The sequence below is a fragment of the Gigantopelta aegis genome, chromosome 9 (assembly GCF_016097555.1).
Source record: "Gigantopelta aegis isolate Gae_Host chromosome 9, Gae_host_genome, whole genome shotgun sequence".
NCBI lineage: Eukaryota > Metazoa > Mollusca > Gastropoda > Neomphalida > Peltospiridae > Gigantopelta > Gigantopelta aegis.
The window spans coordinates 13408494-13480582 of NC_054707.1; the positions used below are offsets into that span (position 1 = coordinate 13408494).

Genomic DNA, 72089 nt, shown 5'->3' on the forward strand with positions numbered 1-72089 from the left:
TTACACATTGCTACAATAGCACGTGCAGTCATAGATCAAAATAATGATGTTATTGACCAAGCAATGCTATCGTATTATGAACATTCAGGGCTGTGTCTGCGGGATGAAAAAGTGGTTGAACCCATACGAGTCCGAACAACAGCCCTTTGATTTTTCGCATTACAAATGTAACACTCCACTCCCAAACCGCAGCCCCTAGCACCACCCTAAATATATATATATATATATATATATATATATATATATATATATATATATATATATATATATATACGTATGAGTTCCCAATTTAGAGGCAAATTAAATAACATTTTTATTATTATTATTCTTCTGGGTCCGGCCCTGCATTACATTTATTTATAAATTTGGAAACCACATTCCTTGCGGTGTGTGAGGTGATTTGTGTTTATTACTGTGCTACACCTCAGTTGTGTTAGGTTAGATATGGTATGCTAATATATAATTGATATAATAAAATAAAAATACATAATACATTAGCTAAATTTATTAAATATAATGCACCTACAAGAAAGGGTTACATGTTCTGTTTGTTTACATCTATGTTTAACGGAAAGATTAGACAATGCTGTTACATACTGCAAAACAATAATAACCTTGATTTAGTGAAACAAGCTATAATGGCCTTCACGTAGCCTCAGATCCCAATGTTTTGATATGTAAATGTCCTTAGTTATTTATAGGTGAAATAACGTGCATTCAAACGACACAGAGATTTTTAAAAAGTGGAATTAAGTCAATTTCGTGCATTTTATATGATGATTTGTATATAAAACCTGTCGGAGTTTGGGTTTGTTTTCATGTAAATACAAAGAAAACAAATATCGAATAGGAAATAAACGTAACATTTGCAAAAAACTTTGGGTCTAAATAATTGAACAGGATAATAGTAGTAGTAGTAGTAGTAGTAGTAGTAGTAGTAGTAGTAGTAGCAGCAGTAGTAGTAGTAGTAATGGAAGTATTTGTTGTAGTAGTAGTATTTGTTGTAGTTGTGGCAGTAGTAGTTGCAGCAGATGTAATAATGGTAGCAATTGCAGCAGTAGTAGTAGTTGTAGCAGCAGGAGGATTAGTAGTGGTAGTAGTAGTAGCAGCAGTTGTAGTAATAGTAGTAGTAGTATTTGCAGCAGTAGTAGTAGTATATATGCACCCCCCCCCCCCCCCCCACACACACACAGATTTATCTATATCTGTGGTTATTTTTTATTTTTTAAAGATATTTTAGATATTTTTTGTACTATAATCCATAATATTTATGCTAATAGACTTAAAAGTAAGAGTTTATTTATATAGTTTTATTTAAATTTTTGTAACAAGTCTCATGAGCTACTTCTTAAATTAAAGGCTAAAAATCAATAATTTTAATGACTCCAGTCCCACATCACAAATTGTTTTTGATTTTTTACTCTGAAGAAATCTAATCCAGTACATAAATCGTGTTCTTTGTCCGAATCTCAAGTTACGTATCTCTATACAATACTGAGTCGAATGGGTATTTGACAAAATAGTGGATAATTCCATGAATCTCTATCCAGTGCCTCGTCTGTAGGAGGACAGACCCCCAAAACGGACGATTATTATGCGTGTGGGAAAATAGCCTACTGTTTTGAGTTTTTAAATTTTTAAATTATTCATTTTTTTAAAAATAATAATTAAAATTAAAGGCAAAACAAACTGAAAGATAGGAAAAGATCGAAAGAAAAGAACTAAAGTTATAAAATAGAAAAACACAAATAAACAAAAACAGCAGGATGATGGATCCGGGGCGGGATTTAGCTCAGTTGGTAGGGCGCTTGCTTGATGTGCTATGGTCGCAGGGTCGAACCTCCACGGCCGACTCATTGTTTTATCTTCCCAATTAGAACAGAATCAAAATTAGTTTATTTTAAAAACCCAGCATTACTATAGGCTTAAACAGACAAGAATACAAACAGAAACCCAACAGATGTGCAGTGAGTTACAATATACAAATATCGACAATTTACGTAATATTTAGGATGATGAACATCTGTACAATAAACATAAAATATAAATATAACATAAAAATACATTCAAATATACCAATATTACTTTATTAATTTAGATTTCCGTTTAGGATTAAGAGGATCAACATTTTACACTGTCTCGAAAGAAAAAGTAATTTCTGGAAAATTCTTTATTATATAAATCATGATGTTTAGTTTAAACAATATTTATTCCATTTTTTTTTCTGCTGGGATTGGTAGACAGGCGACAAGCCTATATTAGGATCGTTCCCTACATTTTTTACAAACAAGCTGTAACAAGATGACAGACTAAGTACATATGATAACTAACAATAATAAAACATACTAGTAGATAAATACTTGCCAACATTGCTTAATTAAAAAAACCATTCTGAGGACAAAAGTCTAATGAGCTTAAAAACAGGTGGTCAGGAAGAGAAATATTTGTTTAAGTATAAAATCTTAATATCATGATAAAAAGAATAGTTTAATATAAAATGGAATTCGTCTTCTGTATCTCCACCGTTACACATTCCACAATGTCTATTTTGCCTTAGGACATTGCCATGCCTCCCCACGTCAATAAGCAATTTATGATCAAATAAACGTATTTTGTTGATTAATTTGCAGTAACTCTACTTGTATCATGAGATAAAATTTAATATTATTAGTGGAGTTTAAATATTATGTGGATATAAAATTGATTGATGATGAATAAATAATTATGCAATTACATTATTGAATAAAGTGGTCATTAATCCGTTGTTTTACTATAGGTAATAATGATGTTTTATTCCCAGTATATTGACGACTAGTATTTCATATATGTGGTAGTTCCAATTCGAATAAAATATTTTAACAGAATTAGCCCGGTTAAATCTAGGAAGATTAATATCATCTATTCAAGTTTTATAACACTTTTTCAAAATGCAATTTTCCCGAATTTAATAGTTTTACTAAAATTTTAATAATTCTAAATTTACGGATTAATGGAAATTAATGGAAAGCGGACAAGTTCAGAATGTTCAATCATGCTGGAACATTTTTAATTACACCTTAATATTTTACAACAATTCGTATGTAACTTGTAAATATCTGCAGCATTGGGTAATCCCCACAAAACAATAACACAACACATGTATACATAATACAAAGATAATATATCAAACAAAATTATAACTTGGTTTTTACATTACGATTACAGTCGCTGAACCTGTTTTTAATAAACCGAATAATTTATTATTTGCTTAACCTGCATCGTGAATATTTGTGGGCCTCAAGCATTTTGAGGCTATATTTGGTGGTTAATCAATGACTTAATGTTTATCGACAAATCCATCACACAAGAAAGATCGGCTGTTTGGTGTCAAACTTTTATGAATCACTGAATTAACGACAATGCACAGAACAGGCAGCTGTGATCAATAAAAATGTCACGGTAATGTATTGTAAATGCTTTTAATCCATCATAAACATGTATACTTTGAAAACTGAACAACACTATGGATATGCTTAAACATATTTATTATTTATTTATTTATTTATCTATATCTATCTATCCATCTATCTATCTATCTGTCTATCTATCTATCTATCTATCTATCTATCTATCTATCTATCTATCTATCTATCTATCTATCTATCTATCTATCTATTTATATACTTATTTATATACTTATTTATTTATGTATTCTTATTCAGCGATGCTCTCAACGCATGTTTATTTATGGTAATGAGAGAGCAAACTCTTTGGCGCCACACCGGATGGATAAGGGGAGTCAATGTTGTATTGATTTCAAAATAATAATAATAATAATAATAATAATAATAATAATAATAATAAAACAAAAATTTAAAATAAAGTAAATAAAACAATATACATTTTCAAAACAAAACAAAACAACAACTACAAACAAACATTAACAGAAACAATCCCCCCCCACCCCCAACAACAAAAAAACAACAACAACAAAAAACACCCAATAATAATAATAAAGACATACCACGCCCCCCCCAAAAAAAAAAAAAAAAAAATATAAAAAAAGCCCAGCAACAACAAAAGAAACAACAACCCCAAAAACCCTACTCAAACAAACCCCCAAAACTGCCCCCCCCCCCCCCCCCACCCCAAGAACAATTAAAAAAAAATCCAACAAATTTATCCTACTGATTTTAAAGTATATTCCCTGCTAATATACTTAGTTAAACGTAAACTAATATAGTAGTAGAACCATAGTCGCAAATTCCATTTGTCAGGCGATTCCCGTCGGTGGCCTCATTGGGCTATTTCTCGTGGTAAGTACTATCCTGTCTGTGGGATGGTACATATAAAATACCCCTTGCTGCTAATCGAAAAGAGTAGCCCATGAAGTGGTGACAGCGGATTTTCTCTCTCAATATTTGGACGTCAAACATGTGGTCATTCTGACACTGTTTTTTAGAGGAAACCCGCTGTCGCCACATAGGATACTCTTTTACGACAGACAGCAAGGGATCTTTTATTTGCGCTTCCCACAACATTATAGCACAAACCATGGCCTTTGTTGAACCAGTTATGGATCACTGGTCGGTGCAAGTGGTTTACACCTAACCAATGAGCCTTGCGGAGCACTCACTCAGGATTTGGAGTCGGTATCTGGATCCGAGACTGGGATCCGAACCCAGTACCTACCAGCCTGTAGACCAATGGCCTACCACGACGCCACCGCGGCCGGTCGAATTACGCAATACGGATTACATAAACGTATGTATACGCGTAACGGATTACGTATACGTATGTATAGGAATTACGTATTATTTATACGTATGTATACGCATTACGCATTACGCATTACGGACAAATGAAATATGCGCCTTATGATGAAAACCAGGTTAGCATTATCATTAGGGAAATATTTTCGAAAATATAACCGCATAATTACACTGACGTGAAAAAAATACTAGAAAAGAAAACTATTAGTAGTATTCTACAACCGTACATTTACATAAATGTTTTGGGGAGATGCATTTATATGTACGACAGTCAATGCGAGTAAAACAAACTAATTCCGAACAAGATCCGTCTGTTAGTCAATGTTTCTCAGGAGCTTTGAGGATTATAGTATAAAGTTTGTTAACGTTTTTTTTTTTTAACGACACCACTAGAGTACATTGATTAATTAATCATCGGCTATTGGATGTCAAACATTTGGTAATTCTGACTCGTAGTCATCAGATGTAACCCACTTCATCTTTCGATTAGCAGCAAGGGAGCTTTTATATGCACTTCCCCACAGACAGGAAAGTACATACCACAGCCTTTGACAAGTTGTGGTGTACTGGTTGGAACGAGACAAAAACAATCAGTTGAATGGATCCATCGAGGTGGTTTGATCCTGCAACGCAAGCACCTCAAGCGAGCACTTAACCGACTGAGCTAAATCCCCCCCCCCCCCCCCCATGGTATAAGTATTTGAGTAGAGATTATACATAGTAGTCAAATAATATACATTGTATTTAAATAAATATTGTTTATGTGCGAAAATGACAATCTGCAAAATGACTCGGTTTCGTGAAGTGCGTGAAAAAACTTTTAATTTATTCCTATAAATATATATATATATATACATGTATTTTAAAAATCTTTTTACATGATTAGTATGTGATAAACTGTGTAATAAGGCTTGTTTTTGTGTTCTTTTGTTTGTTTTTCTAACGAACCTTTTATTTTGTTATTTTATATTGACATATATCATTATAAATATGCAGTTTATTTATTTTTTAATTTGATTATATTTTTTTGCTTTAATGTTGATCATCTATTTATCATTGATTTACCTTTGTTTGACACTCAATAGGGCCTAAACAAATTGTTTTCGGGAACCCGACAATACCTAGAAAAAAGGGACGACCCTATGTTTTGGGGGATGCATTTTTTGACATTAAACAAAATTATATGTTGATGAAACGAATACGTATATACCGTTTTATATAGATGCATGGGGGTGAATGTAGTTAAAAAATGGAAAAAAAAAAAAAAAAAAAAAAAAAAAAAACCAAACAAACCCAACAACAACAAAAAGCAACAACAAACAAATAAAAAAAAAAAAATTAAAGTCAACCTACTCGAACTAATTTTTTCGGCACTTTTTGGAAACACAATTTTAAGACCTAGCCGATATATTTTGTTATTATTTTTTCCCCGTTAATTCTTTCACAAAGAACGATTTCTGATAATGAATGATCATTTCCTGTAATGAAACAGAAAAGGTCATGATTTATATATCTTTTACGTCTCTTTGTTATTACGTTATACAGAGTTCATGCATATTGTTGCACAGGGTTCACGCATATTGTTATACATGGTTCATGCATATTGTTGCACAGGGTTCGTGCATATTGTTATACAGGGTTCATGCATATTTGTATACAGGGTTCATGCATATTGTTATACAGGGTTCGTGCATATTGTTATACAGGGTTCGTGCATATCGTTATACAGGGTTCATGCATATCGTTATACAGGGTTCGTGCATATTGTTATAAAGGGTTCGTGCATATTGTTATACATGGTTCATGAATATTGTTATACATGGTTCGTGCATATTGTTATACAGGTTCATGCATATTGTTATACAGGATTCATGCATATTGTTATAAAGAGTTCGTGCATATCGTTATACAGGGTTCGTGCATATTGTTATACAGGGTTCATGCATATTATTATACAGGGTTCGTGCATATTGTTATACAGGGCTCGTGCATATTGTTATACATGGTTCGTGCATATTGTTATACATGGTTCGTGCATATTGTTATACATGGTTCGTGCAAATCGTTATACAGGGTTCGTGCATATCGTTATACAGGGTTCGTGCATATCGTTATACAGGGTTCGTGCATATTGTTATAAAGGGTTCGTGCATATTGTTATAAAGGGTTGATGCATATTGTTATAAAGGGTTCATGCATATTGTTATACATGGTTCTTGCATATTGTTATACAGGGTTCGTGCATATTGTTATACAGGGTTCGTGCATATTGTTATACAGGGTTCATGCATATTGTTATACATGGTTCTTGCATATTGTTATACAGGGTTCGTGCATATTGTTATACAGGGTTCGTGCATAGTGTTATAAAGAGTTCGTGCATATTGTTATACAGGGTTCGTGCATATTGTTATACATGGTTCGTGCATATTGTTATAAAGGGTTCATGCATATTGTTATACATGGTTCGTGCATATTGTTATACAGGGTTCATGCATATTGTAATACAGAGTTCATGAATATTGTTATACAAAGTCCATGCATATTGTTATAAAGAGTTCATGCATATTGTTATAAAGAGTTCGTGCATATTGTTATACATGGTTCGTGCATATTATTGTATGGGCTTCATGAATATTGATATACAGAGTCCATGCATATTGTTATACGGAGTTCGTGCATATTGTTATACAGGGTTCGTGCATTTTGTTATACAAGGTCCATGCATATTGTTATACAGGGTTCATGCATATTGTTATACAAAGTCCATGCATTGTGTTATACAGAGGTGATGCATATTGTTATACAGAGTTCATGCATAATGTTATACAGGGTTCATGCATAATGTTATACAGAGGTCATGCGTAATGTTATACAGAGGTCATGCATAATGTTATACAGAGTTCATGCATAATGTTATACGGAGTTCATGCATAATGTTATACGGAGTTCATGCATAATGTTATACAGAGGTCATGCATAATGTTATACAGAGGTCATGCATAATGTTATACAGAGGTCATGCATATTGTTATACAGGGTTCATGTATATTATTGCACAGGGTTCACGCATATTGTTTTATGGGATTCATTCATATTGTTATACAGGATTCAGTCATATTGTTATACAGAGTTCATGCATATTGTTATACAAGTTTGATGCATATTTTGATACAAGGTTCATGTATATTGTTGTACACAATTCGTGGATATTGTTATACAGGATTTATGCATATTGTTATACGGATTTCGTGCATATTGTTATACAAGGTTCATGCATATTGTTATACAAGGTTCATGCATATTGTTATACAGGGTTCATTCATATTGTTATACAAGGTTTATGCATATTGTTATACTGGGTTTATGCATATTGTTATACAGGGTCTATGCATATTGTCATACAAGGTTCATGCATATTGTTATACAAGGTTCATGCATATTGTTATACAAGGTTCATGCATATTGTTATACACGGTTCGTGCATATTGTTATAAAGGGTTTATGCATATTGTTATACAGGGTTCATGCATATTGTTATACAAGGTTCATGCATATTGTTATACAGGGTTCGTGTATATTGTTATACAGGGTTCATGCATATTGTTAGCAACCACATTCCGTGACTTTCAGTTACTGTTTAAAAACATTTTTCAGAACATTTTCAAATACATTTCAAGGTTTTTTCTGCAACCATAAACATAATGTTACTATGTTTTCGTAAAAAAAAAGAGGCATATTTGTGTTATTTTAAAAGGGAAATATTAATTATCTATTAATTTTTATTTTCCAAGAGTTTCTATGACCCAGTTCAAAATTTCAAGAATTTCTACTGCCTAATTTAAAATCTAAATTCCATGACTTTCCAAGACACAAGACAAAATTCGACCAATTTCCAAGATCAAAGTCTAAATTATATGACTTTCCAAAAGTCAAGTCAAAATTCCCCGACTTTCCATGACCCAAGTCAAAATTCCCCGACTTTCCATGACCCAAGTCAAAATAATATGACTTTCCATGACCCAAGTCAAAATGATATGACTTTCCATGACCCAAATCAAAATGATATGACTTTCCATGACCCAAGTCAAAATTATATGACTTTCCATGACCCAAGTCAAAATTATATGACTTTCCATGACCCAAGTCAAAATTCCATGACTTTCCAAGTCTTAAAGCGACTGTCCTGAGTTTCCTGCATTGTAAGATGTGTCCGACTAATAAAATCTTTTAACGTCTAAAGATACGCATTAAATACATTTTCTTGTTTAGAATATCAGTGTCTGTATATTCAGTTTGCTTCTGGTCATCGTAATGTTTGTAAGAAGCCCAAACTGGATTTTGACTTCAAATAATTTCGTATGGACGAAAAATATATTTTAGGAAATAAAATGGAATTTAACCTAGTACAAATACTAAAATAACCAGAAACACGTTTAATATACAGCCACTAATTTGTATGCAGAAAACTATATTTGATATGCAATTACAGTCGTTAAAATGTTTCTGTTAGTCGATAACATCTTAAATATTGCAGCAAAGTCAGGACTGTCCCTTCAACAACAAAAATGGCATTAGCAAATTCCACGACTTTAAGAGATTTTCACGGCCCATATAAACTATTTTATATATCACGTAATGCAAGCAACTCTTTAGGTTTGAGGTAGAATTTGTCTGGGTGGCGGTGGGGGTTGGGTTTTCAGTCAGATGCGTGTCAGACACCAGCGTTTAGATATAGTTTGAAATAAGACTTATACCCTCCTTAGAAATCAACAACTGTACATACATTGGATGTTACTGCATACTCAATATTCGACATACACACACACACACACACACACACACACACACACACACACACACACACACACACACACACACAGACAGACAGACAGACAGACAGACAGACAGACAAACTATTTATTTACGTTTCATCTTGTGTACAGATTAAAATAAATAAACAATAAAAGTGTACAAGCCACTCCTATGGAGTTATGAGATACTTTAAATAAAATTATTAAAAGACTATCAAAAACATTTAAAAGTATTGTATTTACAAAAAGTAAAACTAAAAACCCTAAAATATGTATATGTTTATATGTATATAAAAATGTTGACGACGTAATAAAATAAGATGGCAACTTTTGGCTGTAATTTTAACAATCTCTGGTTGGCTTAAAAATAAAACAGCAGCTACTGCCTTTTTAAAACGATCTACTCTAATGTCATCATAAAGAGGACAGTGAATAAGAACATGTTCTTCAGATTCTACATAATTAACACAGTTAAAACAGGTTCTCTTGACAATCTCCATAAACGCGTGCAGTATGCGAATACAATATGCGTGTGCATCTATAATATAGCAAAACGTTCAAATATGATAAGTTTGTTGTGTTTAACGACATCATTAGAGCACATTGATTCATTAATCATCGGATATTGGATGTCAAACATTTGATAATTCTAAACACATAGTCATGAGATGAAACCCACTACATATTTCCTAATGCAGAAATGGACCTTTTATGTGCACTTTCCAACAGGCAGGACAGCACATACCACAGCCTTTGACCAGTTGTGGTGTAATGGTTGGTTTGAATATAAATGCTCTGTATTGCCAGACGTTTAGCAAAACACACGCATACTACTACTACTACTACTACTACTACTATAACTACTACTACTACTACTACTACTACTACTACTACTACTACTACTACTACTACTACTACTACTACTAATAATAATAATAATTCTACTACTACTAATAATTATTATTATAATGCATGTACTGCTACTACTACTACTACTACTGCAACTGCTACTACTGCTGCTACTACTACTACTACTACTACTAATAATAATAATAATAATAGTAATAATAATAATAATAATACATGTACCACAACTACCTCAACTTCAACTACTACTACTACTTATGATAATAATAATAGTTATAATAATAATAATACATGTACTACTACTACTACAACTAATACTACTACTACATGTACTACTACTACTACTGCTACTACTAATACTAATAATACATATACTACTACTACCTCAACTTCTACTACTACTACTATTACTAATCATAATAATAATACATCTACTACTACTACCTCAACTACTAATACATCTACTTCTACTGCTGCTACTACGACGACTACTACTAGTAATGATAATAATAATTAATTAATTAAATAACAATAATTGTTATCATATTAACATTACTAATATTATATTAAAATTATGTTACTGGTACTTTTAGTATACGTACCTTTGTGATCCTATCACTGCTAATACTATTACTACTACTACTGTTGTTTTTGCTACTGCTGCTGCTACTACTACTACTACTACCATTTCTTCAATATGCTTCATTTATATACGTTCTTAAGTAAATTATGTATATTTCAGAGTAGCATAGAACAATATCATCATTATAATAGTATATTATTTAAGTAAGAAGTGTAAACTTTATTTAATTAACATGAGTTAAAATTAAATATAGATAACATATTTCTTAAAATTAATCTTTCTCCAATCCATTGGCAAAATAAATATTTATTTAAAATTTAGCATAAAATACCTCATTCAAATGACATAATCGGTCAATTATAAAAAAAGTAGGCTATCAAAATGTATTAACCAATATACAAGAAAATAGATATATAAATAAAAATATAAAATAAATAATATATAATGAAAAACGACTTTCACAAGCAAACTTTAAATTATGTAAATTATATTTCATAACATTTCAGAAAATAAATATCTTCTTGATATTTTCCCTGTTTCAAATTTTACTCTGCAAAACCGGCCATGCCAACAAACATAAAGCGATTTGAATCAAAACGGTATCAATCATGGCTGTATTAAGCAGGGGCCTTTGTTCCGAGCCGAGATTTAAAACGAGGCGTGGCTTGTCAGAGCGGAATTCTCACACAATTATATCCTACTTTATAAAATTAAATATTTATTTCACGAGAATGGCGGTGAGTTTATCACAAAGCGACATACACTTTGTGCGATGGCAGTTTTTATCTTTGAGATCTCAAACGTCCCTCGCATCAAAAGCACGCGACCGACGGGGAACCGAGGCACCCATTGTTTGCTATGTAGCATGTTGGCTGAGCCCTATCTGCTCCGCTTTATATTCAACCAATGAGAAGTAAGATCATTCCCGGCGCACTGGACTCCGATTGGCCCGCCGATGATTTGTCTATAAATAACCTTAAGGTAAATAATACCGGCTGGCTCGTTGACACATCACGTGACTCTCTCAATTTTCCTGCAGTGAAGTCTCGAATACGGATTAATTATATAGCTGATATTTTTGGATAAACGAAGCTACCCGAAGACCCAACAGTGAGTATACATACTTATCACGATAGTAGAATTTAATATTCGTAAGTAGGTCGTACAGCACGGCGTGCCAACTGCAGAGCGATGGCCAAAATATCGCCGTTCTTGGTCCTGACGCCAACAACCAATTTTCCAAGATGGCGACAGGAGCGAAGCGAAGTGAAGATATTTCGTGAGCTCGTATCAAGTGCTTGGCATTTTTTGCGCGACCGTTGGGGGCCAGCGAACAGGATTTCGTTAGCACTGACGGGGTCTGTTTTGTCTAGTTGCCCTGCACTTGCTGTTTTGTGTCTGTGTGTTCGTTTTGCAGTGATAATATTTGAGCCTGGCGTCTGTGCGACCTACCGCTTGTCGCTTGTCGATTATTTCACAGGGTCGGTCGCCACAAACTGACCGACTCGGTGCTGGAGGGAGATTCCCCGCTAAACGTCGGCTTTACACCCCCCTCGTTCACCGCCCAGACAGAAAAAAAACCTTTTTATTTCAGTCATAATGGGAGAAACGTATACGCCGCTCTTTTTGACTAACAAAGACTTGGTTTTAACAGTTGTCGAGTTCACAGCGATGTCATTTGAAATTGAAAGCAAATTGCTTATGTTTTATTTAACACCTTTTGGTCACTGGAATTCCATTACTATAATGTAGATTATATGAATGCCATTATAAGGAATTTGTTTATAGCCTTTGTTGTTTGTCAACATGTTGCCTGCAACTAATGTGTATTCTGGGTGGGGGGAGAACATTGCAGATTTTTTTTTATTGGTGGTGTTGTTAGCCCCACCGCACAGACTGTTGGAATCAGCATGGGTGAAGTAGATTACTGTCGCCTGTTCAACAGCTGTAGGGATGGCTTTTATAACAATCCCTATTTATTTGTCTTTTATAACAATCCTAACAGCTGTAGGGATGGCTTTTACCACAATCCCTATTTTCAGCGTTATAATTATTGGTTGTAAAACTGTCACACTAATGATTACTAAAATCGTTGTTTATATACATTTCTATAAACAGTCTGTGTTGTCTGTTTTGAATCATTGTAAACTAGCAACCCTGGCATAACATGTCGATTGGCATATTACAGTTATTGTTTTGATCAGTGATTCATTGTTTTAGAATAGCATAAATAGTTTTGCATACGTATTTGAAATCTAGCTGTATTAAATGAACTTTGTAACTGGTATTCATTAACTATAATTCATAATATTTTAATAATTATTTACAAAGCAAATTTCTAAAGATAGCTATTCGAATTACAACATATATTTTTTTCTCCATGAATTTACACCAACATCAAGGAAAAAAATTAAAAATAAAGATAACAATAATAATTTGAAAAATAAAATAGTAATAAAAAAAAAAGGTCATAACCCTTCTTCAAATATTATATTTCGAAAAATATATGTTGAATTAGTTTTTATTTACAAATATTTATCCATCACACATTACACCAAATAATAACAAAGACAAAAACACAACAAAACAAACGATCCAATCGTAGTCAAAATGAAAGTAAAGGAAACGTATGCATAATGTCATTGCGTCGATTGTGTTGCTAAAATGGGGAAAAACTACACAAAAGAAAAACCCGACAACAAAACAAAAAACCTAAAATTAAAAACACCCAGACCCCGCCAACAAAACAAGTCCGGCGAATACTCGCCTAATACACCATGATTGTCACTCTACAAACCAGAACAGTTGGTGTAAATGTAAAATGGCACACCGCGAAAACGCGTTAACGTTTACATAATCTGAAGGTTATCGCCAGTCAGTTCTGTAACAATAAGTAAGTAACCAGCAGATATCTCCTTGCCTGACGACGCCCCACCCATGTGGAGCCTCATCGATACCTGATTCGCTGCAAGCCGCTAGGTCCTTGCTTTGCGACGAGTTATTAACCGTGGTCGGTAGATTTCATTACGCTGTCAGTTAGACAGAGAAAAAACACAGAACCACTCAACGATAAACGTTTGCAGACAATTGTTCCGTGAATTTGTATACTAACAGGACAGACAAGACAGCACACACCACAGTTTGTGATGTACTAGTTGTGCGGCGCTGAATGGGGCGAGAGAAAAACCTTGTGTCCGCCGAAGGGCTTTGATCCTACGCCACAACACTTCAGGCGATCGCTCTACCGACTAAGCTATGTTCCGCCTTTGCTATTGGGAAAGCTGGCCCTCATCATTCCTATATTATAATTAATATATAATACAATTCAAATTTATCCTCACGTCTGCATCATATTCATGAAACAAAATGCGTTTAACGACACCGCTAAAACACATTGAATCAATTAACGATCCTGTCTTGAGTTTGTTGCATGGTAAGATGTTTCCGGCTAATAAAATCTTTTAACGACTAAACTTACGTACTAAATAAAATATTTCGTTTTTAAATACCAGTATCTGGTTTATCAATGTGTTTTTGGTCAGCTAGAAGTCTATAGCTGATCCAAACTGGATTTGGTCTCCTATTAATTCCGTATGTACGGAACAAATACCAGGGTCATTTAATATGCAATTTTAGTCATCAGAGCGTTTCTGTTCATCTGAAACAAACTCAGGACAGTCGTTTGTTCACCAGCTATTGGCTGTCGAACATTTGGTAATACACGTAGTCAACTTCAACTTGTCTTATGGGAAACCCGCTGCACTTTTCAGTTATCCGCAAATGATCTTTTATGTGCACTTTTTCACACAGGACAGCGTATACCACGGCCTTTGATATACAAGTCGCAGATGGTATCGTGACCGTAACAATACTGAATAACAAAAGAAACGCGAATGTAAATTTAAAAGATATTATTTAGTTTAAAACCCATAGCTTCTGTGTGTGTTAAAATGATCGATATTTTATTCCATTTTGACAGTCTATTTACCGAATTCATTTTGTAATGAAACTTTGTATATAGAAAAATATACGCGTTTCTTGTGTTGCTCAGTATAGGAGTGCGTGCGTCTTCCCATTTTCCCCAATTACGAACACTGGAGTAAGTGGAGCACCAAAGAAGGGGAGGGATGGAGTACGGGCCTCTTGTGGACGCGTTATCGGGAATTTAAACCCTGACCTTGTGTGCCCTTTTTACTTTAAACCCCGGCCCGTCTTATTATTTATGGCTTTGCTCATAACATACACCGATTTGAAATTGTCTGAAGTTGTTGATATTCGACTTGAATACACAGTCACTTTTTAGGACTTTGTATATTGACAAAATTGAAATAAAGACATCCTTGTACGTGACGCGCAATGCACGGGTCTGTGTTAAACCGCACCAGCCATTCTTACTACTAGTAAATGTGGGGCGGGACCTAGATCAGCCGATAGAGCGATCTCCTGGGGCGCTGTGGTCGGTGGATCAAACCCCATCGGTGGAAGCGTTCTTTGATTGTTTTTGCCCCCTCTTAACCAGTGCCTCTATGCTGGTATATCAAAGGACGTAGTGTGTGGGGTCCTGGCTGTGGGAAAGTGCATGTAAAAGATCTCTTGGTCCTAGCATAGAAATATATAGGGTTTTCATCAAAGATTATATGTCAGAAATATCAAATGTTTGACTCCCAAATAGCAGACGATAATAAATCAATGTCTTCTAGTGGTATCAAACAGACTTTGAACTTTTCTTTATACATTTTAGAATTAAAATTGAGAAATCTCAACCTAGTTTGAATCAGTTGCATGTATGGTAAGAAAACCTACATGCTACAGTTTTACCATATCAAAGGGTGAAAAGAAAACCTACACACCCTAATTAATAATGCGGTGTCTTTGGTGAACGTACCGGCCTCGGTGGCGTCGTGGTAGGCCATCGGTCTGCAGGCTGGTAGGTACTGGGTTCGGATCCCAGTCGAGGCATGGGATTTTTAATCCAGATACCGACTCCAAACCCTGAGTGAGTGCTCCGCAAGACTCAATGGGTAGGTGTAAACCACTTGCACCGACCAGTGATCCATAACTGGTTCAACAAAGGCCATGGTTTGTGCTATCCTGCCTGTGGGAAGCGCAAATAAAAGATCCCTTGCTGCCAATCGGAAGAGTAGCCCATGTAGTGGCGACAGCGGGTTTCCTCTCAAAATCTGTGTGGTCCTTAACCATATGTCTGACGCCATATAACCGTAAATAAAATGTGTTGAGTGCGTCGTTAAATAAAACATTTCTTTGGTGAACGTATTACTGTGTAGAATAACAACGACATAGGTAAATAGTGAGCACGCACATCTAACCTATGTATTGTCTGTTCTGAGCAGTGTGTTTGAGGTTGGTCATTGTGGGATTGCAGGCGCATGTGAAGGGGGGTGTGTGAGAGGGGAGTCGGGGTCGGCGCCTAGATTGAACAAAAATTGATGTAGTAGAGTCGGTAACAGTACCTATCAACCGCCATTCCGGTGGCTTTATCACTGTTGACGGGATATTTCTATAAAAACTGTGATTCGATTACGAATTCATTGCAGACATATATATATATATCCTTCATTTTTTAATTCGTTGTTATATTCAATTAAGATTCAAGCGCGCTGTGCTTGGCACACACCTCCGTTTGATAGTCAGTTCGTTCAGGACGACGAGTTTGTTATCAGTGAGAGAGAAGTCGGTGTAGTGGTTAAATTGTCTCTCGATGGGAGCCCATACTGGTATGCGAACCCAGTACCTACTAGCTTTACGTGCGATAAGTTGGTAAACCACTAACTCTACACCATGGTACTAGCAGGTTGGTCGTCAGCCGAATGTTGGCGAACGCCGCGAGGTGCTAGACTTTCACCGCGCTATTCCGTCATGACGAAAGTGTGTAACACCTGATAGTGTCAGTTTATTGGCGATGACCTTGATAACACGCCTACAATTACAACCAACGTAATTTACACCTCGTTAGTTTCACTATGTGTCGAACAAACAACAACTACAGTAGTCGCTAAACCGTTCATTACCATTATAGACACTGACCCTGAATAATAATATAATATTAGGTAGGTAAGAATATTTATATTTGCTTATCGTTAAACTGCATATTATTTAATATTTTTTGTTTGTTAAATTAATAAAACAAAAATTGAAAATTCATTTGTTTCTTGTCGACTTGGTCTTCGGACACCCAATAGCCGATGTATATTTTTGTGCTGGGATGTCGTTAAACATTCATTCATTCATCTCGGAATTATGGTAAGTGATTTTCAAATTGAAGGAAGTCAAGTGCAAGGACCGCCGAACATTTTTAATATAAAGAAATCGTATCAGGGAAAGCAAGACTGTATTGCATATTGTAACAATTCTTTTGGTGATGAGGTTATTTACTTAATTTCATTATTTATACATTATTTTTTCCTTATTATTATTATTATTATTATTATTATACCAGTAATTTTTATTTTGGGTGGGTAAGTGGCGTTCGTTTGGTGTTGGACTGGAAATCAATATTAATTAACTGTAATTGCCCGAACTAGAAGGATGCAAATTACATGACACCATCTCGAGTGCGCTCGCTATCTTTGTTTCCAACTAAACTGAGCCTTTTTAAAGACCACAATTACATAGTAAATAATATATTCTTTGGAATATCGGTGTCTATATATTCATTGTTTCCGGTCCTCCTAATGTTTGTAGTAATGTAATAATTGAGATTTCATTTTATCTCATATGTTTGTTGTGGGGTTTTTCCCCTCACGTACGAAATTATTGAGAAGGATAATCCAGTTTGGGTTTCTACAAACAACAATACTACCAGAAACGCACTGAATACACAAACACTTCATTCCAAACTTCGCATGATAAAGCCTATAACATAAAATAGTATAAGAAAAATAAATGAAATGACCTGTTTTATTTCACAACTTTACACCGTTTTTCAGATTAGTACGTCTACGCTTATTGATTAATAGATTTGTCACCTAGAATGACTATGCACCAAAACAAGAGAGTTCTTCTTCAAATAATAATATATTTATAATATTAAATATCATGTTATTGTTAAAGTTATTTATTATTATTATCTTAACTTTTAACATCTGATTGTTTATGTTGTAGGGTCAAAGGTCAACATTCCTTCGCTGGTGATACCTAGGGTAAAGACTATGTTTGTGTTAGTGGGCGAAAATATAAACATTTATTTAACTATCATGTGATATATTGCCAATATATTTAATGATTCCAGGATAAAATATATTTCAAGTAGCGTGTATTGACCATAGAATATAGAAGAATAGCATACCACATAAAACATTCGACGTGGGTGATCTATTCTCAACTAATAAATAAATTGATACTTAAAACTTTACTACAAACTGCAGTTTTTTAAATTATAATTGTATTTTGTGAGTATAGCACCAGTTGTTAAAATAATAAATAAAAAATAATCTTTGTTTACACTTAATTATGCGCAACTGTTTATATTATTTTTAAACAATTAGACATTTTCATTTTAATGCTTAATTAATACACTGCCATACAGAAGACAATCTATTTTATATATTTACTGTTATTCGCATTGGTCAGCTACTGATACATTAAAAGACGTGGTGTGTGCTGTCTTGTCGGTGGTAAAACGCTTAAAAGACTATTTCGCTGATCGAAATTGCCTTTGTAGCAGGAGCAGTGGGTTTCCCTTCTCATTCGTTAGACTACGGCGCAGATTTAATTTAGTTATTATTTATGTTATACCGCTGTCCTCTAAACACACGTTGGGTGGATTTCGTTTCCGACAATGACAATCACTCCGATCAGTCTTCCCATTAGGCTATTTTATCGTTCCACCCAGTACTCCACAACTGGTGTAACTAAGGCCGTGGTATGTACTATCTTGTCTGTGGGATGATGCATATAAGAGATCCATTGCTGCTAATCGAAAAGAGTAGTCCATGAAGTGGCGACAACAGGTTTCCTCTCTCAATATTTGTGTGGTCCTTAACCATATGTCTGACACCATATAACCGTAAATAAAAATGTGTTGAGTGCGTCGTTGAATAAAACAGTTCCTTCCTTCCTTCCGATCAGTCTATGCATTTTGGAATACGGATTACTGACAAATTCAATTTTGGCCTAAGTGCGGGCGCGTATGGACGATATCTGGAGTGGGTGGGGGAACACAGGCTGCATATTGAGGGAGGGATACAAGCCACATTTTTACCTTAACTTATACCAGAGTAGGGCACACACACAAAAACCTATACATTTTCGTAAGCGATTATCCTGTGTTGGATACTTGATTAAATAGCCACGATGAGGTCATTAAACTTTTTTTTTTCTTTTTTAATGAAAAGTTTATGATTATTTTTAACAACACCACTAGAGTACATTGATTTATTGATCATCGGCTATTTGATAACACGTAATCGTAAGAGGAAATCCTCCTACATTTTTCATTAGCAGCAATATTTTATTATATGTACGTTTATGCAGGACAGCACTTGTCAATGCCTTTGACATACCAGTCGTTTGGCACTGGTTTGGACAAAAAAAAATGTAAAATCTGAAAATATGTCCCCCGAGGAGGTTCGATCCTCCGACCAAAGAATCTCAGACAAATGCTTTACCGACTGAGCTGGATACCTCAAGCCCTTTTTCTGACAAAGACATTATTTAGTGTTTGACGTATTCATTTATAGCCTGTTTACGTGTCCAAGCTACCTCAGTGTTAATTATTTTCATATAATAATACAGGTGTTGGTATTTGTGACGTATGGCCTAAAAGACTAGTTCACTTAGCGGGAAATGACAGTTCACCTGTAAGAAGATGCGTTGAAAGTGTCACTTCTATCTCATTACCTCACATAATCCTATTACGTCATACCCATTACGTTGTCATGCCCGACACGCGCTAGGCCATTGTGTTAGTACCTGTCATGAAGCAAAGTGCACACATCATATATACCACGTGATAGATCATAGACCATACCTCATTACATACCACAGTATTTAATATACTACCTGCCAGACGGCTTACGTTAATCACACAGACCGTAACACAGCATGCGATACTAGGAAGTAATACACCATTCACAGCATATAGGCCTACTACATGATCTACATGCATACAAACAATCAGATATAGGATGACCTTCTTTTGTTTCTGGTGGTTATTAAAATATATATTATTACGTTTTGCTCTCTCTCTCTCTCTCTCTCTCTCTCTCTCTCTCTCTCTCTCTCTCTCTCTCTCTCTCTCTCTCTCTCTCTCTCTCTCTCTCTCTCTCTCTCTCTCTCTCTCTGTTTGTCTGTCTCTCTCGCCTCGCGTCTCTCTGTGTGTGTGTGTGTGTGTGTTTAAATATTCAATGCGACTACTTTACTAAAATCTAAAGGTTTTCATTGACTAAAATTACAAATTCAGATACGACTGAAAATAAGGGCAACTGAATGTTGACCCGCTGTTTATAAATGTCATTTTCAGCTTGTGTATGTGGGTGGCTTCCGACGCCCTTGAAATTATTTTAACCGAACGAAATACAAAAGTTATATACACAGAGGACGAATATCATTTTGTACTGTCTGTTTACTGTATGACAGCATACCAAAAACGTAAAAGTATATCCCACAATATTTTAGAAAATACCCTAGTATGTTCAAATTCATTGATTTGTGTAACGATAATAATTCTTAGGTATTGAGAAATTTAACTCTGTATTGTTTTAAAGCATTTCAACTAATGTGTGTGTTCATATACCACCGTATTTTATTTTATATGTATGTATATTATGAATGCTCACAGGCCAGTATGCTTATTGCAATAAAACTATATATCAAAGTACTATTTATTATACATAACCTCAGTGTCATTACCAGGTTATTGTTTCGGGACATCAAATTGTTAATGCCTAAAATGACGTCGTGGCCAGTGAGTTCTGCCAGTAGGATCCGTAGGAATGACGGGAGAACTAATGTGACTACACGTACATGTAATATCAATATTAAAAAAACTCAACTGTAACACATTGCGCAATCGATTATTTGAGAATGTGTCAGTTGCAGTCTAAGTAACTATGACAATAGAATGTAGTGCCAGTGCCACCGAGCCCAGTTCTAGTGACATTGACATGTTGCCGGTATGGGTAAAAGCTATTTTTGGTCTAAACGAATTTCGTCAAATTCGCTAATTGCGAATTTTAAAAACCATTGGCGAATTTTATTTTAATTTGGCGATATAATTTCATGTAATAATTGATATTTTGTTAGCAATATTTTAAGTTTAATAGACAATTTGGCGAACTTTTCTGGTCACCTAGAGCTAGCCCCGATTTTGTATTATGTTAATTATGAATATTCCTGCAATTCACAGACATGCAGTTACATTTATGTTCAGATAAATAAATTAAATTAAAATAAGTCTACGAAAATTGAGACTTAATTGTGTCCCATTTCTGCAGGTCGTATACACGTTTCGGCTGTGATTATAATTCTAGCACTTCTTGGTTTCGGTGCCATGTGTCTGGTTGCTTTAACAAAAACAAAACCCTGTTATTAAATGCTATTATGATTGTGTGGGTGGTGGCCTTTATTAAAATACGGATATATATATATACATTGAGAGAGAGAGAGAGAGAGAGAGAGAGAGAGAGAGAGAGAGAGAGACAGAGAGAGACAGAGACACAGAGAGAGACAGAGACACAGAGAGAGACACAGAGAGAGACAGAGACACAGAGAGAGACAGAGACACAGAGAGAGACAGAGACACAGAGAGAGACAGAGAGAGAGACAGACAGACAGACTCCACGTTAGATACTATGCATCTTATAAGGAAAACGAAAGCAATGTGGTATATTTTAGAACAACGAGTTGTAACATGAATCATATTTACGGACCCCAATGTAGTATTCTATTTCTTACATCTCTTAAAAAAAAAAACCCACAAAAAAAAAAAAACACGCAACAATAACATAAAAACAAAATTCAAACGCCTTTTCCAAGTAAAACCTATGTACGGCGCTTGCAAGAAATGTATGCGTCATACATAGAACAATCAGTTTCATCTTAATTAATAGATCAAAGAGCAATCACTTTTGATCGTGCTCATTTCATTGAATGGTATGGCAGTGGCACCCGGGTAATCACCTTGGAACAGCAAATCGTATACCTTTAGTTCGATAACACACGTGTTATTTCCGTATGATGTTGTAAATGACACATGCTGTTCTCGTCAACGGGTGTGTAAGACAATGCACCAGTATATATTTTCCTGAGATAGTATACCAGTCATATTTATAGTTAAAAAAAAAACCCACATCAGCGATTTCATGCAGTCCTATACACTATAATGTTGATAAATTACTATTATCATTCACAAAAAAGGAGTAAAAAATAGCATGTACATTTAAAGCAAATGTATGAAATTAGTAACTATTAAACAGTATATTAAACAATACAAATTAGAAATAATGCAAATCTGATATCAAGAACAACGCAATGAACAAAACGTCGGGCATGCTAAAAAAAACCATGATCCATTTATCACTAAATGATAGCAATATGATTGTTTTTTTCTCTTTTTTTTTAAAATACAAAGATAATTAGTGATCAAATTAAAGTCATTTCCATGGCTACTTCTTGATGCTAGTAACACCACCAACACCGATGTGTATGTATGTATTACAAATCAGCCGTGCAATCGCCGTAAATAGGTTTTCTTCGGAACGACGGGTGTATTTTCAGTGTGCATTGAATTTTGTTTTTGAAAGGTGTCTAATTTAAATAATATTTTATTTGCTAAATGTACATTAGCAAATGATGTAGCCGCTAATTTGGCAATGGACAGGATGAGCCCTATATTTTGTTTTTAAACAGGGTTTTTGCGAATACGTAAGAAATAGAATACATGTAATACATAAAATTACCACATATTTTAGTTGGTTGCTTAAACCGCATTCATATTGCTTTTGATCGGAAGATACATTTAAAACCGCATCCAATTCGCGTTCGGTTGGTAGATAGATTTAAAACCGCACCCAAATCGCTTTTTGATCGGTAGAGACATTTTGAAACAATTCGGCGTAAAATAAATGGTATATAACGGCCATTAACTGTAATATTTTCTGTTACCAGTATACGCTGAAAAACGATTACGTCCTTTTTCCTGGATGTTGGGAGGGGGCGGAGGGCGGACGTCGTCCGTTTCTGTAGGGTTTTTAAAAAATATTTTTCATGTGCTGAATCATAAAGCCAAATTTAAAAGCGACTACGTTGATTTTTTTTTCTAACTCATGAAGTTAGATTTGAAACCCACAACGTCCGTTTTTGGGGGGTTGACAGGGACAACTAATGACTTGCTCATCGCCAGTAACGTCGTGTCTTTCTGTTTTTACCTTTTTGTAATAATATTAATAAAAAACACCCCAGAAATACACAAATGGCCGACGCAGTGTGCAGTTCAATATTTAGGATATTAAATACATATTGGCGAAGAAGAGACATCGAACAATAACAAACGCCGTGTGAATGTGCCCGGCGTCGGTAAACACGGGTTGGTTTGTCCGGGAAGATGGCCCGTGACACCTTTTTCTCCGGCACCGTGTCGTTTAATTACAATTCATTTAGACGAGAATTGACGAGCAAACAGAAATATCTTGATTAAGAGGCTCCGCGCTCCCTGCGACCTCTTTCAAACACAGCCTGACCCCGGCGCACGTTTCCACAAAAGAAAAGGCGAAAAGGAATTGTTTTATTTTGCTCCGCCATGCGCGCACAAAACCAATTTCAGAAATCGACATCGCTTCGGCCGCGGAGCGCGAGACGAGAAATGTATTTGTTCGGTTTGTTCGTTCATTCACGAGGCTTTTTCCGCTGGCTGCTTGTACGGAGAGGTCGTGACCCACAATCGGCCAATTTGATTGGTTCCCTTCTCCTTATGCACGTATGCTGACGTCACACGCTGTTTCAAATGTCAGGAATGCTACAGATCGTATTTGTGCACACGACCCGCAACAAGGCGATTACGGCACGTAAATATTGTACGTTCGGTTTTTAGAGGTTACTCTTACTGTGCTAAATATAATATAATATCTTAAATATCTTTATTAATAATAATAATTGCATAATATATTCTGATACATAATTAACGTAGTATAATAATAATAATAATAATAATAATAAAATAAGTAGTAACAGTATATTTCAATTGATTTCAGTCCTAAAACATGTTTTAAAATAGTGTCGGTTTTTGTCATGAAGTATTACATATTTACTAAAAATTCCCCCCCCCCCCCCCGAAAAAATAAAACAATGAAAAATAAGTATACCCCTCCCAAAACGGCCAGATTGTTAATTTTTATAATTAATTCGTCTTAATTTGTTCATGTTTTGTAATAATAAAACTTTCTAATGAAAATGCACTGTTAAAGAATAATAAATAAAAATGTACAACATAGAAATAAAAAATATAATTAAAATCAGTAAAAAAAAAAAAAATTGCGGCAATCAAATTACCCTGCAGCGTGAGTTGTAGATTTACAATTTATTCCACTGTTTTGTGTTACGTTTTACCAACATGGCGGCATGATGAAGGCTGGTAGACAGCCATTCACTACGATAAGTTAGGGGTTTATTGACGCCTTGATTGGATTTGTAATTTACCCATGTGGTCGATGTTATAAACAATAATAATATTATGTAAAACTGGTTTAATAAGCAGTCATCATCCACAATAAGAAAAAGCCCCCCCACCCCCAAAAAAAAAAAAAAAAAAAAAACCCCGCAACCAGAGAGCTTTACTGATGACATTCCCCCTGACACCCCCACGAGATAAACAAATATTATTGTTGGTTGAAGGGATATTATATGGTTTTTAATTTTTGTGTGTATTTGTTGCAAACGATACAGGTTTAAAACAGCCGTAGGCAGGCACCAAATTGCCGTTGGTGAGCTTTTTCAAAAGTCTTTAAAAAGCGCCATGGGTAGGCTTAACAAATTCTTAACTTCGAGATGGACACATTTTATGTGTGTTCGTGTATTTAAGTAACACAAAATAACATTAAAAAGGCAGTTTCCAAGAAGCTAATGGATTTTTTGAAAAGTACAAATAAAATAATATAAAAAACGACACAAATTACTGAACCTCTGCCAGCAAAGATTGTTTCTTTTTATTTTAAAACAAAATTAAAGCAAAAAAAATTGAGACATAATCTGTTATAACGTACCACGCCTCTTGTGACGTGACGCGACCCAATTTACCAACACTGGCCGCGCGTGTCTTTTGCACGAACTAATCAAAGCTCGCGATGTCGAGGATTAATTTGCTCCGGAGAATGAAAGACCGTCTTTAGCGGACGGAAGTCTAAGCTATCGTGCCACAGTTCCTCTGTCTGCCGCAGAAATCGACATTCGAATTGAAATGGATTCCTCGGTGAGCATGCGCTGGCAGGAAATCAGTCAATTAATAGCTGTTGCCATGGGAGATGGGACGTCATAGTACCGTTGCGCAATCATATCGTCGTATTCGGCGAAATGGAAAAAGACTATTTTGAGATAAATAAATAATGCTTCCTCTTTCCAATTATAATACTTGTTTTTATATAATACATTTTTAGAAAATAAAAATTATTTATAGTAAAGAAGACTCTGTTGGTTTCATAAGCAGCTTTCGGAATTATTCACTAAGCTGGCAGATTTGCCAAAATAAAACTTACAAGTCATTCAATATTCCCTTGTTTGTGAAATGTAAATATGTACATGATACGTATTATTTTATTAGTAAAGAAAAACAACAAATTCAGTGGATGAAAACACATTTTATAGTTTATGGATTTATAGCTTGAGCGAAGTAAAAAAATAAATAAAAACCAGCAACAAAAACAACATACAAACAACTATTCTATTATCGCTGTATGTCTGAGAGTGGAAATATTAGGAAATCAACATGTTTTCTTTATTCAACCCACCTTTTAGTAATTAATATGCATCTATGATTTACTTATGTGGTCCTTAACCATATGTCCGACGACATATAACCTTAAATGAAATGTGTTGAGTGCGTCGTTAAATAAAACATCTCTCTCCTTCCTTATAGATGTAACAGTATGACGTAATATATATGAGTGATATATATGTATATATGTATGTATGTATTTTTACATTTCTAGATGCACAGAACGACCCGCCTGAAGATCACCGATCTGAACCCCCATCTAATCTGCGTCCTCTGTGGGGGGTACTTCATTGACGCCGCCACCATCGTCGAATGTCTTCATTCATGTGAGTTGTACACGACATTTCTCGCCCTTTCTTTTTGTGTCACTACGTTTATCGCTCACTGATTAATCATTGGTGTCTTTATTAACATTCTCAAATTATAGAAATTTTGTTTTCGTGGATGCAGTTTGTTTTGTTTTTTTGCGAAAAAATATACATTTTATATACATACATACTTACATACATACATACATACATACATACATATAAATAAACTAATATAATGATCACATTGATGGGAATTAGAGCTCTAAAGAAAATGTTAGGTATTATTTGCATGATAGTGAATAACGAAACGTACAAAACAAACTAACAAGTCTATCTCATCTAGCGAAGTAATGAAGTACATTTTTAAATAAGTGATTTTATTCCTATGGAAATTTCGTGCGTAGTAATTGTATGAGGTAAAGACCACCAACCGGGCCGCGGTTTAACAAATCCACTAGACCTCGGTCCTGGCTAGTGAATGTTTGTTCTGAGCTAGTGGAAATCATCAGCTGTATTACTATGATATTGATATTACAGGTGTCCTAAACGATTTATAATGTACATACACCTGTAATAAGCGGTCACCTGTCTAACGCGGCCTACGGACACCTAAATCGGATCCCAAACCGCTGAAATACCTGTATTAAGCGGCCACAGTGTATATATATATATGCCACTAGCCAAAGCTTCTGTGAGGGGTAGTAGTGACTTTCTCAAACATTTATTGAACACTGCTGACACCCACTACACCCGTGATTTGCGTATACATGTAATTTTAGTTTATTACTCTTAAAGCATTGTCCTGTGTGACAATAACAAGTTTAGAAGCACGCCATGTTTAACGAAACCCGCTCGTAGTAATACATTATACATAAAGTCAAGTGGTACCTGGAGAGCAATTACACGATGCTGTCTTGTAATGGTTGATGTGTTTTACAGTTATTCTACCATTGTTTCTATCTGCGGGTGATTTGTTGATGTCATTTTGATAATGTATTCCTTATTCCTTGTCGGGTTATTCATCTCTGTTCCTCGGCGATGACGTGTGACCCAGAGGCGGAACAGGACATATTTTGTGAGGTGAGGGTGGGGAGGACTAACTGAAAAAAGGCACATGAACCAACTCGTCAAAATGACATCCCAATGAAAAAAAAAAAAAAAATAATAATAATAAGCGGCCATTTGAATATTTTTAGCGGGGTCCCAAATATCGTATCAAATGTCGTGGTATGTGCTATCCTGTATGTGGGAAAGTGCATAAAAAGATACACAGGCCAAGAGACAAATGTAGTAGGTTTCCTTTCAGGACTACGTGTCAGAATTATTAAATGTGTGACATGTTTACTCAGCGATTAATGAATCAGTGGACTCTAAAAGTGTCGTTAAACAAATAAGCGTTTTCTTATTCCACCACTTACATCATGAAATACGTATTAGTGGTGCGATAATTAAGGGGTACCTGTGTCGTATTTGGCTATGGTCTACAGGCTGGTAGGTACTGGGTTCGGATCCCAGTCGAGGCATGGGATTTTTAATCCAGATACCGACTCCAAACCCTGAGTGAGTGCTCCGCAAGGCTCAATGGGTAGGTGTAAACCACTTGCACCGACCAGTGATCCATAACTGGTTCAACAAAGGCCATGGTTTGTGCTATCCTGCCTGTGGGAAGCGCAAATAAAAGATCCCTTGCTGCCAATCGGAAGAGTAGCCCATGTAGTGGCGACAGCGGGTTTCCTCTCAAAATCTATGTGGTCCTTAACCATATGTCTGACGCCAATATAACCGTAAATAAAATGTGTTGAGTGCGTCGTTAAATAAAACACTTCTTTCTTTCTTTCTTATTTGGCTATTTGCGGACCTTAATGCTGGGTTTGCTGTCTCAAAATGAGTTTTCATCCTAGACCATGTATGAGATATATTAATGCGTTTAACGGTAATCCCTTTATTTGCGATACACCATTTGCATAATAACAATTTATTCGACATAAACTTACAGTTCATAGGCACACATACATTATGTATAAAATAAATAAATATCACATAATTATACATACACATAATAATACAGTATCCGTAGTTTATCTTATAAGTATACATACATATATTATACATTAACCATAATCAACCATATAGTTATATATTCATCACATAATAATAGATTGCAGTACATTGTAGAGAGTGATACGTGATCTATTATAAATATGAATTATCTTTGCGATATGTTAAAGGCATATTGTCACAGACCACTGACCTATTTAATGGTCTAACAAAGTATTACCTGAACAAAAATAATTTGATTTGTCCCTAAATGTACTTTATTCAACCATCTTCAATAACCACCATACTCCATTTATTAATGATATTTTGTAAAAGTAACTGAATTATGGCAATGGTCCATAATTCAAAAGCTAAAATTGCCGAGAGGTTGACTTGGATTTCACGCCATCATAGTTCAATTAAGGTGATGCGATAGCTAGATTTGGTTTCCAACAATGAATGTAATTTTTATTTATTATCCATTTTTAGAGAAATAAGGTCCTTAAATCCGTGACAGTATGCCTTTAATCCGTGACAGTATGCCTTTAATCCGTGACAATATGCCTTTAAAGAGACTGTCCCGAGTTTGCTGCCATCGTAAGATGTTTTCGACTAATAAAATCTTTTATCGACTAAAATTACATACCGAATGTTTAGACCAATGTCAGTAACCAAACTGGATTGGTCTCGTAATAATATCCTTCATACGTATATATATATATATATATATATATATATATATATATATATATATATATATATATATATATATATATATATATATATATTTATATATATATTCGTGTCAAGGAGCGGGACGTAGCTCAGGGATAAAGCCTCCACTCGATGCGCGGTCGGTCTGGGATCGATCCCCGTCGGTGGGCCCGTTGGGCTATTTCTCGCTCTAGCCAGTTCACTACGACTGGTATAACAAAGCCCGTGGTATGTGTTATCCTGTCTGTGGGATGGTGCATATAAAAGATCCCTTGCTGCTAATCGAAAAAGAGTAGCCCATGGAGTGGCGTCAGTGTGTTTCCTCTCTCAATATCTGTGTGGGCCTTAATCATATGTCCGACGCCATATAATCGCAAATAAAATGTGAGCTTCGTTAAATAAAACATTTCCTTCCTTTCCTTCGTATGAAGGATATAGGGTGATCTAGTACAAACACTAGGTCGATCAGAAATACATTTAATATGCAAACATTAATATTTCATGCGGTAAAAATTTATTTAATGTGCAATACTAGTCATTGAAACGTCTCTGACTAGGATCGATCCACGTTGGTGGGTCCATTGGGTTCATTCTCGTTCCAGCCAGTGCACCACGACTGGTATATCAAAGGCCGTGGTATGTGCTATCCTGTCTGTGGGATGGTGCATATAAAAGATTCCCTGCTATTAACGATTAAAAACATACGGGTTTTCTCTCTTTGACCGTGTCAGAATGACCGTGTTTGACATCCAGTAGCCGATGATTAACAAACCAGTGTGCTCTAGTGGTGTCGTTAAACAAAACAAACTCATCTTTAGGCTGATTGTCGTAATTTCCTAGCACAGGCTCCCGAGTTTTGAGTTGGTGGCAGCGGATTTTAACGGAAATTTTCGAATCTCTATAACGACGTTTATTTCTATTGGCAGCACTACCAAACAGCTATATACGGCTGGGGTTGAAACCCCACAACACTGTTAGCTAATGGGTAGATACAAAATAGAATGATAATTATCGTGTAACCAAGGACAGTCCGCTAAAGAGGTCAGTGTGAGTAAATTCAGACCATACTGCCGGAAAGACCAGAACGTAGATCGTTGAATCCCTTGGCCAATTGAGCCTTCTTTCCGCAAATTAAATCACCGCTAGCAAACTAATGCCAGCAACTAGAGATATTTGCCAGTTATCTCGCTTTAGCACTAAAACAATAGGTGGCGCTCACGGTTAGATCCATGTGACTGACGTCTATTTCCAGTCTTCATTGTGTGTTTTTTTTTATTATTATATTTTTAAATAGTTTTTATTTAATTGATTATTTAAAATTAATATATAACTAAAAATATATAGGGAGTAGCTCATCCAACACCCGCTGTTATTAAAAAACACCTTTTTTTCGTGTGTTCTAGTTAGGTCCAAAGATTATCAGAATCAGTCCTGGAAATTGCAAGTATCACTCAGCATAACCTATTTTTCGTACGCGCATTACTTTTGGGACATTAATTTACATGGTCAAACCACTTTTAACAGGTTACGTAAAATCAAATAGGTCACATACGATGGGATTTTCTTTTTGTGAATGGATTACGCATATTTTCTATTCCAAAGAGACCTGAGAACATGTGTATTTTCTGTTTTTCAGTTTGCAAGACGTGTATTGTGAGTTACCTGGAAACAACCAAATACTGCCCAATCTGTGACGTCATGGTGCACAAAACCAAGCCACACGTGAATGTCAGGTAAATAACGACCGTGAGACTCGGATGCTGTGACGCCATTTCAAAAGACTGTGTCATAACACATCCTTTTTAATGACTACATTTATTTATTAAATACATTATAATATCGATGTCTGTTAATACTGTAGACTGTTTCTGGTAGGGCAAGCTAAATTGTACACCATGGATATACTGAAACTACTATTCCATGCAAGGAAATGTATTTAATATACACGTTTACTAGTTAAAATGGCTCAATTAATAGGAAATCGTTTTTAATTGCTGAAGACAAGACGGTCCCTTTAAAATGCAATAAATAAAACCTGATGCTATGTTACGGATTTACTATCTAGATTGCTTTTGTGAGTACCTTTTTTTGTACTTATTTTTATTTATTTATTTATTTATATATTAAAAAAAAAAAATTACATTGAAAAGACATTTTTAAAGTTACTTTATTCCCATGTCTATTTATAATTTTTTTAAATTTTTATGTTGGTTTTTTTGTTGTTTTTTTGTTTTTTCTTTGAATTCGTAAAATAAAACAATATTCCGTTGTATCAATTAATGCGTCAACACTCAATTCAACATGTGATGATTAAATTGATTGCTACTTTAAATTGATTATAACAAAAGTTATGACGACACATTGCTAATGACTAAATAAGGTCATGGTAATATTTTATATAAATTAATAATTTTATTAACAAATGTAGTAAATACGTCAGTTCCTTTAGTAAACATTAATATTTTGATTTTTATATATACAAATACGGTATAAATGTATTTGGAAAACGAAAATTTCATATTGAAAATATAAATAACAAGAACCACGTGATTACGTTTAATAAAAGACGCATTTGCTTGGTCAGAATTAATTTTTCGTTCACGAGAAAACCAATTAATATTAATCAAGGCCGTGCAGTGTTATTCTTGTATGTTTGTTGCTGAACGCAGCATTTATGAATGTGTTTTCCGCGTGGGTCGCCAATTTCACGTCACGCAATGGAAGTAGCAACTTCTCTGATATTGATTTCTTTGCCCGGCGTTCCGAGTGGCGTCGATTTCTGCTGTTCATTGCCGGTGTCGATTTCTTCGACTGAGAGACACAACTCGACAGGACGAGCGCTGATATTCGCCAGGCTAAGAACTCTTGTTTGTAATTTGCCATACACGTGTCCAGCACGTGGGCTAGCGACAGGTCACGTTGACCTGGCATCGCACACGTGACACCATAATAGTTATAACGGTAAGAATGGGGGATGATGAGGTTTCGCTTGTTTTATAGAGCTGTCAAGTAATTGGACAGCTAAAATATTTGTTTTTATATAAAGCTAAATTTTCCTAAAGTGGCATCTCCTTTTCAAGCGGAGGTTTAAAGATACTGCTACTAATACTAACAGCTACTACTTACTACTACTACTAACAGCTGTTTCTACTACTACTACTACTACTACAAGTAGTACTACTGCTGCTGCTACTGCCTGATACTACTGTTGACATTGGTACTACTACTGTTACTACAACACATACTTCTACTACTACTACTACTACTACTACTACTACTACTACTACTACTACCAGCTGCGTCTACTACTACCACCTATTACTACTACTACTAACAGCTACTACTACAAGTAGTACTACTGCTGCTGCTGCTGCCTGATACTACTGTTGACATTGGTACTACCACTGTTACTACAACAAATATTACTACTATTACTAATACTACTAATTACTAATGGTACTACTACTGCTGCTACTAATACTACTACTACTACTACTAATAATTACTAATAATAATTACTACTACTACTGCTACTACTAATGATACTGATACTATGATACTACTATTGCTAATATTGATACTACTACTACTACTACTACTACTAACAGCTACTACTACAAGTAGTACTACTGCTGCTGCCTGATACTACTGTTGACATTGGTACTACCACTGTTACTACAACAAATATTACTACTATTACTAATACTACTAATACTACTAATTACTAATGGTACTACTACTGCTGCTACTAATACTACTACTACTAGTAATAATAATTACTAATAATAATTACTACTACTACTGCTACTACTAATGATATTGATACTATGATACTACTATTGCTAATATTGATACTACTACTACTACTACTACTACTACTACTACTACTACTACTACTACTACTACTACTACTACTACTACTACTACTACTTCTACTTCTACTGCGCCTTCTTCTGGTTTTGTTGAACTACTTCCATTTGGTTGGAACACATAAACTTAATCCGAGTCTTTGGTTGGGGTGGGTGTCTTTTTCATGTTAAAATAGATATGCTTATTTCATCTGTTGATTTTCGGTTAGAAAGATGTTCATGAAACACTGTGTTTGACTGCGGTAGAATTTCCTACAACTAAGCGAGTCTATAAATATTGAGTATGACACCCTTCCTTGAAGAAAAGGCTACTTCAAGCGTGACTAAATCTGAATTATCATTTCGTGTCCTAATCTTTGTAATTCCCTGTTTCAATCCGTCTGTTCTATTCACTGATCAAAAACATTGCCTTTTCTTTGAAGATGCCGACATTAGAAACGGTTTTTTTCAAACCGACAAATACCAGTACGGTTATTGATTTTGCGTTATGGCCTTACGCGCTTGTGGGTAGATATCAGTCGTTAACCGCAATAAAGCACTCATTTTGACGACTATCATCTGTGATAACCGTTAAGTAAAATGGTAATACGGTGTGTGTTAATTGCATCAAATCTCCCCGTGAAATAAACGCGATATCGTACGGCATCGTACGGCACTGATTCGATTATGGAACTGACGACGATAGGATTATATTTTAGTGGATTTACTTTACCTGCTTACTAACGCCGGTTCGATAGTATCCAAACTGTAAATAAACCAGACTCATCCTATTATTGTTTTATTCATTTCCTAAGCGTGTTGCAGTTAAATTTTAAGGTTAATTTTTTCTCTCTAAGAGCATAGGTTATGATCATGGATACTAAATGGCCGTACATCTAAGGTACACATTTCATTTGTCCAGAATCCGTATGCCCGTATACGTATTCGTAATTAATAAGGTATAGATACGCACACGTAAACGGAGACGCATAAATGGAGTCTACTCAATCTATTTGCGTAGAAAGTGATTGCTACTGATTGCGGATTACGTATACGTATGCAGATTGCGAACACGTGGAACATTCCCCTAACTTTATTCGTTGAGTAACACATATAATGATATACTGTACTATTTTTTATTACAAGAGTCCAAAAGCAATTTACCGAAAGTCGCCTTTAAAGACGTTATTTTTTTCTTAGTGAGTTAATGTTATTACTGTTGTCATGATACCTAAACATTTAACATTGTCTTTAATAGGCTTGCCTTATGTAATAAACTTAGGATATTTACTCGAGCTGTCATTGCGCGTGGAGTGTATAATTCTTCATATGACACGAGAAACATTGTTACATAACGACTACATATTTGACGAGGGATATAAAATAAATATTAAATGATAGATACCAGTAAAATTCAACCTAATAATTAACAGTCACGGAAATGCAGGCGAAATTTATTCGTAGTTAAATACAGTTAACATTAATTTTAGTGAGAATAAAATACCAATTAATAAATAATGTAGTGACATACATACAAAGTTAATATTTAAACGTAGTGGTTAATTCAATTTTATTATAATGGTAGGGAGATACAAATTTAATATTTAATGATACCAAGTTAGAATTCAGTGGCACAGAAACTTAGTATTTAATTCTAGTGAAATACAACTTTAATGTGAGTGATTTACGAATTTTACATTCATCAACTGTGATATATAAAGTTAAACGTGATATTCAAAAGTAGTAATATTTAGTCTTGTTAAGTTAAATGCATCGATACGTAATCATAGCGCCAATAAAGAGGATTCAAACTGTTCATTCCCATTTGGTTGAAATGCAATTTGTCCTAAATTCCTTTTGATCGAACAATTAACAGAATGGTAAGAATGGTAGAAACGCTAATCACCTGAGGGTTACCTTCATGTGGACCAGTATACATTTCCTAATTCGTTCATATTTACAGAATAACAAAAACAAGACATACAGATAAAGATACATGTATAACACCTTAGTGACCAGTTTAGTGAATAATACTTAATAAATAGTTTGAACAATGATGATGATGCAAGTATGTTTGCATGTAGAAACATTCAAAACACACTCGGTTTGATTTCAAATAAAACTTTACATTTCTCAATTAATATGAGTTAATATTGTACCCAGATACACCTCGCTTAATATAATTACTAAGCACTCAAAATATTACAAATGCAAAACAAATTGAAGACATCTCAGTTAATACTAGTTAATATCGGTTAATGCAATTAAATATTTTACCTCATTTACTATTACACGTATTACTAATCAGACCCAAACGAATAGAAGCATGGACATGTAATTTTAAACAAATTGTTTGTGTTTTTAAAGGAAGCAAATATTTATAGTAAATAGTAGCGCGACACACATTGTTAAATTGTAGTAAATTAATTATTAATATTTTGATATTATTATTTAGCATTTTTAATTTTAAACCAGGTAAGGACGCTGCAGGCCAGTGAGGAAGGTCCGTGATTTTGAGAACGGGGGGGGGGGGGGGGGGGGGGGGGGGGGGGGGGGGGGGGGGTTAAAACACTTGGAATATTAGTACTAAATATGAAGAAAGGACACTGTCAGAAGGATATCAAATGTTAGCAGGGACTGGGTACAGCATCTAAAATACACTTATTATTGTACTCACTTCGTAGTTTTGTAAAGTGTACACACGTTGCATTATTTATGTGCATGTTTCGACTTTTTAAAAGGTATTTTATTTTACATTATTTCATATTATTTCATATTATTTTATTTTATTTTATTTAGTAGTAGTGATTAAAAGTTTGAGTGGAGTAAAACGACATGGTGTGGCGTGTGGGATGTTTGTGTTGCTGATTCAATCATTGTGTTTCAGGGCGGACAAGACGCTTCAAGACTTGGTCTACAAACTCGTGCCTGGTCTCTATACAAGTAAGTATTAAGAACATAGTACTGTGTTCAGGCGGGTGTTCAGAGAAAAAAAGGTGGGGGTCGAAAACCTATGTTTTTGTTCAATGTGTTTTTCCGGGAGAATACCCCGACATGTCAGCAAAATTAATGTGCTTATACTTAAGAGTCAGTAAACATTAATTTTATTTTCAAAAGTCCACCATAATTATTGATCTTTAATGACAGTACGTTAATCATTTATTAACATAGATGTAATGTGGTGAATATATATGCTTGTACATCGGTAATATATTATGTCGAGTATATATAATATACATGTTATTAAATATTTAATAGGTATATAATAGCATGTATATACTCGGTATAATATATTACCGATGTACAAGCATATATATTCACTACAATACATTTATGTTTATATAAGTTATATATGTACATTATATATGTTATATATGTACATAATGTACATTACATTTATGTATATATAATTTATATGTTCTTCACAATGCATATTAGTAACATCACTACTGTATATGTTTTATGTTTGAGTAATATTGTAAACTTGTCTTCCAGATGAAATGAAGCGGCGGCGTACATTTTACGCAGAACAGCCCACTCCAGGTAGGTACAACAGGTTTATATATCACACAAAACCTGATACAGTAGGGCCGAATATAGCGGGCGTGAGACGAAGGGGGAAATTTCTTTCCCCAGGGAAAAAAACAAAACAAAACTCCATGTCAGTTTGGTTTAGATGTGTCCGTTTTGTCCGACTTGAGGAGTCCCTTTTTTGTCCTGCCCCTATTCGTTTTGCACTCCGCCCTAACTATTTTAGAGTGGGTGAGTCCCTGAATATTTGTGAATATTTAATTATTGGTACCTTGACTCGTGCTTATAAAACTTGACTCTGGACTCGAATCTTCAGTGACGTTATGCTTATGCGCTGCCATGACGTTAAAGTCTCAAGACGAGTCTAGACTTTAAAAGTTATATATTCAGGTCTCTGAACATTGCGAGAACGTTAGTTTCGTTCAGGCCATGCTTGCGCAGGTCTAGTTTTGCGTAAACCATATTTCTTTTGTTTGCGCGTTAAATTTAAGATTTTCATTCACATTTCGTTTGTACGCAATCCATCGAAATTGGTTAACTGAATTTGTTTTTGCATAACCAGTGAAAGGTTTATGCCAATTTTTCATTTATTCATTTCATTATAACTTATTTTTGTGTTTATATCCAATTATGGTTTAAGCACGCTGTCCTGGGCACACACACACACATCATCTGTCTGGGCTGTCTGTTCAGGACAGTGGGCTAGTTGTTAGTGAGAGAAAGGAGGGTGTAGTGGTCTTACACCTATCCACTGAGTCATTAAAACTCGCTCTGTGTGGGAGTCGGTACCGGGCTGCGAACCCGGTACCTACCAGCCTTATGTCCGATGGTTTAACCACAACACCGAGGCCGGTAATTTTCAATTCTCAGAGGTCTTTATAAGCACATGGTCAGTGGGGGTTTTTTGGGGTTGTTTTTTTTTAATAGAAATTATTGGTATACTAGTATATGGGTGCGTATTTTAAAGATACTTCTTTCCTGCTATTGAAAAGTACCTGACTATGATTCCCCTATACAGCTTTGAGAAGTGTTTTCCACCGTTCATTTCCTTGTTTGTTTCAGACACGCCCAAAGCGCCGAGCGAGGCTCGCGGGGACGAGATGGCTGAACGCGTTATCTACACCGCGGACGAAAACATCAGTCTGTCTCTCGAGTACTGCAGACAGTAAGTACAAGTTGTAGTTAAAAGTGAAAGTTAAAGTTTGTTTTGTTCAACGACACCATTGGAACACATTGATTAATTAATCACTGGCTATTCGATGTAAAAAATTTGGTAATTCTGACACGTTGTCATCAGAGGAAACTCGCTACTTTTTTCCTATTGCAACAAGGTATCTTTTTATATGCACTATCACACAGAGAGGAAAGCACATACTACAGCCTTTGACGAGTTGTGTTGTACTGGTTGGAACGAGAAAACCCCAATCAGTTGAATGGATCCACCAAGGTGCTTCGATTCTGTGACGCACTATTCTTTAAAGACTATGGCTGGGTTTTTTTTATCTTTATTGTTTAGATTATCCTCTTCCCTACATTCGAAGTGTTTGTAATACCACAAAACGCATTTTTCATAGTTTTAAAAACGCACTTAGGCATACCTCTGAGAAGTAATGGGTATGGCTCTATTTTTAAGGGTGTGACCCCGTTTTCAAACCACGTTTCCATTTTGCGTTGAAACTAGGATATGTGAATCATCTTTTAGGACTGCAGGCTCAGGGTTCGTGACCCTGTACAGGCTCCAGCACAATATCACATAAAACGGCTCAGTGTGGAGGTATAAGGCCATTAGTATTGCACAACCATCTATCACACTAATGATCGTAACACCAAACTATTTATTGATCTCTGCTGTGCACAGACAGCCCAGATATATGATGCGTTTGCTCAGAAAAGCGTGCTTGATCCGTAACTGGATATAAACTCGAAAACAAAAATCTGCGTGTGAAAAAACAACAACAACAGAATACCATACGAGTTTGTTACGATGCTATTCTCTGTGTTATTCAGTATATATGACCTTTGATATGCCATGTGCAGAATACAGCTTCATTTTGGGGAATCGATCATACGACCAATAGCACGCCAGGCGACCGGGCTATGACTGAGCCGTCCCTTGCTTTCATAGAATCAGACTCGCCACACGGTTATGGTTTTCTAGATTCTAAAGAATTCGTGTGTTCGGCAGTAACGAAATTTATCGATCTGTTGTTGCTTTATGCCGTACTCCCAACAAGCTGTAGGTGATGGATGGTTAATGCAGGGGGACCAATTCAAAAGCTTGTTCGAGAGGGCGAGCAATCGAGGTCGCAAGCTAGACTGGTTTTTGCGTCTAATGTTAGATGAATGTGGTGTGAGCAGTCTTGTAGCGTGAACTTAATAACAATGAATTAAATTACGTCATGAACGGCCTTTGATATACCAAGGTTTATTAACAGTTCGAGATGTGGATTTAAATAAGATGCTTTATTTATGACGTCGTGGTCTCCCATGACGTTGTGAATGTAAAGAAGATGGTTTATTTATGACGTCGTGGTCTCTGACAGTTGTGAATGTAAAGGAAATGGTTTATTTATTAGGTCATGTGTGTTAAACGTTCTCCACGTACAGTTGATGATGACGTGTTTCGTGTTTCAGTGGTGTCCCGGACCCGAGCGTTCTGCGCAAGATGAGACAGGAGAGTTTCCAGAACGGAGATGTCGATCCAGCCACAGGCGAGGTAAGAAGCATTTGGGGATGCTGGGGTCAGGTGGGTGGGAGGTGGGGTGGGTGGAGGGGCTTGATCAGGAGGTCCTTGACCCACCCTTTTCAAAGACAGTTGTTAAAATTCATCATCCACAATGTACAACACAAAATTTCCCTAACAATGCGTCTCTGAGCATCTTCAGTTAAAAACGATCCCGAGAGACACGCCACTAGAAATAAAACCCTGCAGATCTCAATGTCTTTGGTAGCTTGGCTCATTTGTCTTCAAAAATCTATAATTAATATTTTAAGAATTTTGTGGCTGCCCTCCCCACCATTGCTATCATAGGAAACTGTTGTGTTGGGTGTGTGTGTGTGTGTGTGTGTGTGTGTGTGTTTTATTTTATAGCAGCAACCAAAGTAGAGTTTGTTTTGTTTAACGATACCACTAGAGCACATTGACTTATTAATCATTGGCTATTGGATGACAAACATTTGGTAATTTTGAAATATAGTCTTAGAGAGGAAGCCCGTTGCATTTTTACCATTAGTAGCAAGGGATCTGTTATATACACCATCTCACAGACAGGATAGCGCATACCACGGCCTTTGATATGCCAGTCGTGGTGCACTGGCTGGAACGAGAACTAGCCCAATGGGCCCACCGACGGAAATCGATCCCAGACTAGACACAACCAGTGATTAACAATGAAATTGAACGAGTTTACTAAATGAGTTGTATGTGTATTTTGCATACGGAAATATTTTCCAGGGAAGACTAACGGGAAAAGGGAACATAGATCAATTCGTCAAATGGACATCACAATGGGAAAAAAAGTAAACATAAAGAAGGGGCAATTGAATATTGTAGGCGAGGGAGTGGCGGGTCCTCAGGTTTTCCCCTTTGGATCCACATCTGGATTAATTATTATTATTGTTAAAATGTTAATCGACAGCTAGTATGACGATTCATGCGGAAATATTTCTTAGTACACATGTTCTTTAAAGCCAGTGGTGACTGTACATAGTCATTGTGTCAGCAATCTTAGTAATGATGTACCAATGAACTCTACACTTTATTTTGCACAGAAACGTGATATCCGGTATTTACTGTGTCCGGCAGCTGTCAGTGTGGGACATCTCAAGAAGTTTCTCAGACTAAAGTATGACTTGCCCGTCAATTACCAGGTATGTTATACTGAAATATGACTTGCCCGTCAATTACCAGGTATGTTATACTGAAATATGACTTGCCCATCAATTACCAGGTATGTTATACTGAAATATGACTTCCCCGTCAATTACCAGGTATGTTATACTGAAATATGACTTGCCCATAAATTACCAGGCATGTTATACTGAAATATTACTTGGTAGTCAATTATCAGGTAAGTATTCTGAAATATAACTTGCCAGTGATATAACAAATACGTTATACTGAAATATTACTTGGTAGTCAATTATCAGGTAGGCTAAGTTTTACTGAAATATAACTTGCCAGTGATTTACCAGATACGTTATACTGAAATATTACTTAGTAGTCAATTATTAGGTAAGTGTTACTGAAATATATCTAGCCAGTCATTTACCAGATACATTATACTGAAATATTACTTGGTAGTCAATTATTAGGTAGGCTAAGTTTTACTGAAATATAACTTGCTTGTCATTTACCAAATATGTTATACTAAAATATTACTTGCAGTATGGTATCGTAAATTTGCTCAGTGACCATATAGACTGTACTGAGATTGATATTTTACTTACTATAGCCAACTAGCAGGTGTGTTAGACGAACACTGAACTAGACTTATCAGCCAGTTATCATATGGGTTCCACTATGAGTGCTATATATTACATTAGTACACGCCGAAGTGATTACCGTATGCACAATAAAGGAGATCTGAAGATCGATGTTCATTATCGGTGAGCACCCATTGTGCCATGGCATGTTTTTGTTTTTGTATGAGATATCTTACGATTGCCACCGCACTCCCCATCTGTCTGTTACACACATATACATAAATAAATTCCCCTCAAGAAAGAAAGAAAGAAATGTTTTATTTAACGACGCACTCAACACATTTTTATTTACGGTTATATGGCGTCAGACATATGGTTAAGGACCAAACAGATATTGAGAGAGGACACCGCTGTCGCCACTTCATGGGCTACTCTTTTTCGATTAGCAGCAAGGGATCTTTTATATGCACCATCCCACAGACAGGGTAGTACATACCACGGCCTTTGATATACCAGTCGTGGTGCACTGGCTGGAACGAGAAATAGCGCATTGGGGCCACCGACGGGGATCAATCTCACACCGTCCGCGCACCGAGCGAGCGCTGTACCACTGGGCTACGTCCCGCCCCTCCCCTCAACAAGGACAAGGTCTGGTGTTTTCAGTTCGGTCAGTAGTGCGTGGGTTGTAATAAATTAATAGCAGTGTCCGTATATATGTTATTTTGTCTGTAACAGCTGAAGTGTCGTGAATTTTATCATCTTTATTAGAGCATGTTCGTAACACACGTTATCCCAGAGCCGCGTTTATTAAGACCGAATAAGACAATGTCCGCTAAACTGGTTTATTCGCTTCACGTTAAAACCACTGACCACTGTGGAAACCAGTCAAATAGTTCACGAACGTTAGCTATGCTTGCTGAACGTTGGACTAAGTACGAAGGTACTTTGGAGTTTTGTGATCAAACTCAACGTTTAACAATAAGCAAACTCAGGCTTGTGTGGAGAAAGGGATTTTGGGGGCAGCTCCAAATGAACTTTCTTTTGTTTTGTTTTCCAGTGTATTTTTTTTTTGGAGGGGGGGGTCATGACCCAAGCCCCTTAAAAATTTAGATCGCAATAATCTTAACCACCCCCCCCCCCCCCCCCCCCCAAACCTGCACAATGCCTTGCACACGGGCCTAAAACTAAGTTGTCATAATTTGGGTAATAATGATGTAAATTGATTTTAACATACAAAAACTGGTAAGACGTTTTGTGTGTATTGGAAGTTCCACCTCTTCGGGCGCCTCACCTGTGAAGTGGTCTGTAAAGAAGACGTTCTACGTATTTCGTTATTTTATTAATGACATAACGATGCGTCTGGGATCGTAGACATCAATGACTTGTTTTAAATTTATCTCAATTTCTGTCGGTAATAATAATATATGGCAGACATTAAATTTACTGATCGCTTTAATTACTAGATTATATTTCTTTGGAGTAAAGTGGATTCATAATAACAGCGAAGCACGCAGGTTGTAAATACGTCACGCGCAATTTCAACGGGCGCGATAAGTTCATTGACCTGCCTTGACCTTTCTTTTAATGACGACTACTTTCGTTTGATTAATATTCATTTACTATGTCTTCGGGGTTTTTTTCTTTCTTTTTTTCTTCGTTCTTTTTTGTTCATAAGTAGAGCCACGCTTGGTAAATCAGTTGTGGAGGTGTACAATATATGCAAATTCATCACTAAATTCTAATTTTCCGAGCCGCCGAATCATTGCATTGTTCATTTCCAACCCAGCGCATTACAATGACAGGTTGTGGCCGGAGACGAAGCCATATTTATTTACTATTTAACACCTGCAGCCGAATCGGACGTTAACCCTTTCGCGACTACATTGCAGTATTCTGTTGAGTTAATGAAAAAATTCTGTTATTTAGAAAAGACCGGTCAGTTGATTTTGTAATGGCGTCATTATGTATACGTGTTGTCATTGTTGCGTGTTTTCGACATAATATACATGGCTACATAAAGGAAAAATACAATTGATTTTCTATTGTAGTTTAAAGCATGTGGGCATATTTATTACTTACTACGTTTTATAGATCAATATATATATATATATATATATATATATATATATATATATATATATATATATATATATATATATATATATATATATATATATATATATATATAGTTCAGTTAAAATTACGCCGAATTACGTAGCAGCATCAATGGATATGTTTTAATTGTTCAAGCACTTCGATAGTTTGAGATGTTTAACATAATATTTACAAAACTGAGTTGAGGAAAATAATTATTTATTTATTTATTAATTTATTTATTATATTGTGTGTGTGTACGGTTGTCGGTTGTTTCTTAAGATTATACGGTCAAAGTTTACAAGAATTTCTTTTTTAATTTACAATAAAAGTCTTTGTTATTGACTCATAAAATAATAAATAGATCTATAGCAGTGTTACTGTGAACATTATTTCGATATACGACCTATTGTACACATATGAAGAATAATAATTTGTATATGCTTAAAATCCTGATGTTCTCTTGAAAATGAGAATGTATTTGTGATAATGAAATTCTGAAGCGAAATTAAATAAATTTCACAACAAGAGAATGTAAAATAAACGGAAATTTATAATTACTTAGCCTTTTGAAATAACATAATATAATTTTATTTATTTTTAATAATGTTTGTTTGTTTGTTTGTTTGTTTTTATTTATTTATTTATTTATTTATATTCATTTTATTTATTGTTTGTGTATTTATTTATTGTTTTATTCTCTTGCATTAAGAATTTTCAGTATACATTATAATGTCAGGTTATAAGTAAATAAATACATAAATAAATATATATATATATATATATATATATATATATATATATATATATATATGTATTTGTATTTGTTATTAAACCATGGAACCAGATATTTGAACTTTAGTTTTTAAGAAATGCTATACATAAATTGTCATTGCTTTTACTAATACACATCTATCCCCATGCCTGTTACAACGACGGTTTACAGTGTCAAACTTGATTGATGTAATCAGTCGATTTACAAGTGTACACCATCGGCCCGCTTCCGGTTTACCTCTCCGTTCTCTGGGCAGGTCAGAACGGGGGAGATGGGGGGGGGGGTATGACTTCGTTGTTTATTGACACTACTGGGAAAACCAATAGTTGCGGTTTTACAATAAACCATCTCGGCTACACATGATCGGGTTCGAGGTGGCCGCGCCACACAAAGGGTTTTGTGGGGTTTATCGCACATTGGACGTGACGTGGGATTCGGAGAGGTACTTAGTGCGGGCGGGCGGACAGGAGTGCCGGCGCGGGATGGGGGTGTTCTGGGTAGCATGCACGCAGTTTCAAATATATCATTACCGGGATAAGAAGAGAGCACAATGGAATGTAGTGCCAGTAAGCTCACAAATAAGTCTACTTCATTTTGCACTGTGTGTTACTAGCCCGTATATGAGTGTAATAAATAGCTGCTCACCCAATGAGAACGTAAGTCTGGTAGAAGGTGTCATAGGTTGTAATGTCAGCCCCTATCCCATCGCATCAGCGCACATGTTTTTAATGTGGTGGCTTTTGTTGGGGGTGGGGTGGGGTGGGGTTGGGGGTGGGAGTTGATTTTTAAAAGTGACCATTCAGTTTCCCGAGTTATTGGCCTACTAATCAAATTAGTTGATAAACTAGCGGGCGTGAGAGTAGGAATACGAAAACCTATCGCTTAGATTTATTTCAGGGTCATACGTTTTCGATACGATAAGCGATTGAATAAATTGAAATATATTATAAATACAATACACTGTACATACAAACATACTTTACATTTCTTGTCACATTAGTTTATTATGACCGCCCCCCCCCCCCCCCGACACACACAGATACACACACCGAGACACACACACACACACACACACACACACACACACAGAGAGAGAGAGAGAGAGAGAGAGAGAGAGAGAGAGAGAGAGAGAGAGAGAGAGAGAGAGAGAGAGAGAGAGACACACACACACACAGACAGACACAGACACAGACACAGAGAGAGAGCATCCCTAGGGGGGATTGGGGTAAGAATACGAAAACCTGTCTTTTAAATTTATGTTTGTATCATACGTTTTCGATCGGATAAATTAAAATATATAATAAATGTAATACAGTGTACATACAAAAATAATTTACATTTGGTATCACGTTAGTTTATTAAGAAAACTAAATAATTCCACACCGACCAAACCACGTTAATTTGTAGTAAATGCACATGTGTACAGGTGTGTACAGGCCCCTAACTGAATCTTGCTATGAAACGACGTAACAGATAACTGAACTAGCATTAGATCAGTGTAAATATCTCGTGGGATAACCATGTGACTTTGACGGTCCCGTGTTCAGCGACGGCGAGCGACGCTAACATTCGCGAACCAGTTACGCGATATGATTTGACGTGAAGCTCGTAAACCAGACTCCCGAACGTTTTCCTGCTCGGTCTAGCAGAACTCGGTCCAGCAGAACTCGGTCCTGGTCGACAACGTAGCAGACAATAGCGTTGCACAGATGAGTATCGAAAACGTCTATCAATCACTCCGTTAGTGCCAGCAAAGCAGGACATTACCCTGAAGAGGGTAAATTAAAACCTTAGATTTAGCATAATAGCAAACAAAAATTGCCCTTTTTAATTTAAAAATACCCTTTTTTATTTTCTAGGTTAAAACGGTTGGCCTGATTATTGTTTGTACTGCGATCCCTCTTATTTTCGGCTATGTTAGACCCTGCCACGTGAAAAGTACACGGTAGTAAAGCGGTGTTGTCTATTTCAGATTGATATCTACCACACTGATGAGGGACTTCGCGATTACTACACGCTCATCGATATCGCATACATCTACACGTGGAGACGGGTAGGTCATCTTCAACAATCACAATACTAAATCAGTTTCTATTACAAATTTTGATGTTTTTTATATTCGTGTATTTGATATCTATTCTTTTGAATCCTTTTCTTCCGATTTATAAAAAAAATAGATAAGCTTATTTTCTGAATTACAAAATAAATAAAATAATAACTTATTTCATGCTATATTATGTGTGGGGTTTTAAAAAATTGTATTCATGTATCAAATGTATTTCATATGGGATTGGTATAGTGGAATAAATATTTTCTTTAAGTTTTATTTTCATTAAAACTGTAATCTCCCCATTATATAAAAAAATACAAACAACTTTTTGATCTTTCGCAGTTAACACATCCAGTTTTTTGCGGCCTTCAAACAACAATCAAGTTTGAAAAACATAAGTCAAAATATATAAGTAAAGCAACAATACTCAATTTCTGTTAATTTGTCGTTATTAGTTCGTGATTCCTTTTATTGGTATGTACGATAAAAATAGAAAAATAAAAATGTCAGCCAATGTTATTACAATTTGCACATCAAAGTAGAAAATTTTTGCTGTTTCCGAAACGGTTTCATATTCCCTTTTAGTTTAAACTACTATTTTATGGAAATGGGTCTAGATTTAAGACAGAAAATAAATAAATAAACAGGGCGTGACGGAAAGAAAATATAACGTGCACATTGTATCTTAAACAGATATGTAGGAAAATATGTTAGTGATAACTGTTTTAAAGATTTAAAAATATAAGAATATAATTCAGTCACTACAAACATTAATTTGTTTAAAAATCACATTTATGGTTTTTTGTTGTTTTTTTCGCTTCAGCGTGGACCATTACGACTATACTACCAAATATACAAGGTGGCTCAGAAACGGAAGGTGAAGGCCATCGACGCCACAGCCAAAGTTGAAGAAGAAACCCCCAGCGACAAGAAACAGGCCATGGACGCCAGCACCCAGGCGGCCGAGATCTTGCTACAGTTGAGTGCGGCGCACAGGCCAGCGATGGACCAGACACCAGTCGTGTTGGTGTCGCCTAGCAACCAGGACGTGCAATTCAAGAAACCAACAGAACCAAAGAACCGGAAACAGACATCGGAATCCAGGAAACGTTCCGCCGAAAGTGCGCGTGTCTCAGGATCCGATACCAACAAGAATCTCGCGAAATGTAAAAAACAAACACAGAACGCAGCTAAAATGAACGCCGAGCAGGCGAAACAGACAAACGACTTTAAGAAGCCCAACTCTGATTTCACGAGACCAGCGCTGGTGAGCAAGAAAATGACGGCGGAATCTAAGAACGGAACCGAGTCTCCCAAACTGCTGAATGGGTTTAAAAAGCCCGTAACAGAATCAACGGCGTCAAATACGGATTCGCCAAAATCAAGCTCCGATGCCAAGAAGTCGTCGTCGGAATTTAAAAAACCAACAACGTCTGTTGTGAAGAAGAAGTCGGATTTTAAGAAACCAACAGCGATCCTTCAAAAAACCGAATCCGTGCAGACGAAACTGACAAATGAAACGAAAAAACATGTTGCGTCGGAAAAGAAATTACAAAAGATCGCTAAGTCGCTGGATAATGGCGGCTGCCAAAATACGGACAGCAAGTTTCATAATGGTATTAATGGACACACAAAAGACGTGTTAAAGTGTGGTGGTGTTGGTGTCAAAACAACGGACGCTAGTTCTAATGACGCTCAGAAGCGTGTGGATGTGCGAGTGAATGGACTCGGTGCTACTGGAAATGACGACGGCAGCAAAATTAACGGAACCAGTGTGTTCGATTTCGGCACGGACAGTTCTGGGGACACGGGTTTGTTTAAACTGCCCCGAAGGGACGAGCCACTGAACTTGTCGAAAAACAACGACCGTGATAGATCGGTGAAAGTGAACGGGCCGTTTTCGTCAAGGCCCGACATGCCCGTCTCAAACTGAATTTCCTAAACCGCAGCTACGGAATAACAACGCCTGTGATGATGACGCGTGAAACCAGTGTGCTGGCTATATCATGCTGTTCAGTGACGTCATCATTTTAAAGGGAACACTGTTTATTTCGCTGTTTTTAATTCATGAGGCATTACCGATATCCAATGTGACTATCTTTGCTTTAACGATTCCAATATGTGATTATTTTCAAAATATCAGTATCAAAGAACGCAGACTATTAAATGGTTTTCACGAAAAATGTATAGCTGGAATAAAAGTCAAGAGATTTTTATTCCTCAGGGAAGGGAAAACATGTGGGAAATATGTTTGTGCTATCTATGTGACAATTATTGTGTATAATACGACTAGACTACACTAAAATGTAGTCGGCTAAATTTTAGTCAAAGCTGTATATAAAAGTGAACACAAGATAATGGAGGCCTACAGGGAGACCCTTCAGAACAGGTGCTGTTTACGTTATACTTACAGAAATATATAATTTTGTGTGCAAAAGAGACGCTTGATGTTCGCATTATTGAAAAGTGACTGCTATTGTAGGAGGCCTTTATAGTGGGTTTTACTGCATACAGAACATGTTCCCAAAACGGCAGTGAAAGGAAGGACGAAAAGAGAAACTTTGTTTTAAAGTGTACATCTGACCAGAAAATATTCACTGTAATTTGTTGTTTCTGAAACGAGGATTAACCAGTTCAGTTAGTTAACCGATTTGTACGTGTGCTTCACTCATCTCGTAAGCAGTATTAGGCTCGATTCAACAAGTTTAATGTTGCTTGTGCTACTAGAATGTACATATATGCCTGTGGGTACACACACGCACGCACGCACACACACACAATATGCCGTACGTTTTGAAAATTATTTAGCAAATCGAAGATATTTCTGAACTAGTATTTTGAACACATTGATTATAATGCCTTTAAGACGTCTGCGTGTTCCCATAGTGTCTTTTTGGAACAAGTGAATTTTAAAGATATTGTTTGAACTATATTCATGGTTTAAAATCGTGTACATTGCAAAATTTCGTATCTTTAATACACTACTGCATATAGTGCAAGTTTTGACATCAAAGTTGATAGGTGAATGGCTAGTATTGGCTAGATTGTATTGCTATGACGTCAATAATCTAATATTTCTTTATAAACTATGCATAAGAAAGTGCTATCCATATAATATTTTAAAAATTTACAACTTAACTTCGTTCCAATTCATGATATTTCGTCTGTTCAGTTACAACTTAACTTCGTTCCAATTCATGATATTTCGTCAGTTCAGTTACAACTTAACTTCGTTCCAATTCATGATATTTCGTCAGTTCAGTTACTTTTGTGATCACCACAGAAATTTGTATTTGTTTTTATTTGACATTTGCATCTTGTCTTTAAAATGTTTATCGTTCCAAAGAGTCGGTTATCATACGTTCAGTCATCACAGTTCAACAATCGAATCATTTCTGGAATTATGTTTTCGCAGTTTTATCTTCATTCAGACTTCTTATCAGCAACAAACTTCATAAAGCAATAGCAGAATTTACATGTATTTGTATATTACTATAATCAAAATGACATTTATATCAGTTGCCGAGTTTTCCAAGCTGTCGATTTGCAAAATTTCGAGGAAATGATATTAATTATAGTGAAAAACTATGGATGCTTATAAAACAATAAGCACTTAGCAAGAAATCATTTTATAATAAACTACATTTCTCCAATGAAATGGATATATAGACTGAAACTCATCAGGCCACCATAGAACAGTTGTGTTATATCGAAATACACTCGTCACAATAGTATGTCTTTTAAATAACAGACGATTGAATCTCGATATCGTCGAGATAAACAAACCAATGCTAAAATGTCTATACAGCCAAACTTCGATATATCGATATATGGATTAAGCACACAAGCTTGAAATATGTGTAGTTCGAAATAAACGCAATAGTTGTTGGTGAAAATTATGCCATGTGACTGTCTTTACCTTGAGGTATTCTGGGCTTGCTCGATAACGGAGTTCGAGATAACGATGTTCCACTGTATTTATGAATGAATATGAATACTAACAATACGGAAACAAAAAATAAAATATAATGCAGCGACCGAAAAAAAAACCCAAAATGTATTTGGGAGAACGTTTTAAGTAACAATTTCACACATAATTTGACAATTAAATTATGCTAATGTTTGACACGTTTGTTTTACCTCAACAAGACAAGAAGCTCTACGTTACGTTTCCGCACCATTTCTCACTAACTATTGAGCCGGTTTCCATAAAACATATAACGGATGTAAACCGACGCAGAAGATCTGCGATATATCTGCAAAATTGATTGTGTTTCCATACAATATTGCTTTGGTCTGCGACGGTTTGTTACCGATATTACGAAAACCAGACTTTTAACTCTAAATCTGTGGAATTCGTTACATTTCCATCTGTGGAAAATTAATATTTTTTCTTTTGTTTGACAAATGCATACAGTAATATTTTATTTTAGTTTGCGTTATTTAATTCTCAAGAGTTATTTACTAATTTGTTTCAAGGGAAAAACACTTCACATGTTTACTTAATAAAACCAAAATATTATTCCAACTTAATTTGGCACTGAAAATAATATTTTTAGTATGTAGCGGAATAGCGATTTTATGTTGCGTTTGTTATGTATATTCCTGACTATTACTGCAGTTAAATAGGATCATTTCAACCCAAAAAAAATGTTAATGCTTTTTTTTTTTATTGCCGACACTTTGATTTTACAGAATGAGTGAACAATGTTTTTCTTCAATATAAATTTGATAGACTTACTTCAGAAAGTTTTTTAAAAATTATTTTTATTATTATTGTTATTTTGTTTTTAAATAATGCAAATTGCTTATTTACGTTTTCTGGTTCTACTGCATTACAACTTTCAACTCTTTTTTTTTTGTTGCCATTTTTAGAGTGTGACGTCATCGTATGTGCTACACATATTAAAGTTGTCGATCATATGACATTATTACACCCGGACATAGCATACACAGTATTTCACTATATACAAAAACACACACTATTAATGTCCCCGTACGTTAACGTGTTTATGTGCTAGAACCAGTGAGCATTTTAATTTAATTTAACTTATTATTTGTGTTTGCTGGACATGTGAATTGAAACATTTTGTTGTTTTAGTAATAGGGAGACTGTGAACATACTTACCTTCATCGGGAATCGAGACCTGCTTGTATTACGTCACACTGAGTGAAATACATGTCTTTATAAGCTACCACTTTGTTCCTTGTTATTTTAGCGTGTCGGCACAAAGTTCATAGGAGTTATAGTTCTTCAGTGCGCTTCAAACAGGAAAAGAATATTTGTTTGTCGACACCGTATAGCACATTTTGAAATACGGCTTTTTGATATTGGTACAGAGAGAGAGACGGAGAGAGAGACAGAGACAGACAGAGAGAGACAGAGACATACAGACAGAGAGGGGGAGGCAGGGAAGAGGGAAGGGAGAGAATGAGAGGCAGGGGGAATGAGAGAGGCGGATATAGAAAGAAAGGGAGGGAGACTGAATAAGAGGAGATAGCGCGAGAGGAAAAGCGTTACAGAGAAGAAACCCGTTATCGCCACGGGATATTCCACCGAGCAGCGAAGGATACTTTATAAACACTTTCCGTAAGACAGGATTTTATATACCACGCCCTTTGGAGTAGCAGGTTGGGAGGGGAGGTTCGAATATGAGCCAAGTGAACCCTTTTTCTATTTTGTTTTGCACCTGTATGTTTTACATGTACGTACAAACCTGTATGTTTTAGTTCTGAAAGCGGACCATTTGTTCCAGGTGGGGTAGGGTGGGGGGGGGGGGGGGGGGGGGTGGGGGATGGGGGGTTCGTCCGACCCCCCCCCCCCCCCCAGCCTACGCCCCTGCTCGTTGAACACATTTTAAAGGAAGGGACAATTAAGGCATTTGGCCTGGTATGCATATTCAACGATATATAATGCACATTATTGCTTAATATCAACAAGTATAATCATATAGTTAATTAATAAAACGGTTAAATGTGACAGCTATAGGTTGGACTATACCAATTCAAATCCCATAGGCGACCGTGTTAACGTTTATGTTTAAAAACACTATATGCAATATATCAACCAAACTATGACCCATAAATATCAGTACTACAACCCCTACCTCAAAGTATTAGCTGCAGAAAATGATACCTTTCATGGCTCATTTTCGGTATAACCAGATGTTTTTACAACACCCCTAGTTTCGCACAAAAGTTTAGTACTGTTTTTTTACATGTACCCCACACATGTTCCAAGCACAAAGCTACTTGAGACAGTGGAACTAGATGAATTAAAATTGTATCATTTTTAGCCCAGATGAAACTAATATTTTTTACAACCAACACACTCACATTCATAACTAATCACAGGACTTGTGGTGTTAACTTCTCTATCAAAAGTTCGGTGCACCTCGAACTTCGACCCAGCCGGAAATTAATTGGTATAGTGCTACCTATACTGATAACATACATGTTTCAAAAGGTGGCGAATCATATGTTTTTATAACCAGGATCTGGTGTCTTCTAACATAAACTGACAACTTCACTGAAACTGTTGTTTCTACAGTGCAACCTAATATAATGTACACCACAAGGCACATTTATTTTGGACAGTTTTGTACAAATGCAACATGTCATATTTGAAAAAAATAATAATACTCCTGAAGATATTTACTGTCAGATGTGTGTGTGTGTGTGCTCAGCTATATGTGTAGACAACATGGATATTCAGAGTACCTCAACTCCTTAAACCTATTCCATTGAAACACATGTACTTGACTGACCCCTAGATTATAGAGACCTTAATAGGCACATCAAAGAAATATCAGTATTAAAAAATGCAATGTCTGAGGAAGGAAAGATCAACATGACTGCACCTGTATGAAGTAATGACTTCATGTCCTGCACATCACTGTTGGAGGGAAATCCTGTATGCTGAGTGTGGCCGTCTTCAAGTTACCATGTGTGGGAATTTCAAATCCATCAGCTATGCAGATTTTAAAAATGGACCATCAAAACCATTGGCAGCCACCAATATTCCTGACTATATTTTATGTATACCCTACTGTAGTTGGAGGTTTTAAATATTTGTAATATTTGGAATTATCATGCAGCTTTCACATATTTATTTTTAATTCATTACTAAAAAAAACATGTTTTTAAATGACATAATTACCCGAACATGTATTTCATTGCATTTTTTTCTAACCCAGATCAATACAATATGTATATTGGATGTATTCCTACAATCTGTAATCCAGCATATTATTTAGCTATTAGCATTGGATAATACAGCTTTAACAATAAAATAAATTATCAACTTACACCAAGGTAGATAATCAAATCTGGAAAAATTGGTTCTAAATCTAGTATACACTTAAAATGCACTTCATGGGAGCAAACTAAGTGATTAATTGTTTTTAAAGATTTGATCTGGAGACCTAAAGATATGTTTAACAAGCTTATTGTTATGTATAAATGAGAACAGAAGGCACAATAGCGACCAAAAATTTAATTATGGCTTTGGTAAAGTTTTTCTTCAAATTAATTTGTTTGTGTGCATAAAACTAAAAATTTGTCTAAAATATGACTTAGCACCCTATAAGTATGTCAAAAGGACAATAAAAATCAAGGTCTTTAAAAAGTTAAGCTTTCAGAAGTACATACATGAAACATTAACTATGTTTATGGAAATTAAAGACATTAACCCAATATTGGCACATGTTATTTTTAATATAAAAATAAATTGCTATTAAAATCTAAGTTCAGATTGCCTAGATATATTACCATATTTAAGAGTAGTTGTATATGGCAAGTCAAACACCATGTAAATAAAAATATTCAAATCTTTACAGTATGAATTATAGGCCAAAACCAACTTTTCCTCAGTGCTAATTTTTATTCAAACTCCATTCACAGCCATGTACAGTAATTATTGTCAATGTCAAGGTCATTGTGAACTTACATGGCCGAGTGACGGCTAATTAATCAAATAGTATAGTTTAATTTAATTAAATGACACAAATCATAATCTTTTTTATTATGCACTGAATATGTGCTATAGGTTGGACTATACCAATTCAAATCCCATAGGCGACCATGTTAACGTTTGTGTTTAAAAACACTATATGCAATATATCAACCAAACTATGACCCATAAATATCAGTACTACAACCCCTACCTCAAAGTATTAACTGCAGAAAATGGTACCTTTCATGGCTCATTTTCGGTATAACCAGATGTTTTTACAACACCCCTAGTTTCGCACAAAATTTTAGTACTTTTTTTTACATGTACCCCATACATGTTCCAAGCACAAGGCTACTTGACACAGTGGTACTAGATGAATTAAAATTGTATACATTTTTAGCCCAGATGAAACTAATATTTTTTACAGCCAACACACTCACATTTATAACCAATCACAGGACTTGTGGTGTTAACTTCTCTATCAAAAGTTCGGTGCACCTCGAACTTCGACCCAGGCGGAAATTAATTAGTATAGTGCTACCTATAATATATAACGGGCGCAGCCATTTTGTACCATCTCAGTGAGTACGCCCTCTGACGAGCTGGTGGTTACGCATAACGTCAGGAATTAGCCTTAGAACTAGAGAAACACAATCTACCTGGTTTTTGCGGGATGATAAATAGTCATACATTGCAATGTTCTGTAATAATACACACCCCAGTAAGCCAGCAATAAGTATATCCAGCACTATATATATTATTTTTCAATACAAAATAAAATACCATTGTCAGAGTGGCTACACAACAAGTTGAAATAATTAACAATGTCCATGCATTAACCTACGTACTGAAATGATACACGGAGTGTTTTCTTAGTTAATTGGTCTATGCTGTTAGTTGCTTCTACCTGTGATTCCTGATTGGCAGGTGTGTATTTGATTGGTAACCAGACGAGCCAATTAATCTAGACGCAAAAGATACATACCGGTATTGTGGAATATTACCTGTCGCCCCTAAAATGGTAATGGACATGGTTTATTACTGTAAATAGTTCTGTAAAACTATTGATTAAGTAGACTTTTCCATCTAAAACCACAGAACTGACCAATTACGTAGTCCCAAAGAAAAGAAAATTATCACTTGGGTATCGTGGGTTGTCGTTTTTGCTCCAACGTAGCATATCAATAGGCCTAATAGTGTAGATTTTTCCTTTGGATTATTTAACAGAGAAAAATACTATAACCCCATTTTGTTCCGTTAATGCAACTTGAAATATATTTAGTTAAATAGTTTATTATATTATTACGTCATTTATGCTGTTTTACAAGTCAGGTTGATCAAAGGGAAGCGCCTTGTTTAAAATTACTGCTTTTGTTTACACTGTACATACAGGAGATGGTCAGGAGCTGACGTCACTTTGCCCCAAGCTATCACACCGGACGTCACAAAAACGAAACAAAATGGCTGCCCTCAGTTAGCAGGAATAATCATGTTTTTTTATTAATTCTAAAATTACGCGTTTTTCATTTGCTAAAGAGTCAGTATGTGTTGGTGGTGAGTTGACCCTACCCTTAAACAATGGACTACGTCCCGCCCACTTAAGCATCAGAGTTGAGGGGATAGGGGGTCCCTACCACTGACCCCTTCTTCTAGTTACCAATACCTAAGGTCGATGACTTCACTACACGAGCGAGGCCGATGTCGATTCTTTGTTATTCACACGTTTTACGATGTCGGCTAATTAACGGAAAACCAAGAAGAACCCAACACGGTGAAGTGCTCTTGAACGAATTTGTTCTTTTGTTACTCGTACACCTTAACAGCTGAGGTGTTCGCTTCCACTGTGTAAATCCCATTGTCCGGCGCTGAAACTAATTATATAATAATAACTATTATTATCCTTCTTCGCACCTAATAATAACAGCAGTAAAATAAAATCAGCTGTTAGGGAGTCCAAGACCGGCCTTAGTGATGTAGTAGTACCGGCCTCGGTGGTGTCGTGGTTAAGCTATCGGACATAAGTCTGGTAGGTACAGGGTTCGCAGCCCGGTACCAGCTCCCACCCAGAGCGAGCTTTAACGACTCAATGGGTAGGTGTAAGACCACTACACCCTCTTCTCTCTCACTAACAACTAACCATCTTTCCTGGACAGACAGCCCAGATAGCTGACGTGTGTGTGCCCAGGACAGCGTGCTTGAACCTTAATTGGATATAAGCACGAAAATAAGTTGAAATGAAAATGAAATGATGTAGTAGTTAAACCATTGGACTTGAGGTTGGTAGGTAATGGGTTCGCATCCAGGTATCTGCTCATACCAAGAGCGAGTTTTAATGGTTCAACGGATAGGTGTAAGACCACTACACCCCTCTCTCTGTCTCTCCCCCCCCCCCTCTCTTTCTATCTCTCTCTCTCTCTCTCTCTCTCTCTCTCTCTCTCTCTCTCTCTCTCTCTCTCTCTCTCTCTCTCTCTCTCTCTCTCTCTCAGTAATAACCAACAACTAACCATTAATCCTGTACTCGATAGACAGCCCAGGTAGATGAGATGTGTACCCAGATAAGATAAAAGATAAAAAGTTTGTTTTGTTTAGCGACACCACTAAAGCACATTGATAAGCACAAAAATAAGTATATTGCTATACATCCCCTTTGGCGAGAACATTATTCGTTATTCATAATAAAATACACCATTAACTCGCATATGAAAACGATCGCAATTGATTGCTCTAAGACGTAAAAGTTAAACTGAAATTGATTCTTCCCTGACGCATACGTTAACGACAAGTGTAGGGGCCGTAACTAAGTTTTAGATGGTAAATAATTTTAAATTTATTTTCAACATGGGTTTTGAGGATGTAAAAAAAAAAAAAAACGAATACTACGTTCGTGCCCTTTAGATAGCATTTATCTTACAACTCGTTGTTTAAAAGTGTATCTGACTCGCTTCGTCTACTTGGGTACGTTTTGACACAACTCGTTGTGAGATAAATGGTACTGGTATGTACCAACCACTCGTGAACCCTCCCACCCCACCCCCACCCGCAACTAAATATGTAAGTGCCACTCGTGATCCCTCTTCCCACTAAATATATAAGTGCCTCTTTTTCTTGGTTTTCAATGGATTGCCCTTTTCGATCGTGGATCCATATATTCTTTTTCTTTACCCCCCCCCCCCCCCCCCCCCGTCCCAAAACATGTTTTAAAAAACAAAACCCCCAAAAACAAGCTATCTGAATTCGTTTCTTCCTGTAGTATTTTCTATGTGACTCCAGTTAACGATGGAGGCTGTTGACAAAATATAAATGTCGGTCATGTTTATTTAACACCGACTATTAGAAATATTCACAAAATGATTTTCAGCAGGGAGCATTATTGAAGAGAAGTGAGTGACATAGCCCAGTGGTAAAGCGTCGCTTGATGCGCGGTCGGTCTGGGATCCATTTCCGTCAGTGGACCCATTGAGTTATTTCTCGTTTCAGCCAGTGCACCGTGACTGGTATATTAAAGTCTAATAATGGCCGTGGTATGTACTATCCTGTCTGTGGGATGGTACATATAAACGATCCCTTGCTGCTAATAGAAAATTGTAGCGGGTTTCGTCTCTAAGACTAATTGTCAAAATTACCATATGTTTGACATCCAGTAGCCGATGATTAATAAATCAAAGTGCTCTAGTGGTGACGTTATACAAAACAAACAAACAGAAACATATAACGTCGATCATGTTTTAATTTAACGCCGGCTAATTTAAAATATTCACAAAATGTCTTTTTGAAGCAAGCATTACTGTAGAGGAACGTACAAGTAAATTTAGATCAATATAAAACTGAGTTGTTGTTTTTTGTTGGTTGTTTTTGCTTATTTGTTTGGTTGGTTGTTGTTGTTTTGGGGCTTTTTTGGGGGTTGTTGTTTTTTTGTTTTTTGTTTTTTTTGGGGGGATGGTGAGTGTGTGGGTGTTTGGTGGCTTTATTTATTTATTTATTTATTTATTTATTTATTTTATTTATGTAATTATAATTGTTTTTTAGGGGTGGGCGGCTGGGGTTGTGGAATTTTTCTTTCACTTACCTTTTCTTTTTTTGCAGCATTGGACCAAATGTACATGTCTGTCGCGCCCTCCATTTTCATTTTGATTTATGGGAGGACGGCATCACGGCTTTGAAGAATTATTCACTGAAGCGTGTTTTGTGTGGAGAAATAATCCCCGACTGCAAAAACTAATTATTTCGCCAACACCTGGCGTCGCCATTGTTTCACAAATACATAACAATACAGCCAGGCCAAAATCCCTCATTTGTGTTTTGTAAAATATACATGGAATCGACATGGTCACCGTCACAGTGTTGTCGATTTCATTACTTGTCCAGATGGATTATCTTTTTTTAATATTCTGATAAATAAAAACACCTGCCTCAATTTCTGACAACTTTTCATTTTCTGTAACGAAACTGTCCCAAGTTTTTAATTTACTGCAATGTTTCGAATAAAGTTATTTAGTTTTGTGTAACGACACCACTAGAACACATTGATATAAAGTATCGACATTTAAACTAAATAGAAGTGTAGATATATCAATAATATAAAAAACATTTACGTCTTTTTACGTACGAAATTACTGGGAAGCTACTACAAATTTTCGAATGATTCGAAAACTATTTAATTGGTCACTGATATTCCAAATAAGTAAAATGTATTTCGATAAAAGGTCTAAGTCGGAAACATGTTACAATGGTATTAAACTCAGGACTGGCGCTCTAAATAGTGACAGTCAAGCTAATTTACAATCCGGTTTTGGTATCAATCTTTAAGTTTTATAATAACAATAGGAAAACCAGGCATGCATACAGCACAGTACCACCGTTATAATTCCTCCAAATTTCCCCTGCGTGTGCTGTAACCTCACCGTGGTGCAGGGGTGTAACATTCTCTTTGAGAATGGTCAATACAGCACAAAATTGAAGTTTTGAGTAAGATTCAGTGTCCGTAAAATTCTGTGATATTTGTGTTTTTGCACAGTTCTTTACACTGTTCTTTACACTGTTTTTGTTTAAACCTTGAATTTTTATATTGATGTTGATCATCACTTTATTTATTTGCATTACCATAGTTTGACACCCAATAGCCGATGTATTTTTCGTGCTGGGGTGTCGTTAAACATTCATTCATTTATTTTTATTTATTCCTCCAAATTTGTATATACCAGTCAAGGAGAATTGAATCCAGTGTGCGAATATTCAGTATACATGTAAAATGTAGTCAACAGTAACACAGTGTTGTATACTTGTACTTTCTTATATCATTTGAAATGTAAAAAGGCTCCGAAGTTCTGCTATTACTGCATCTTTATTGCATCTTTGTTTTAGGGGTTGGGCTAAAACTCGGAACTTCCAATTAATTTATGTACAATTTGTTTGTTAGTTTTTGTTTTTGTTTTCGTTATTTTTGTTTTTGTTCTTGTTTTTATTCTTGTTGTTTCACTTTTAGTTTAGCCATACAGTCCTAGAATATTTGTAATAAATGACGTTATATTTGTTTGACTTTTTCTCAATGTTTTTTTTTTTTTTTGTAGTAAAATTGTAGTAAAAATAATAATAAGCCAACCTACCCTACATTTTTAAGGCACATACCCGAAAACATATTTTGGGGGGGTTTATTTGCTGATACTAGTAAATTATAAATAGTACTTCTACTATTAAAAGGGGTAGCCAAGACTATGTTGAGGAAAATATGAGTTTGATTTTGAATGCCTACTGATCCTTTAACTTTTTGCCTTGCTTTGTTCCGACAAGTTCTCGAAAAAGGTTTGATAATTCATAATTAACAAATATCCGATATCGGCTGTATATCAATGTCTAATAATTACGTACTTCCAATGAAAGGACTAATTAGTATTTTAGCGGACATATTCGGTCGAATTTACAAAGCCTGTTTATGACTTACACGTGTGTACGTTCTACATGTATTTACAATGCGTACAAACACCTGCGTTTAAGCTGTTTACACGTGTGTAAGTTCTACATGTATTTACAATGCGTACAAACACCTGCGTTTAAGCTGTTTACACGTGTGTACGTTCTACATGTATTTACAATGCGTACAAACACCTGCGTTTAAGCTGTTTACACGTGTGTAAGTTCTACATGTATTTACAATGCGTACAAACACCTGCGTTTAAGCTGTTTACACGTGTGTAAGTTCTACATGTATTTACAATGCGTACAAACACCTGCGTTTAAGCTAACCAGGCTTCGTAAATTAAACAAATGGATTTTAAATAATTCGACTCTTGAAGAAAAAACTGTTTTTAATCTCTCTGGTGTGACACTTTGCAAAATTCAAGTAATACTAATTGACCTTTTTATAACTTTTTTTGTGCTAATATAGCGTTTCGAAAAGGAACAAGGAAAAGTTAATATAAAAATGAAAATATAACTACTAGTAATAAATAGAGTGGTTTGAGATCTTATTCAGATATTGTCAAGTTTTAATGTGTTAAATACGAATTACGCATTAGAAATATACTTGTAGTCAAAGGCTGAAGTTTAGGAATCAGCTTGAAATAATAGTTACGTTATCTAAAAATATAGTTCCTGTAAATAGAAAGATTTTGCAGGAAAAATACATTCAGAGAAGAATAATACAATTTATTAATAACTTTAATCAGTTATTTTGTTCAACAACATTATTAAATTTTTAAAAACGTTTTATTGTTTTCGAATATGATGTACTCTGTTTCCTAATATTTGTATTAAAATAAAGGAACAGCATACTAAATCGAATTTCTACGTAAACAGAACTTTATGTTTGAGGTTAATTTTTTTTTTTTAACGTTGATTAAAATATAAGTCTAAATGATAAATGATAACATTAACATGCCTTTTATTTTCGGACATCCTCATTTTAAGTTTACAATAATACATCATAGAACATTAAATTATATCTAGTGTTAAAACGCAATAACTTTTAAGCATTTAAACATGTTTAAATAACTTGTACAATGAAAATACCCCTGGGTATTTGAGTTTTAAATGAATACTCAATAACGTATAATCAGTCTTTTATTTTAGCAATTAATTTCTATCTTTACTGCGTCATTATTTCATTATGCTTGAACACATTTTAAAAATTAAGTTCATTGTATACAAGATGGTCTAATATTTCTGGTAAGTTGAAAAACGCTCGTCAAATTTTGTTAAGTTTAAAATAAACAAAATAATTATGTGATCAATACAAAATCTTTTGTTTCATTACTGCAGACAATTTTAAGTAGCAATTTAAAATATCCCACAATAATAATATGATCTATCTGGTTTTGTTTATAGCCATGCATACAACATTAAACATATCAATTAAACACATAAAAGTATATAAGTCACTTTTTAAGGAACTATGAGAAACATGTAATTAAAATAATACAAATACGTTCAAGAAAAATAAAACTGTAAAAATGTCTCTTCGACTGTAAAATATAAAAGCTGGTTTTGACTGCTAAACACACAACGATAGGCAATAGCATATGAAATTAAAAGTAATCGTAGATGATGATGAAGACTTATCAGAGTGTTTTCTCATCATACATTAAATTACCATATCGTATCGAACACAATGCCAAAGAAAGAATAGTGTTTAGAATTAAGTCACATTAATTTGGTATAAATGTTTACATTTTCATATGCAATGTCTATTTTCAATAATAAAAATAACTAGTACAGTGGCACAGCACTGGTATTTCACGGATATTTATTTGTTTTATGTTAAACAGTTTTACAACACATATTTTAATATTATGCAGTGATGACAACACAAAACACGGAAACATTATACATAATATATAATTTATTGAAGCAAAGTAACGTAGATATTAATAAAATAAAAAACAAATAAATAAACATAAATAAATAAATAAATAAATAAATAAATAAATAAATAAAATAAATAATAAATAAACATATAATTATTCTGGTAATTAATTAACTGTCTACTGCTGTAATATCTGTATAACCCCAAATATATGAACCTAGTAAATCACACGATGTTAAATTGAAAATAAATTAATTCTACACGTACAACAAATTTTCGTGTTTCTTAAATACAGTTTTTATAATTACCATCACTTCATTGACTGATATTAATTTATTAAAGTGTCATATGACAATACACATAAAATTGCAGAGTCTTTTATATAAAACATAACTATCATGTTTAATACTTAACAAATGAAAAAAATAGAAAAATCTTCAGAATTTGAAAACCAGTTTAGTCAGACAAACATATCTGATTACTGAGATATTAATTAATATAAAATCGATTGCTGATTAACATTAAATATATGATCAGTATCTACATGTTAAAAATATCCCGAATATGCATATCAAATTGTACAAATGGTTCAACTGAAAGAAAATATTTTTGTAATATATTTTCTAAAAACGAAAAATGTATATAAGAAATTATTTAATTAATAAACTTCATATTATATGTATGTAACAAGACGAATATATTAGAATATACATTACAATACTATTACAATGAATATCTGAAACACTGAAATAAACATAACGTAAATATAATACGTCATAAATCATCACACTATCACGATTTGCTGGTGCTTATTTATAGCGACGTATACGAGTTTATTTAAACTGTAACTATGTATCTAACACTCGAATGTACAATTATTGCTTTTCTGAGACAGTGAATATTGTGGTAATCATAATAAAATTAGCATATGAGAGAAAAGCAAATATTTCCCAAAATAAACTGAACTAAAACTAAATTGTCGCCTACAAAATTACGTTTTCAAAATTGTTGGTTCTGCTACATCTATTCCTTGGCTGAGCAACCTCATTCATTCATTCATTCATTCATTCATTCATTCATTCATTCATTCTATTTTTTATTTAAATGTACTTATCATTTGTGAATTAATGTGTATTTTTGTGCTGGGGTGTCGTTAAACATTCATTCATTCATTCATTCATTCATTCATTCTATCCATCGCTGAACCACAGTTTTGGTATTTCAAAATGTAAGTTGGTGCGGGAGATAGGGGTTGATATGCAGCTTAAGAAATTATAAAACCCTACATTTTAGTAATTAAAGAAAAAACGAAATTTAATATTTCGAAAACCACTCTAAGCTCATTCTTGGCCAAATCACAACGAAAAACAATGGTTGGAGATTTAATATTTTTAATCAAACTTATGACTAAAACTTATTTATAAACGATCGAGATGGACAGTGTTAGTGAAAAGGTCCAGTAGTTGAAACACACTAAGACCTGAAAGATATTAGGCTGGATTTACAAAGCCTGTTTTAATCTTAAAGGCCTGTAAATACACACATTTGCAATTTTCAAACATCGGCGTTTATGAAGATACTGTTATTTGTTTCCGGCAAAGTGGCAAACTATTAGATAAGGTATGTTGGTATTTTTATGTTTTTATTTTTATTTTTTTAAATTTATGTATTTATTTTAAAAACTACAATGGGTCATGATAAAGCATTATATAGATATTGTAATTTTCACCTACATATTAATTTTTATTAAATCTAAAAAAAGAGGGGGTTGTAGGGGCAGGTTCCCAGAAACATGCAATTATTTGTAAAGCTGACTATCAGTTCTATAGTTCGGGTACGTAATGAACCATTTGTCACGTGCCACAATAAGTTCTGACATTCCTGAGAAATTAAATTCGAGACATTCTTAATTATCACGTGACCGCAGGACTACATATCCATCAATCCGTCAGCAGACATCTTGTCCAAAAACCGTGACGCGGTCACTGAAATTGAACATTAATACATTTCACTCGACAAAATGAAAGACGCGTTCGCGATCAGCGCAGACTGTCCTTGAATGACCCGAGTCACGTGACAGCTGCTGATGTAGCCGCCAGGTGGACCCAGTCATCTATTTCATGTCAGTTGGGTGAAATCTGCACCGACATGGAGGGAGGAGGGGGGAATGAGAATAACAGGAAGTTGCCGTGTTCTCAGGAGAGCGGGCTTTGAGGTTCCATTGGGCCAAATTAATTCCTATCGCCGACAAAGTTAACGTTTTGTAATACAACTGATAAAAGCAGCGCATCAACACACCCGGGAAGTACACCTAGAAAAAGTGAATGAATGAATGTTTAACGACACTCCAGCACAAAAATACACATCCAGGTGTCAGAAAAATTAAGCATATGAACATATTATTTATATAATGTACAACCACAGTGTAAAGAGTTGTGTTGGAAAAGTACAATTTAATACAAATATAAAGTGTAATCTACCTGCAAGACAATGGGGGGAGGGGGGGGGGGGCAAGGGACACATACCATTTAAGAGATATAATTCATGTTTTTATTAGCAACCCTCATTTTTGATGAAACTCGCAGATTCACTTTTGGGGGTTAACATGCAATGGTTCATCCTCTGGTGTATACTGCATAACAACTGCATAACAAATAAAAGAGTATTTATTTATTAGCAATGGATAATAGTAATTGCTCAAATAATCCATGTCACATATTACTACCAATTTACTCCGTAAATATCTAACGGTGCACTTCGAACTTTGACATGGAACTTTCTTCTTTGGTACACTGCAACCCTGACGGCTGGCGCTCCGCGCTCTGTGAGTGGCAGTGTCGTGGCAATGATTTATGAATTGAAACTGTCAGTACACGAGTGATCGGTCAAGGTCTTATTATTTTACCAAGTGATTAGACAGGGACGAATATAGCGGGAGAGGGGGAAGAAAGCGGCAATTGTACCCCAAGGAAATAAGAAGTATTACGTTTAGGGGCGAGACACAACCCAGTGTAAACTCGTTCGCTTGATGCGCGGTCGGTGTGGAATCGAACCCCGTTGGGAGCCCATTGGGCTGTTTCTCGTGCCAGCCAGTGCACCATAACTGATATATAAAAGGCCGTGGTATGTGCTCCCCTGTCTGTGGGATGGTGCATATAAAAGATCCCTTGCTACCAATGGAAAAAAAGGTAGCGGGTTTCCTCTCTTAGATTATATGTCAAAATTATTAAATGTTTGACAGCCAATTATTAATAAATTAATGTGCTCTATCTCACCCCCACCCCCCGCCAAATAAAATAAACATACACCCTGCTTTTTTTTTTTTTTTTTTTTTTTTTTTTTTTTTTGCTTTTTGAACAATATGTTACCGTAACATGATTTAAATATAAAGCATTATACAGATAAACACATTTGTATTGATCTTTGGCCGAATTATTTTAAATTTCTTTTGGCCGTACGTACACAATTATTTTAGACAAAAATCAAGAAAAGGATACTTCAAAATGTTATGATGTCAAAAAATGCATTAGTTATGGAGTTATTCATATTCTAAGAAAGAAAATATAAGAAAATAATTTTATTGTAATTTTAATAACGTAAAAATATTTAATTTTCCGAAAACCTTTTAGAATGGGTACAAACTCAGAATAGTTCCTTTCAGTATCCGACTTACAGAACAATCAATACATTAATAAATGACCGGCCTCGGTGGTATCGTAGTTAAGCCATCGGACATAAGGCTGGTAGGAACAGGGTTCGCTGCCCGGTACCGGCTCCCACCCAGAGGGAGTTTTAATGACTCAATGGGTAGGTGTAAGACCACTACACCATATTCTCTCTCACTAACCATTAACCAATTAACCATGAACCCTCTGTCCCAGACAGACAGCCTAGATAGCTGAGATGTGTGCCCAGGACAGCGTGCTTGAAACTTAATTGGACATAAGCACGAAAATAAGTTGAAATAAATAAATATTAATGAATTAATAAGTTAATGAATGAATGACTGACTGACTGACTGACTGAATGACTGAATGACTGACTGAATGACTGAATGAATGAATAAATGAATGAATATTTTACAGCAATTCAGTGCAAAAATATTAATATTAAACAATGGATAAATTGCGGTGTTGTAATTTAATGCAGTGTTGTAATAATGTAAATACAAATATCAATATAAAATGTATTTTAATGATGCTATTTTAAACTTTATCGTAAACAAGTCTTTGAAGTGTAGGCTACATAGCCCTTGCTGCTAATGGGAAAATAAAAGAATATTGATATCCAATAACCGATGATTAATAAATCATTGGACTCTAGTTGTGTCATTAAACAAAATAAACATTAACGTGTAACTTTATTAGGCCTAAAACAAATTGTGTTTCCGATTTCCCGACTTACCTTAATTTTTAAGTAGCGACCCGAAATCTTTTTTTAGGCAAAAAAAAAAAAGAATAATTAAAAAAACAAAACAAAAAATAAAAAAATAATATATAAATAAATAAATAAATAAATAAATAAAAATAAATAAATAAATAAATAAATAAATAAATAAATAAATAAATAATAATAATAATAATAATAATAATAATAATAATAAATAATAATAATAAAATAATGTAAAATGTTCTTTTGCAAGCAGCCAACTAGATTAAGAACAGTTCAACATCTCGAACGATTACGGTTTCTCGGTTTGAAAAAAAAAAACGTTCCTACCTACCTACCATATTTGTTTCCAGGATGAAACCTGCGGTATCCTCCCATTTGTTACACGGCTCATTTCTTACACACATTAGTCATGGTTGAGTGCACTGTTAATCCTATACCTTCTACCTAGTATGCAATAAGGGACTCACCTCATATTAACAATAAAGACACAAGAACAGAACAAATATTCACATTTATTTATTACAAATTATCTATTTACTATGTGATGAAAGAGAATCTATGCCTGTAGCTGATGTACTGTAAACTGGAATAATATTGTTCACGGCTTCAGTTAACAATTAAGACCCGTTTATGAAGTAAAACAGTATGCTTGAATTTTGTAGTTTAGTGTGTAACAAATTGGATGTTTAACAAATGGAAGACACCCAAACCTGCAACACACATTTTGTTTAGGCCTCAATGCAGATGGTTTCATCTAGTACAGTGGCTACATAGTAATGTACTGATCGTAATAACATAACTGTAAGTATACTTGTTGTGACTTCGCCATTGGTCTACAGGCTGGTAGGTACTGGGTTCGGATCCCAGTCGAGGCATGGGATTTTTAATCCAGATACCGACTCCGACCCTGAGTGAGTGCTCCGCAAGGCTCAGTGGGTAGGTGTAAACCACTTGCACCGACCACTGATCCATAACTGGTTCAACAAAGGCCATGGTTTGTGCTATCCTGCCTGTGGAAAGCGCAATTAAAAGATCCTTTGCTGCTAATCGGAAAGAATAGCCCATGTAGTGGCGACAGCGGGTTTCCTCTCAAAATCTGTGTGATCCGTAACCATATGTCTGACACCATATAACCGTAAATAAAATTGTTGAGTGCGTCGTTAAATAAAACATTTCTTTCTTTTTTTTCCACAATTTTTATTACTATTACAGTACAACAATTATAGTTAGAAATACGCATATTTCATTTTCTTTTGCCCTTAAAATGTTCCATTTTCATTAATGGTATAATTTTCTTCGTGAAATAAATGCCAAAGACTTGTAAATGTATGCCCGGTATAACTGCTAGTCGGAGACGTAAACTTACGATGTTTTGTGAAATTGCCACCTGCTATACCAAAGGTCGTGATATGTGCTGTCGTGTGTGTGAATGTGCATGCAAAAGATCCCTTGCTGCTAATGCACTATGTTGTAGGTTTCCTTGTTATTTTCTAGCATATTCAGCGTCTGCCTAACGTATGCTTAGCGTATAAACCATACGTCGCAGTACGCACAAAATTTTAAAACATGCTTAAAAATAATGTTCTACCTCGCCGTATGCCAGCGTATGCCACCGTGCTTCAAACGTATACAACCTATGCTTAACGTACCCCTAGCGTATGTCAGCGTATACCAGCGTATGAGTGATATTTTTCATACGCTGACATACGCTAGTACGATACGCTACAGTGTGACAGGGCCATAAGACCGTGTATTAAAATGACCTAGTATTTGACATCCAACAAACGGTGATTGATATCTGTATACAATACACGCAGCACAGCGGTTTTATCATTGCATAAAAAAAAATATTAATAAAAATATTAGTCGTAAAATGTATATATTATGGAGAAGGACTAGTAAATTGTGTATAATCCATTTGTTCTGGTCGGGACGTAGCTCAGTGGTACAGCGCTCGCCTGATACGCGATCGATCTAGAATCGATCAACATCGGTGGACCCATTGGGCTATTTCTCGTTCCAGCTAGTGCTCCACAACTGGTGTAACAAAGGCCATGGTATGTACTATCCTGTCTATGGGATTGTGCATATAAAAGATCCATTGCTGCTAATTAGAAATAGTAGCCCATGGAGTGGCGACAGCGGGTTTCTTCTCTCAATATCTGTATGGTCCTTAACCATATGTCCGACGCCATATAACCGTAAATAAAACGTGTTGAGTGTGTCGTTAAATAAAACATGCCCTTCCTTCCATTTGTTCCGATATTAGATACTCGAGGCGCTTTCAGGGAGGCGAGTGATCGCGGTCGCTTGCTACACTGGTGTTTGCTCTTACTATGGTAAAGACGAAAGTTATATAATACAAATCGATGGTATCAGTCAAATTGTTTGCGAGCGCTCGGCCCTCTGAACTCACCATCGTTCAAGGCCATACAGCACAGGCCAGACCGTCAATGACCTTGACAGTGGAGTAATGATTGCCATTTCCTGTTGAGTAACAGGTTTCTGTGCAGTGTACCGCTATGTGTTACAGTTTATCATAACAACACCGGGATGTGTTAACACGGACGTAATAAATATTACCCCCAGGTCGCTGGTCCGTGGTTTTGAAATAATCACGTGAGATATCAAACAGCCGTAGTTTAACATGGGGTGAGATGTTGTTAAACAAACATTCCTTTCCTTTTCGATCCATAGGTGGGGATTAGGTGTGGTTCAGTAGTGGAGCACCCGCCCTGTAATGCTATTGATCGATCCCAGTCTCTGTCTCTGTCTCTATCTGTCTCTTTCTGTGTCTCTGTCTGTCTCTCTCTCTCTCTCTCTCTCTCTCTCTCTCTCTCTCTCTCTCTCTCTCTCTCTCTCTCTCTCTACTCTCTCTTCTCCCCTCCTCTCTCTCTCTCTCCCTCTATCTCTCTCTCTCTCCTCTCGCTCTCTTTCCCCCCCCCCCCTCTCCCTCTCTCCCCTCCCCCTCTCCTCTCTCTCTCTCTCTCTCTCTCTCTCTCTCTCTCTATCTCTCTCTCTCTCTCTCTCTCTCTCTCTCTCTCTCTCTCTCTCTCTCTCTCTCCGTCTGTCTATCTGTCTCTCCCTCTATCTGTCCCTTTCTCTTTCTCTCCCTCTCTCTCTCTCTCCTCTATATCTCACTATCTCTCTCTGTCTCTCTTTCTTTTCCTCCCCCTCTCTCTGTCTCCCTCTCGACCTCGATCTCTATCTCTCTTTCTCTCTTTCCCCCTCTCATCTCTCTTTACTATCATTATTATTATTATTACTATTATTATTATTATTAATTAATTAATTCATTAATTTTATCTTTTTTGAGAAGCGCAACTATACCCTTCCCCTACCAGGTGCAGCCTTGGATAGTCTATCAAAAAATGATAAAGAAATACGTAAAACACCCAACCGATGTCCAAATATGTTTTATGAAATAATTATAATTGTCTAGCAGTACAGATACTGAAATTATGTACATTTATCCTGTTGATTAATTACGTACTTTAAAACATTTATCTGTCGTAAATCACGTATTTGTATGCTTGATTATGTTATATGTATATTATAAGGAAAGTATACACATTTATGAAATTGATTAATAATGTCTCGTAAATTGATTTATTTCTATGTTCCATTATATTATTCGTAGTATACTTGCGGCTGAAGTGTTTGTTAACTCCGATGGTGTTCTAAATGAATAATAAAAACACACAAAAAAAAGTTATTTTGTTATCAGGTCCTGATTTATTCTAAAGAAAAATCTTACCACTTCAGTGGGAGCACTGTCAGCAGTGGCGGATCCAGAAAACCCATTGTGTGTGTGTGTGGGGGGGGGGGGGGGCAATGACATGAGGCGGAATGCCAATGAACCTTTGGGAGAGGTTTGGAGGGGATGTTAAAAAGATTAAAATTAATATATAATAAAATCATAACTGTCGCAAAATTTAGGGGGACCTTGGCCCCTGCCCCCCCCCCCCCCCCCCCCCCCCCACCCCCATCGACGGTTCGCCATATATCTTGGACCGACGAGGAACGATATATTTGGTAGACGAAATGTGATAGAATTGTTTCGATTCCAACCTGAACTTATCTTATAGTTTCTAAGAGATGTTGATTTTTACTCGAAATTTTAATATACTTACCTGTGATACGTACACTTTTACAGGTAGCTCTTTTCATTTTCAATTCATTTATATATTTACCATTGTCTGATATATTGTTTATGTTGTGGTATCGTTAAACAATAAATTCATTCACTCTTTTTTGTTAAGGATCCGATAACAGACAGACAGACACACAGACATACATAGAGAATAATACATGAGTGACCGTTAGATACCATTTATCTTACAACGGGTTGTTTTAAAATGTATGTAACGAGCGAAAGCGAGTTTGATACGTTTTTGAACGACGAGTTGTAAGATAAATGGTATCTAACGGACACAAATGTATTATTCTATTTCTTAAATATCCTCAAAAACAAGGTTTTAAGCAAATTTTAAAATCTTTTTCTATTATTAAATAGTTATTTTCAACCATTGCACTTACGCGTTACAGACAAATGATTGTCAGGTTAACTATACGTCACAGTGTAATCGATTTCGATCGTGCTGTTTTGTCATTAGATGTATGACATTGGTGACATGGTCATCACCTAGGAGCAGCCAGTCGCATATCTTGAAGTTGTTAACACACGTATATTTGTACACATCTATGTGCTATCAAAAATATCAAATGATGTTCTTACCAACGGATCTATAAGAAAGGTTTTGCTTTTTTTCACTTTTATTCGCGAAGTCTTATTTCAATGTGGACCATTGCAGTCAGCGAATTTAAAAACACTGCGAAAATATAACACACGTATACATATTCACTGCAATGATGAAACCTTTTTAATCCACGAAACGAAATATATTACAGTAAAACCACGAAAATTTAGGCCCACGAAAACAAAACATTTCACGGTAGGTGAAAGGAGTGACACTCCAGAATATATATTGAAATTTAATAAGTTATCTGGATTTTAAAAAGACCGTAAATTTTAATTTTATTAAGTGTTTGGTTTGGTTTTGGGGTGGGGGTTTTTTGTGGGTTTTTTTTTAATAAATGGAATATACTGTGAAGTCAACATTCTTAGCCTAGATATTTTACAATCAACAGCAACAACATGGCACAACTTATGAAACTGTTGTGGGTGGGGAATTGATGGGTTACTTCAAAAAAAGCTATTTCAAGAAATAATGAGCTCTATATTAAAAAAAAAAAAAGCTCTCAAATTTTTATTTGGGGAAAAAAAGGAAGAAAGAAAAAATAACACCCATAAACATTCACCCACCCCCATATTTCTGTATGTTTGTTAATTTAATGTCATAGGCCTTAGAAGTGTGGGTGGGTGTACGGGGTACTGGCTTCCAACTCTGAAGATAATGCATCCCCCCACCGCTGAAAAATCTAAGTATTATATTAACTACCCCTAACACCATTGCTGTCTTTCATTTTGTTCAGGTAATACGGTTTTGTTATTCAGATTTATTCCAGTTTGTACACAATTAGCTGAAAAAGATGCATTTTCATATTCATATATAAATACTCTATACAGTACTAGGTAAAACAATTTTGGCTAAAGCATTTTCAATATGGCTAATAAAAATTCTATTTGGCTAATATTTTGGCTACAGGTAATTTTGATCCAGGGTGAGCCCTGTATATATATATATATATATATATATATATATATATATATATATATAAGCAGATCTGCACTACCTAATTGTTCTCGGCAAGTTCACAGAAACACATTTTGTAGGCCTAAATATAATAAAATATAAATTAGCCATTCTGGTCATATGGAGTTATGATAGTCATTATATAAAATAATTAAGTATTACGTTTAAAACGGATTACTTGTTAGGTTGGAGGAGTGGACAAAATAAGGCCAATGTTAAATTTAATATTGCATAAACTCAAACATGAATAAGCACAATGAAACTGAATCAAATATAATAATCAATAAGGTCTACATCTTAGTACAACAATTCAGTTATATATTTTACTTTTTTATTATTGTAATTTTAGTATCATCATTCATACTGTTACAATTATTTCCACTAGTTTGTCGAAAATATTAATGTGCGAAAAAGTACAACAGTAATGTAAAAATAACTCGATTCATTTCTAAACACATTTTTTTAAATGTAAATTATACTACCA

At 35.4% G+C, this 72089-nt stretch overlaps 1 protein-coding gene across 1 annotated transcript; it reads left to right on the forward strand.

The window, feature by feature from the left end:
• Positions 1-12038: 12038 nt before the first annotated feature.
• Positions 12039-50939, forward strand: LOC121380777 (polycomb complex protein BMI-1-like). The gene is made up of 10 exons (XM_041509745.1): positions 12039-12125; positions 26174-26285; positions 30658-30754; positions 35757-35812; positions 36365-36412; positions 37463-37565; positions 39035-39116; positions 40172-40270; positions 45667-45747; positions 46568-50939. Exons 2-10 carry the CDS (start codon positions 26174-26176, stop codon positions 47675-47677), a joined length of 1788 nt encoding a protein of 595 aa, XP_041365679.1. The 5' UTR covers positions 12039-12125; the 3' UTR covers positions 47678-50939.
• Positions 50940-72089: the final 21150 nt, after the last annotated feature.

Bases quoted from the DNA above. Each gene is read 5' to 3' on its own strand.
- LOC121380777 (XM_041509745.1), top strand. From the start codon at position 26,174: ATGCACAGAACGACCCGCCTGAAGATCACCGATCTGAACCCCCATCTA. The intron at 37,566-39,034 runs GTAAGTACAAGT...TTCGTGTTTCAG, and splicing joins TCTCTCGAGTACTGCAGACA to TGGTGTCCCGGACCCGAGCG. The intron at 40,271-45,666 runs GTATGTTATACT...TGTCTATTTCAG, and splicing joins ACTTGCCCGTCAATTACCAG to ATTGATATCTACCACACTGA.